Source organism: Rhincodon typus, chromosome 7 (genome assembly GCF_021869965.1).
Source record: "Rhincodon typus isolate 14 chromosome 7, sRhiTyp1.1, whole genome shotgun sequence".
In the NCBI taxonomy this organism is placed as follows: Eukaryota; Metazoa; Chordata; class Chondrichthyes; order Orectolobiformes; family Rhincodontidae; genus Rhincodon; species Rhincodon typus.
The window spans coordinates 1,651,307-1,707,435 of record NC_063338.1 but is presented as its reverse complement, the minus strand read 5'-3'; the positions used below and the strand labels follow the sequence as shown (position 1 = coordinate 1,707,435).

Sequence of the window (56,129 nt, the reverse complement as noted above, 5' to 3'; positions counted from 1 at the left end):
GACGTTTCGGGCCTAGACCCTTCTTCAGAAACGTCAGCCTTCCTGCTCCTCTGATGCTGCTTGGCCTGCTGTGTTCATCCAGCTCTGCACCTTGTTACCTCAGACATTTGCGTATTACAGCTCAGAAGAGTGAGAGACTGATCTTGTTAAAATATACAAGGTTCTGACGGGGCTTGACAAGGTAGATATTAAGGAGATCTATCCATGAATGGGTGAAACTTGAACCAGAGACACATTTACAGAATAAAGGGACACTCAGTGGGATGTGAAGGAATTTCTTTTCTCAGAGAGTAGAGCAAATTTGGAATTCTCTATTGAAGCAGTTGTGGAGGAAAGATCACTAAAAGTATTCAAAGGGAGGGAGAGATTTTATTTTTAAAGAATCTAAGTTGAACAATATAGGGATCTGGGAGAAAGGAGGAGTTGACTCCTAGTGCAGATTAGCTCTGATTTTGCTGAGTGGTGTGTCAGGTTTGAGTGGCCTAATGTCCTCCGCCTACTCCTGTCTCTGATGTCCTGACGTTGTTCCCAGATGGGACAGAATGTGCCCAGAAACAAAAACAGAAGTAAGTAATACTTACTCTGTGACTTGGCCAGTGTTGCCTTTCTCATACGTTGCAGGCAAGGATGGATCCAGGCACGGTGTATTGGTCATTATTAGACCCTTAATTCCAGATATTTATTGAATTCAAACTCCATCATCTGCCATGGCCAGATTCGAACACGGGTTCACAGAAAGTTATCTGGGTCAAGAACAGAAGTTGCTGGAAAAGCTCAGCAGGTCTGGCAGCATCTGTGAAGAAAAAAATCAGAGTTAACATTTCAGGTCCGGTGACTCATCCTCAGAGCATGTTATCCGGGTCTCTAGACTAACAGTACAGCGATAATACCACTTGGCGATCACCTCCTCACATTGATCTCACGTTTGCCAGGTCGCCTGATCAGCTTTTCGAAATAAAAGGCTGCACTTCATGATATCAGACTGCTTGAAATAGGATTGAGCTTCTGGACTGGTGGTGTCTTGTAGCGAGCATGGCGTAACAACACACCTGTCGAAAGCGAAAACAAGAGTTTTAGGAGGTTTGCCCACACAATCCAACTCTGAATGCATCCTCCTAAATGCATTATTGCTCGGTTCTGGGCGTCAAACGTCAGGAAGCGGGGACAAGAAGTAATTGGAGACAGCGCTGAATAGGTTTTCGTGAATGGGGCCGTGTATGAGGAATGTTAGTCATAAGAAATTGGAAAGTTGAGACAGTTCTCCTTGGCTGACTTGATTGAAGCTTTCACAATCGTGAGAGGTCTGGACAGAATGAATAAGGAGAAAATGCTCCTACGCATGAAAGAATCAAGAATGATTAAATAGAGACCTAATGTCACAGAGTCAGGGAGAGTGACTTCATGAACACATGGCATCATTCCAGTGCAGAAAGAAACTGTTCAGCCCATCGAGTCCACGGCGACTCTGTAACGCTTGTATCTCTCTGAGCTTGTTCACAATCGGTGATATCGGTCCTAGTAATAGTGAACTGTGCTTGTGTCGTGATGCTGTCTCCGACATACTAATCCTCTTGTCATTCACATCTGAAACGGCATGAGAATTACCACAAAGTGATGTGTTTCAACTTCACCAGTTCGTTCCCAGCTCATAGAGGAGGCTTTACAATTCAGTTCAGAGCACACTGACAGAGAACAGGAGAAGACCATTCAGACCTTCACATGCGGTCCTCTCACCTATATAAACTTGGCCAGTGCATCAATAACAGTCTTTTTTTTCCCTTTCTGACTCCCTGCTCCAAGGAGGTTGTAGCTTCCTTCCACTGGGACCGGGCTTTCTCCATTGGCAGCTGGAGTAAACCATCTTCCACTGGCAGGCAATGCTGGGGGAGAGCAGCACGCATGCACTTTTCAGCTCCCTGTCAAACATGGGCTTGCGGGTGGGTGAGGAAGATGTTAGGAGTAGGAGTAATGGAAAGTGTGGAAGGATGTGCAAAAGGGAGATTGCACGTGAACTAAAATTCTGTTGGGAACCTTGTCCAAAATACTTCACCTGAGACAGAGTGAAAGAGGCAGAGTTGCCGGGAAAGAGAATTTCTCCCAATAATGGGGAACTGTGTCTGTGTCCTTCTTAATGTTACAGGGATTCATTGCTGTCTGAATCAACGGGGGGTGCTACTGCAGGGAATCCTGTCCCTCAGACACATTGCACCTGATGTGTATAAGCTTAGCTACGTTGTTCCCAGCTCAGAGAATAGATTTTACTATTCAAATCACCCCAGAGTGACAGAGAACGGGAGAAGGCAATGCAGCCCATCGTCTTGCCACCTCCTGGAGAGAAAAGGGATGTGTGAGAGCGGACAGTCTCGACTAGGTCATGTTTTCAGCATTTGCAACCTTGTCTTATCTGACAATAAAATCAATTTAAGAGATTGATTCAGATACAGGTAGCAGGAAATAGTTGAGACAGTTTATCTTGCTTCTGAAAATAGTTGAATAAATTGTGCAGAGCAGCAGATGGTGTTGGTGAAATGATAACAGTCAAGTACGATTTCCAGAGTGTAGTATGACCTCTGGGTCATGGAGCCAGAGCACTGCCACTGTGACAGACTCCATGCATGGCTTGACCCATCCTCCTATAACACGCCTAATCTACACACCTCTAAACACTACAGGCAATTTAGCACGGCCAAGCCACTTAGCCTGCACATCTTTGAATTGTGGGAGGAAACGGGAGTACCCAGAGGAAACCAATGCAGACACAGGGAGAATGTGCAAACTCCACACAGAGAGTCGCCTGGTGGTGGAGTCGAACCCAAGAACCCAAGTTGCAGCAGTGCTGACTACTGAGCCACCTATGTTACTCAGTGACAAGCTCTTTTGAATCCAATTCTGTGAAGAATTAAAGCCGACGGAATGAAAAGTCCCTTGAGAGTGGGTATGTAACGTTATCTGTGAGGAATGGTTTCCCAGGCTCCAGGAGAGCGCACACTGCTGTTCCCAGGAGTCAGTCTTGGGACCATTTCTCTTCTGGACAGATATTAATGACCCACTCTTTTGTATAGATTGGAGAATTTCAAAATCCTAAATAAGATAAATCTCACAAATCATCTAAACAACGCAGAAACTGCAAAAATTGGTAATTGTCAAAGAAGTCTATTTTGCTCAAAAACATTCTCTGCCATTTTCCCAAACCTGAGGCTAGAACAATTATTAGTCTATGTTAATAAGGACTACGCTGGTGAGGCTTGATCTCACAACCTTAGGATTTCACACGTCTCTCTCTGTGTCTTCTTGCAATGTTAATTGGTCCTTTGTTTTATTACTTTAGTATGCATTGGGGATAGGAGTTGGAACATTATGTTACTGTTCTATAAGTCAATGGTGAGGCTGCACTTGGAGTATTGTGTACAATTTTGGTTGCCCTGTTAAACGAAAGATATAGTTAAACTGGAAAGTGTGCAAAGAAGTTTTATGAGGATGTTGCCAGGTCCAGTAGGCCTGAGTTATAAGGAGAGGTTTGCCAGGGTAGGAATTTATTTCTTCGAATGTAGGAGAATGAGGGATGACTTTACTGAGTCAAATTCTGTGATGAATTGAAGCCGATGGAAACAAAAGGCCCATGACAGAGATGATGTAACATTGTCTGTAATCAATGCAGGAAAACACAGAAACTTATTTTTCAATAAAGGTTATCTTGCATAACAGTTTTCTGAGTTATAGGAAGAGGTTGGCCAGCATAGGACTTTATTTCTTGGAATTTCTTGGATTTCTTCCTCGTTGGAGAATGAGGGATGACCTTATTGAATTGAGTGCTTATAAAATCATGAGGGGAATAGATAGGATGAATGCATATCCTCTTTTTTCCCAGGGATGGGGAATTGAAAACTAGAGGGCATAGGTTTAAGGTGAGAGGGGAAAGGTTTAAGAATAACCTGAGGGGCAACTCTTCACGCAGAGAGAGATTCGTATATGGAATGGGCTGCCAGAGAAAGTGGTTGAGACAGGTACAATAGCAACATTTAAGAAAAGATTGGGCTATGTACATGGTTGAGAATAGCTTCGAGGGATATGGATCAAGTGCAGGCAATTGGAACCAACTGAGTGAGCACCATGGTCATCATGGGCCAGTTTAGGCCGAAGGGCCTGTTTCCATGCTGTATTACTCAATGTCTCTGTCTCCGTCCAAGAAATCCAGCGACAAGAGTCGTCCTTATTCTTGTTTTAACCTCAGATCTTCACAGCAACACTTTCAAATACTTTTGTCATATCACTCCTAGATTTGCTGACAACATTCAAACTACCCAATGAGACACATTTTAGGTCACCAAAACGTTAATTCTGTTTTTTTTTTTCCTTCACAGACGCTGCCAGACCTGCTGAGCTTTTCCAGTAACTTCTGTTTTACAACAAATGCTGTTTCACTCAACATTGTTCTGTAACTCTTCCTCAGCCTGATGTTCCAGTAATCACTGGTCAATGTCAATAGAAGTTGCTCCAGGTGAGGTTCAAACTCACAACTTCGGCATTTCACGCATCTTTATGCATTTATATAAGTACCATGCGCTGGCCGATTGCGCCACTGGAGCCATCAGCTGCAGGGTTATAACTGGGCCTTTCAAACCAGTTGATCTATTTAAATACTGTGGTTCTGACATCGAGCCTCACCCAGAGTAGTTTTTACTGACATGGACTAATAATTATTGGAGTATCAGGAAAAATATTGTGCAAAATAAACTTTATTGAAAAATCAGTTTCCGTGGCTTCCTGCATTGATTACAGACTCTGTCACGGGGCTTTTGCTTCCATCGCTTCAATTCGTCACAGAATTCGATTCAACGACACTTCAACTTCCTTTGGAAAGTTCATAGAGACAACATGACCCATACGACATTCATCGTCAACAAACTTTCACCATTACCATTCGAAGAACACGTTGCACGAATTCCATAAATACTGAAGATATAAGAATATTATGGAAGAGTAAATTTAATTTCAATTTAAATTGTAAAGAAGCAAGAATGCAGCGTAAGATTCAGAATGTCGGAAATGCATGCTCATTACCATGGCCAGAACTCAAGCTGAACAAAGGGGAAACTTTCCCCTGACTCCGCAATACCTGCACGGTCCTTGCTCTATGTACCCAGTCGGAAATTTGTGTGAAGGAGTCTAACAGAGCGCCTGTGAGAATCCTCCACTGTCTGATCTAAAGCTGCAACAGAAGCTGTGCTTTCCAGCTGTGAGAACAGTGGGGTAAAAGTGATGAAATTGATATTCAGGAGTGTAGATTCATATTGTCCTCATCATGTTATTGTCTAAAACCCACTGCCATAAACAGCATAGACAGGAAGAGGTCATTCAACCCACCAGTCTGCCCCACGATCTGATATCGTCATTGATGACCTAGCACTTCAATGTCTTTTCCCAGTCCATCCACATGATCCGCATTGGGAAACAGAAACTTATAGTTTTGTATTCGTGTCAAGATCATTTATGTCCACCACTACACAGCAAGAGACTCAATACTAATCTTGCGTTTCTTTGTGCATTCAGGAACTCTGTCAATATGTAATTGTTCGACAGTTTGTTAATTCCTTCCATTATAACAAAGGGTACATTTAAAAAGTACTTAATTAATCATAGTTGCCATGGGTTCTCTTATGTTTGTGACACCTTTAGTAATGGAAGCCTTTTTTAGGCTTTAGGTAAGTTTTGGCAAATGTAGAATGTCCTTTCCTCCCCTCTTTGTCATTGCCCCGTGCACTTTGCAGTCTGATGTCACCAGAATAATACTCAGGAACTTTCAGCCTTTCTGCCGCAGAACTGATCAGGACCCTTCTTCTGTTCTAGTTAAACGCCCTCACTGAAATCAAAAACCGAAATAGTGTGGACGCTGGAAATCTGCAATATAAACAGAAAATGCTGGAAACACTCAGCGGTGAGATGTATTTTGATAAACATGTCTTCATCAAGTTTACTGTAAAACATGCTTCTGGTTCTAGACCAGGTGCTCAGTTAAAAGTTTCTTTTCATTCATTATCGATGGTCCAGCCTTGCTTTAGAGGAAATTCAAGTCTATTGTGATTCCAAGACAAAAACAGAGATTACTGGAAAAACTCAACAGGTCTGCAGCATCTGTAGGAGAAAGGAAATCGAATGCTCGGGACCAGTGAGTCGGTTATGTGGTTCTGCATTGCGAGAGGTAGAAATTCAATTCAAAGTTGACTTTGGAACGAATCTGACTCCACCACAATCTCAGGTGTGAATATGGTATTTTATAACAAAATCAAATAATTTGCAATATCCTCCATCATTTCTTCATTAAATACTATTAACTCCACATTATCATTCTTAGATGACCAATATTCACTTTATGAAATAACCCATTTCAGATACTTGTAGAAAATCTAAATGTCCTTTTTCTTGTTTTTGCCATTTCTAGGGATCGCCCTCTCATTTTTTATTTGACTGACATTTTTTTTAAAACTACACCACTCTTTTGCAAACTAAAGTTCAGGTTTTCCAACGGTTTCCTCTATCTGCCAATTGTTTGCTCTTCACTTAACCTGTTGGTGTCACTTTATGGATGCCTAATGTCATGTTGAAAACTTACTTTCCTACCAAACAATATGACATCAGAAAATGTACCAATACATTCTTTCCCTTCATTCATGACTTTGTGATCAACTGTGAGCAATTGTCTGTGAGGAATTGTTTTTCAGACTCGACGGAAGTGCACAGTGCTGTTCCCACGAATGAGTACCAGGACCACATCTCTTCTGGACAGATATTAGTGACTTGCATTGTGAATGGAGCGGACGACTTCAAAATAAGACTCAGAGATCATGGAATCCTTACAGTATAGGTACAGACCATTCGGCCGATTAAGTCTGCGCCGATCCTCCAAAGAGCTTCCCACTCCCCCTAACCTGTCTTCTCCTCTTTCCATCTTCTATCCACCTCCCCTTCTCTCCCTATTTATTTCAGAACCCCCTTCCCCTCCCCCATTTCTGAAGAAGGGTCTAGGCCCGAAACGTCAGCCTTCCTGCTCCTCTGATGCTGCTTGGCCTGCTGTGTTCATCCAGCTCTACACCTTGTTATCTCTGTATAGGGGTCACTGGACACGTAGCGTTAACTCTACTTTCTTTCAACCCATCTGCAAGACCCGCTGAATTTCTCCAGCAATTCTTGATTTTATTTCCGATCTTCAGGATCCACAGATATTTGTTTTAATAAAAAGATTTTTTTCTGATTCAGTACCAGTTTTATTTTGTTTGTTGTTTGTGTGGAGTGGGCCTGCTAAGACTGTTCGCGCAGAGATATGCTGCTCGCTGAAGTTCTTGCAGTGAATTAGCCAGCGAGAAGTCTAATTTTCAAATCACTGTGGAATCCTAACTTTGCTTTTCCTTCTACTTTTGGCAGTGCCTTGGTTTGTTTTTTTTTTGGACGGAACTGCTCTCAGTAGGATAAGATTTCCTGCGATGGTAAATGTATCACAGAAACATGTGAGAAGGTGAAAACAAATGACAAAGGCGAGGTTTCCCGAAAAATCAGGTTCTGAGTGTATCTTCCAGCTGAAATATTGCATCCAGCACTGAGTACAGCATTTTGGAAAGGGTTTGAAGGCGGTGGATATAGACTTTAAAAAAGTTGAGGATGTATCCAGGAATGAGGAATTTTCAGTTATGAAGACAAATTTAAGAACTTCTGACTGTTCACTTTGAAGAAGAGAGGGCTGAGATGATATCTTCTTGAAGTGATCAAGATAATGAGAGGTTAAAACAGTAAAGTGGAAGAAAAGATTCCCTCATGTGAAAGCGTGGAGACGCAAATGTAAAGTAATTCGTGAAAGAAGCAAAAAACATGAAATCAGGGAGAAAGTTTTTCACAGAGGAAATGGTTTGGGCCCAGATTGCACCGCCTCAGTGAATGCACATTCAAAACGGAATTAGCTGGTTATTTGGAAGGGGACAATGTGCCGCGATTCAGAAAGAGGCAACAGAATGAAGTAACCTCGATTCACGTTGGGAGAGCTGCAGAATTTTCTCCTGGCGCACTAATACGCATGTGACATCTGCGTGGAAACACGGCTTGATGGTCAGGAAGTGGCATCAGTTTCATAGCAGAGGGCACCGTTGCACAACACTCAGCACAGTGACACAACAAACTACGTAATGACAAACTAGACAACACCTAGCCAGAACAGAATGCCCAGTTAAACATCAGGAAGCACAGTGACATATAAGAAGCACACAGAAGGACATCGAGACAAAAAAGATAAAGGTATAGTGCAGGAAGCAAAATAGACATCAGGGACAAGGTGACACAACGGGACAGTGATGAAGCAGATAGAAACGTTACACTGCAACAGTTGCGTTGCACAGTTTCAGGAAGAAAACAACGTGGGAGTGCAGATAATACTTACATAGCAGCTTACACAATGGCACGGATATAAATATATTTCTCAAAAGGACAGAGCTATTTTTACGTAACAGAGAATCCACCTTCACATAAACGATCACTCTCTACATCTCAATCTCTAACCTAGTGGTTCGACTCTTTTGTCTGTTTGTCATTCTGCACGTCTTGCTGCTTCTGTATACATTTTGCACTATCTTGTCTGGGGTTACACAAAAGAACTATACAATCAGCATAAGCTCCCAACATGTGTGTTCCTGTTCAAAACAGTAAGAAGTACATACTGGTATCGCTCACCACAATACTAATACATAGAAAAAAAGAAAAGAAAATTGCATGCAGCAAAATGGCACAATGAGAGGGCACTGGGACCAGGAGTCGAGGGACTCAAAAGTCTCATCCGCTGTTCGCATTAACACTGTACAGCAATGCTTGTTATTATGTTATTTACATTTTTTTACAATGCGTGTGCATCAGTTTCCTGCTTCTAGAGAACGCCTCAATGCTTCAAATCGTTCTTAGTCTCACACAGGCACAAGCTATGGATGCTGCACAAGTGCACTAACAGAGATGAGATCATTCCTTTCACTCAGCCTTGTTTCGCCCCACGGGCTGAAGAGGGTGTGATCGTCTGAATGAGCTTCTCCTATTCTCCCTCATGCTGTGATGCTCTAAAGAGAGACCACTTTCACTGAGATGAAACAACATGCCGCTTACACGTATTAGCTGCAATGTGTCTGATCTACAGGCCCTTTGTACTGATTCCCACGGTAGTGTGGGTAATGACGTCCTTCCTGCAAACTGGAAGATCCAGAAGGACAAGAGACAGAATCACGTCAGAGAGACAGTTGATCAATACTGGGACAAATATCAACATTCCCTCTTACTCAATAATTTAAACAAGGCCTTAAAACACCATTGTCTAAATTTGTTCCGTCACGATCACATGAGATTGCATTAAATATTTATTTCAATGTCTCTGCTTACTTCTTATTTAACTTTTCTCCTGTAACCGAATGTCTGCCTGGAACACGTTGTCGTCAATCAAAGCTAGGTGGTCATTCTTATTGATGAATAATTCTGGTTCGTTTCTCATTCCAATGTGCATAGTAGCCGTGCTCCTGTCCATCTTGCAGGGCAAAATGCCACAAGATATAGGAACAGAATTACATCATTCGGCCAATGGAATCTTTTCCACCATTCGATCATACCTTTAATGTTTGTGAGTTCATTTATTTCATTACTAGTCAAGGACATACTTATCTCCGCCTTAAATACACTCAATGACTTGGCATCTGCAGCCTTTTGCCGCAGAGTTCCACAGAATAAATACCCTTGGGCTGAATAAATTCGCCTTTCTCTCCGTTCTACTGCATTGTTCGCTTACTCTGAGGCCGTAGCCTCGGCTTCTAGTCTATCCTACTGTTAGAAACATGTTCTCTACGCCCACTCTATCCAGCCCTCTCAGTATTTTGCAAGTTTCAGTGAGAACCCCCTCGTCCTTCTACAGCCCATCGCGAACAGACCCAGAATCCTCACCCTCTCCTCATAGGACAAGCCCTTCAATTCCACATCATTGTGGCGAACATTCTCCGGACTTCTTCCAAGGCCAGCACATCTGTCTTGAGATACGAGCCCCAAAACTGCTCATAATATTCCAAATACAGCCTGGCAGATACTTATATAGCTTTAACACCCTGCTCCTATATTTTAGACCTCTCTGAATGAATGCTTACATTGTATTTGATTGCCTAATTGCCAACTGAACCTTAAGAGAATCCTGAACTGGACCTCACAATTCTCTTTGTGCTTCAGATTTCCGAAGCCTTTCCCCGTTTAGATATAATCTGTGCCTCGATTCTTCCTAGCAAAGTGCACAACTTCACAATGTCCTGCATTGTATTCCACCTGGTACTTCTTCGCCTATTCTCCAACCATCTCCAGTTATTTCTGCAGCTTCTCCGCTTTCTCAGCACTACCTGCCCCTCCACACCATCTTTCTGTCATCTGGAAACTTAACAATAATGCCCTCAGTTCCTTCTCCCAGATCATCAATATATAACGATAATAGTTGTGATCACAGTACGGACCCTGCAGAAGTCCACACGTTTCCGGAAGCCATCCCAAATAAAACCCCTTTATCTTTACTCTCTGCCATTTTCCAGTCAGACAATCTTCTACCCATGCCAGCACATTGCCCCTTATACCATGGATTCTTTATTTAACAGCCACCTGTACGGCACCTAGGAAAGGCCTTCTGGAAATTCATGCAGACAAAGATAAAGAACAAAGAAAGAATATATGATAAAAGAGTGAGTGAAGCAAGGTTGGGTTGGGTTGGAAAGTGGCAAGAACCAGAGATGCGTTGAAATGTGTGAGTGGCAGAATAATGAACATCTGCTAACTGAAATTAAAACAACAGAAAGTTGTGAGTCCAACCAAAACTCACAACGATACAGGAAAAGAAATAGGCGCAGGTGATATGGTTAAACATTGTTGAATTAAATGTTCAGTCTGAAAGGCTGCTAAGCAGTTAATTAAAAGATGAGTGGCCACTTGTTCGACCTACAATATGGTTCATTACAAATTCACTTGAACATTGAACTTGGAGCTTCGAGGAAATATAAGAAAAATCATATCACCGCTGTTTATATGCCTTACTCTTTTAAAATAAAAGTGAGATTCCTTCTCTGATTTCAGAGATAGGGAAGTTTAGCTCCACGATTTGGTTGCAACAGTTATAATTCCCCACATTTCAGAAAATTAAAATGACTAGTGGGGAGCGGGAATAGTTTTGGGAGAGATCAGTAAGAGTATGACAAGTTTAGAACAATTAAACAAGGAACAGCAGTTCGCATTAATTAATAACAGGAGGCGGATGAAACAGATTTGAGATTGAAAGCAAAGGTGCAGAAGGAATATGCATAAGAAGACTATTCCGCTGTTGGAAACGACCTAGAACTCGTTAACGACAGACATGGTGGAGGCAGAAACGATCAATAACTTTAAAGGAAGCTGGGTGGGTAACGTCGAAATATTGTAGCAGGGGAATCGCACTGACTGGATTTTTGTACAGAGATTCAGCATGGACTCGATGTATTGAATGAATACGTTGTGTCCTAGGCAGCTATCTATGTAGATAAGTAATGATTCAAAAATGATTTGTTAAGTTCTTTGAAGGTAGCTTTTTTTATTTTGAATTGAAGGCGTCAGATATTCATTTGGCAAAGTGAATTAAGTAGTCAGTTTCTAGGAGAAACTGTAATTTATGTCAATTCACTATCAAACAACACGGGAAATTAATTGATGAAGTGTCTACAAAGTTGAATTCTTATAATGTCACAATGAAAGATAGTAGAGGAAAAATATACATTAAGTTCAGAAGAAATGCTTCATTTTGGAAGTATGGAAAGGACTTTTTTATTGGCAGAATTATCTTGATGTAAAGGAAATATTCAAGCTGCTTGAAATGATATGAAGGATAATATTTCTAGGTTTCATTTATGTAATGCAATAAGCACGTGTTCCTTTCTTGAAAGTTCATTTCCAGTCTTTGTTGGAATATGTTCGGTGACTGAGCAATCAGACAAAACAAAGTGAAAAATTAAAACTTTTGATGTATCAGTTAAAGTTTCAACCTGGGATCTGACCTGTCCGGTATTGCCATCAGCTGAGATTATAATTTTGTTCCTGATTTACAGCATCCGCAGTTCTTTTGGTTTTTATATTAATTTGCACCTTTATCTAAGTTGCTTTCAGCGCCTAGCTATTCACTTGAAATTATACCTATTTTCCAACATGTTCTATTTACGTTTCAAGATAGTTTAGAATCATTTTTAGGTCGTCAGTGTCCTGATGTTTAATATGACAGTAATCATGAGATCTTGTAATGATTATGTTCCACTTTTTCCATGACGAGTTTTCACACTGACTAGAAATATGCTGAATATGGTTTTTAAATGTTTCACGCTTGGTTCTGTGCTGCAAGAACCAGTCTTGATGTGGTGGAAATTCATTTTACTAACAGGTAGTACGTTTCCAACGCTGTAAATCTGGCCGCAGAATCAACACTTATGTTGAAGATGACCACTTTCACCCAGTTTTCATGGATGAAAAGCAGGTAGCTGACGATTCGGCACGCTGCGCATAAGAGACAAGGCAACGGAAGGATTTAGCTAATGGACTGCAAATCCATTGCATCCCATCCTTGTAAATGATTTATTGACTATTCCCTTGCCTTTCTCATAGGCAGTTCCAGAATAGTTGGCATCATTTCAGATTAAAGGAATTTTCATGAATTGTCTTTACATGACTTAAATATCTATTTTCTTTTGCACTTTTATTGAGAATGTGAATGTGAATTGATTTGTCGAAGAGAAAACTATTTCCTTTGGTGTGGTGTCTCAAATTAACGTCGAAGAAGCTCAATCTAAGCTGACGACACTAACAGCCTGACAAACTGGAAATATCTAAAATCTAAATCTCCTCAGGCCGTGAAGCAACAAAGAGAAAAAACGAACCTCCGATTTTTAATTAACGTTTCCGGTCCGGTGACCCTACCTCAGAACCCGGACCCGAAATGGGTCACTGGACCAGAAATGCTAACTCTGATTTTTACTTCACAGATACTGGCAGACCTGCTGAGCTACCAGCAACTTCTGTTTTTGTTCCTGATTTACAGCATTCGCAGTTCTTTTGGTTTTTACTCAGAATTTTAATCGTATCTGGGTTTAATACAGCTTCACTGAAATCACACCCGATAAAAAAAAAGCATAAGATTAGGTTAGTATCAAAGAATGGTTACAACAGAGAAGGAGATCATACAACCATCATATCTTGTGAATTTAAATGATATATATTCCCCTTGAGGTATAACAGGATGATTTTTTTTAAAAAATCAATAGGGTAGATAACGAAAATTTTTCCGACAGAAGAAGAGCACAGCAAGACAAAAAAAAGAGAAAAAAAATATTATGCAGAGTGAATCGAGGAGGTGTTGCTCCAGATAAATGACAGTGGGAGCGTAAAGCATCTCCTGAAAAATCTTTCTGAAGATGGGCTGTCAATTTAGAAACCGAAAAATATAAACTGACAGTTTTTTTGGGCGTAATGATTTGAAGGTTCAGAGATCAATCCATGAAAGTGAAGTGCAGATACCGAAAAATATTGATTTAATGAAATGGCAGGAACGATTTGAGGGGAGTTTAGCAAGGACATAAGAACATTTTTGGGTAGAGTCCATTTTCTGGAGCTCACTGTTGATATCTATTTGCCACGTCGTTCAATGCCATCCTTAAACTTCCTTGAATCATGCAGGGTTGCAATGGTGACGGGTGGGTTTGTGGTGCAAAGCAAGCAACTCTAACTCTAGATTGGAAGATTGCATGTCTAAATCAAGTCAGTCTAATGCAAATTTGATGCTTCTATAGTTCCTAGATTTTAAATCAGGGCATAGTTGGTGGACTGATTTGATTTCAGTTCAACGAGGTGTCTCAATAACAATTTTGTTTGCAGCTATTCCAGATTTGCACATAGGTTTTAATATCACTTTTACGTCACAATAAGGTTTCGTTGTGTAGCATGTTCATTGTTTGTACAATTGGAGTGTTACCCAGTGTAAGAAATTAAAGAAAATCTATTCATTGCGGAGTCCTGAAGAAAAGTCATACCAGTTTCAAATGTTTAACTCTGTTACTCTCTTCACAGCTGAGTTCCTCAAGCATTCACATTATTTGTTGGACAAGTCCCCTGAAGTGTACGTATATTTAGCACGATTGATTTCAAATTAACCAGGTCCAGGACAACACACCTTCAGCCATAATGAGCTGCTGTATTTAATTAAAGTTTATTTGTTAAGAATTTAACATGAAATTGTGGATATTTCAGCAAGTCTGCAATATCTGTAGCCAATGGTGTTGCGGGATTATCTGAGTGCTTGCAGCATTCTCTTTTTGGGTTTTTAGTCTATAACATCAGCATATTTACATTATATACATGGACATCGTTTCTACCAGCATTTATTGCCCAACTCAAGTAGCCCATGAGAAGTGGTGTTGAGCTACTTTCTTGAACCACGACAATCCATTTGTTGTTGGTGGACCCACACTGATATTAGGGAGGGAATTTTAAGATTTTGAATCAGTGATAGTGAAGGAACAGCAATATATTTCCAATATTTCAGAATAATAACAATAATATTTCAGCTTGGTGGGAAACCTGAAGATGGTCATGTTCCCATATACTGCCACCCTGTCCTTCTGGATCGAATTGGTAATGTCAAAGGATCTTTGATTAATTTCGTTAGTCCATCTTGTTGACGGCATAAACAACTGTTATTGAGGATTGGTTGTGGAGTGATTGAGCTTTTGTGGATGCAATGTCAATCAAGCTTGTTGCTTTGTCCTGCATGGCGTCGAGCTTCTTAAATGGTGTTGGAGCTGCATTTATGAAGGCAAGTGGTCAATATTCCTTCTGACTCCTGATTTGTGACTTGTAGATGCCAAACACCATTTGAGGAGTCTGGGGGTGAGATATTTACTATGGCATTCCTAGCTTCTGACCTGCTCTTGAAGCAGTGGTATTTATATTGAGTCTAGCTCCACTTCCAGCCAATCGTAACTCCCACGACTTTGACAGTTGTGGTAATGCCATTGACTTTCAAGGGGAAGTGTTTAGACTGTCTCTTATTGGACTTGTTCGTAGCTTGACATTTGTCTGGCATGAATGTGATTTGCTACTTTTCAGTCAAACCTGGATATTATCCAAGTCTTGTTGGATTTGGACACGGACTACTTTGGTAATTGAGGAAGTAGGCGAATGGTGCTGAACATTTTGTGATCGTCAGCGAGCATCCCCACTTCTGACCTTATGACAAAGGGAATTTCATTGATGAAGCAGTTGAAAAGGATTGAGCATGGACACTGCCCTGACAAACGCCTGGAACTGAGATAACTGAACACCAACAACCGCAACGATATTTATATGCTCTGGGTAAGATTCCAACCAGCAGAGTTTTCCCCCTTGATTTACATTGAATCCAGTTTTGTCTGCTTGATACCACACTCTGCCAACTGCAGCCTCGATGTCAAGGACAATCACTCTTATCTCACTGCTGGAATTCCTCTCTTTTGTACATGTTTGAACGAAGGCTGTAATGAATATTGAAGCTGGGCAGTCCTGGTGGAATATAAACTGGGTGTCAGTCAGCAGGTTTTTGCTAAGCAGGTGCTACATGATAAAACTGTTTTTGACACATTCTATCACTTTTTTGATGATCCAGAGCAGACTGATGGGGAGGTAATTGGATTTGTTGTTCTTTTTGTGAAAAGGACATACCTGAGCAATTTTTCACATTGTCGAGTAAATACCAGTGTTGAAGCTGGAGAACAGCTTGTCTAGGGATGCAGCAAGTTCTGGAAGCACATATCATCAGTACTGTTGCCGAAATGTTGTCAGCGCCCATAACTTTTGCAGTATTCATTGTCTACAATTGTTTTGTGATATCACTTGGAGTCAATCAAACTGGCTGAAAATTGGCATCTGCGATGTTGAGGACGCCTAGATGAGACTAAGATGGATCATCCATCTGACATTTAGGACTAAATGTTATTAAGAATTTTTCAGCCTTGTCTTTTACACTGACTTCTGCGGATATTTGTTAAGCTTCTTCCTCCAGTGATTTGCAAAGGAGTACTTTGTAGGTCCGACAGGGATGCTTTCCTTTGTCGTTTATGATGCCTGGGTCGAGGCCAGATGGCAAATCCGGATTTGGTTTTGCTTCGCCAGCACTAAATGAACTTCTAATAACTGGGCCTGTACACCTCGATTACGCAATGTATGAACCAGATTGTACATTCTATGTCAACAAGGTGCAGGGCTGGATGAACACAGCAGGCCAAGCAGCATCATAGGAGCAGAGAGGCTGACGTTTCGGGCCTAGACCCTTCATCAGAAAAGCTTTTCTGATGAAGGGTCTAGGCCCGAAACGTCAGCCTCTCTGCTCCTATGATGCTGCTTGGCCTGCTGTGTTCATCCAGCCCTGCACCTTGTTGTCTCGGATTCTCCAGCATCTGCAGTTCCTACTATCTCTGTACATTCTATGTGACAGCTAGACCAACTTGGTCCTGATCGATGACTACATGGGTTGAATCATAATCAGGAATAAAAATTTAGCATTTTTTTGAAAATTTACATTTCGCAGCACGTCAGTAAAGAACATTCATTTGGCCTGTGCTCCGAATGATTTTATTTCAGCATGAGCAAAATTAACGCCAGTTATCCTGTAGTCTTTGAGTACTTTACTTTCAAGCTGTCAGATCTCTTTGGAAAAAAATACATTCCATCAAGATATAAACAGTAAGTGAGCAGCAGCTGCAGCAATTTGTTTGTTACAATGATTGCAGTAAAGGTAGATCGAAATATACACTAATTATATCCCTATAGACTGACATCTGGTATAAACATCGCCACTCTTCTGTGATTTGTTCACTCAGACTTCCCGAGAGAAATGCATGCATTGCTAACAGGTCTGGTGTTCACCATTTATTATCTCATCCTTGCAGTTTTCGGGCTTCCAGGTACTGTAGTTCCTTTGAAACTACTTGGTCTACTGATTCACGACAGGAATTTGATCATTTTCCGAACAACACTTCTCTTTCATAACATTTTTTCCACATTGGTGATATTAATTTCAATATGATCTCTTCAATGAATGGGCACATTTTGCGGCATTATGACATAAACTCTGACAATATAGGAAAATAATGTTTCTGCATCGCTCTTTCCACAATCTACTTTCTTTGCATTACTTGTAAAATGCATCACCTTTAAAAATATGCGTGCTAATATCTGTGACGGGTAATATTTCATCACAGTGATTACACAGCATTTTCATTGCACTACGAACAACTTATAATGATAATGGCATTCGAATATGTTGTTGATAATCTACTGCGGGTGAGTTATCATTCTGTTATCTCAGTGTAAATTCATGCATTAAATTTATCAATAATGCTGTTGTTGTTTAATCATCAAGCAGTTATTGCGGTGTCAAACTATTACAGCGACAATTCTCCTGCTGGGGAATTCTCACAGCTCTCATAACAGGAACGATGTTCCATTGTGTGCGCTTTTTAACTAACGAATCTCTAAAAGAATCAACATCTTTTAGGGAAGTTGGGAAAGCAAGTCTTTTGTTCTTTTAAAAAACCAAAAGAAATGCGGATGCTGTAAATCAGAAACAAGTACAGAAGTTGCTGGAAAAGTTCAGTCGGTCTGGCAGCATCTGTGAAGAGAAATCAGCGTTAACATTTCAGGCTCTGTGACGCTTCCTCATCAGACCCGAAACGTTAACTCTGATTTCTCTTCACAGATGCTGCCAGACCTGCTGAGCATTTCTAGCAACTTCCGTCTTTTGTTCTTTTGACTTTGACAGAGACAGCCTAATTTCCACAAATGATTCGTTGAGTGATTCCTGAAATAAGTAAATGAGTGAATTTATTAAAGGGTGGGTTAAAGCACCGAACTGTTTACAGTGTAAAAGAAACATACAATGATTCCTTCAATAGATTAGCAGTTGCCTCTACCTTCCAGAGCACAGATCTGTTCTCAATTTATTACACTCACTGCTTTGTCCTGGCTCTCCACTTTCACATTCACTGTGTTGAGGAAGGGTTCTGAGGAAGGATCACCAGACTCGAAACGTTAACTCTGCTTTTTCCCTTCACAGATGCTGTCAGACCTGCTGAGCTTTTCCAGAAACTTTGTTTTTTTTTTCTTTCACATTCACTGTTGCTGCTTATGAATTGATGACTGCAAAATGTGGGGTTTAATTCTAATACTGACACACCAGAAATGCTTGAGACTGTTCCCTTCTTCATTGTTTATCCTATGTTGATCGAGGCTTCATAAACGTTGTCCTCCTCTCTCATTTGATTGACAGCCTTTCTATTTGATATAAAAGTGCATGAAAGACATGACCGGTTATTCTGACAGGACAGTTCATGGGAGAGGAAGTATCATATTGTGAGAGGGATTTATCTGAATATGACTTCGCCGTTTACCTGTTTCAGTGTTTTAACAGGACACCAAATCTCACAGCTTATTATCAGGTGAAAAGCTCAGAATTGATTAAAGCCAACACGAACGTTACTCCAAAAAGTCAGAGAAACAATTTTGATCCTCTCATTTCATTGCCATCACCGGTTGAATTTCGTCTTGTTCTTTATTAGATCTCATTGGGTTATTTTGCATTCCGAATCATCTGACCGGTCTTAATCTGAAAGGTCAGTGTTTTAAACCTTAGAACATTTGCCCTTGGTGACAGATAATCAGCTAGTCAAATGCATGCGTTTAACATAGAATCTGCTTCAACAGATAATTTTGTTTACAGTCCTTGTTCTATCTCACGTATACATTTTCAGAACTACTGCTATGTCTGTCTCTTTCTATTGCAGCCAACGTGGGAGTAATTGTGATCCTAGCTCGAAGTAGAATCGGTCTTTCTCGATGTATGACTTATTACTTAGTGTCCATGGCGGTGGCAGATTATCTGGTTATGTTCGCAATTGTGTTATTGAACCGTATTGCTGGAATGTATTTCCAAATCAGTTTCCTGTCTATTACACCAATCTGCAGCTTTCGTAATACATTAAGCTATGCAGCCCTTGACAGTTCTGCCTGGTTAACAGTGCTTTCACTTTTGATCTATTTGTGGCCATTTGTTGCCAGAAAGTGAAAATAAAATATTGCACCCATTCAACCGCAGCTTGGGTTATACGAATCGTGTGCACACTGATCTGTGTAAAAAATATCTACATGTATTTTATATATGAACCCAGAAAAATAATTAAAGATATACCCTGGTTTTGTGACATCAAAGCACGTTTTATACGTCACTGGCATGGATCACATATGACTGGATCAGATCCATTTTCTCCCCTTGTCTCCCATTCATTTTGATTTTAGTGCTCAATGCTCTGACTGTTAGATACGTTGTTGCTGCCAGTAGAGTCCGCAGGAGACTGAAGACACAGAGAAATGAGGAGTTTCAGAATGATCCAGAAATTGAGAAGCGGAAAAAAACTATTATTTTACTCTTCACCATCTCGGGCAGTTTCATCCTGTTGAACTTGTTACGTTTTGCAACAATTGCCTATGTTCGAATTGCAAAAGTTACTTATCCTTCTGGTTCTTTACTCAGAGAGTAGTAAGGGCGTGGAATGCCCTGCCTGCAAAAATAGTAGACTCGCCCACTTTAAGGGCATTTAAATGGTCATTGGATAAACATATGGATGATAATGGAATAGTTTAGGTTAGATGGGCTTCAGATTGGTTTCACAGGTCGGCGCAACATCGAGGGCCGAAGCGCCTGTACTGCGCTGTAATGTTCTATGTTCTATGTTCTATGTTCTATGTTCTATGTTCTGATATCAGCAATGTCACATTTGTTCTCCAAGAATCAGGATTTATGCTTCAGTTATTCAGTTCATGTGTCAACCCGTTTATTTACGTTGGAACCCAGAATAAATTCAGAGCCGAGCTAAAGAATCATTTGGAATTTCTGTTGAGCACTTTTATGCAAATATTTAAACATTAAAGTAAGAAATTTCAACATAAGCTACATTTTCATTTTCAGAATGCTTTCTTCTTGTTGTTAAGACCCATAGAGGTAACTCATTGAAAATCAAGCCCTTCTATTCCTGGTGTCATAGCAAAAGTTAAAAATGATATAAGGTGCACAAAGTTCCCAAATTTACCTGTCCTCTAGGCCCAAGCTTGTAGAAAACATGGATCAGGTTTTTGTACTGAACAAGAAGCATTACTTATTAATAGTAATTGTATTCTAGCTACAGATAAATAGTTGTAAACTGTCGGTATATACTAACTAAATAAGCTCTATTCTCACATAAACGCCCATAACCCAAGGACAGACAGACAAACAGACATGATAAATAGTTAATTGACAGAGCAGAAGGACGGGAAAGACAGTTCAGTTGTCTTTATTCTAGGTTCTGTCATTCAAATGATCCTTCTGGCTTTTCTCTTGGTCAGCACATTGCTTCAGTTGTCTTTCTCTAGATGCTTCCATTCATTGAAACAGAATGAGGCTAATTATTTCAATAAAAGTTTCTCACTTTACAGTTTAATATCACAACATTCAACAACTGTTACAGTCGAGGTAAATTGGTTATCTTTAGTTTGACATCGAAGTTTGACTACAGAGACCAGGGAGACAATTCCTGAGTTGTGGAAGAACTGAACACTTTTCTCTCTGTATTTTTTCTCAGCTCCACTCTGTTCAGTTAACTGAAAATCAATCACACAGTTGTTGTCTGGCAATTAGGTTTATGTTGTTGATTACTGGTTATTGGTCCATATAGCAATCAACATTTTATACCAGAAAATGATGCACTAGCTCACCCTTGGCTCCACATTGCCTGCAATTCTGCAATTGCTCCTTGTTTAAACAATAGCTACATGGGGGCTGGCATGGGCTTCAAGTTAAATGATTTTAAACCTTCAGTATTTCTTTCAAACAACTGATTTTATTATACATCTCTTTATGATTTCGGTGACTACTTTTAAAAAACACAAAAAATAAAAATACCCCTTGCATTGTCCCCGTCACAGCCAGTCCACGCTCTCATCCATTATGAAATCGTTTCCATCATTATCTGATGCATGCATATTGTAATATATAAAGAATGTTGCATTTCAACATAAGTCAAGCCTGTCAACTGCTCAGTTAATTCCAAATCCCACCGCATTTTGCTAACTCGTCTTCTGCATTCCAATAGGCCAGAGTAGTGGTGGAATCATCATGACATGAATTGAACAGACAGGACTGATTCGTATTTTGTACTGTTACTAGACATCCTACAGCGAGATATACAGACTGAAAAGTCATGGAACAGGAGGTAAATGTAAAGACTGGTCATGTGAAATTGAGAGAAAGATAGAATTTGGAAACAAAGATGCCTCTTCTTCGTTTCATGGTACATGCAGGAAGTGTAACTAATAGATTCATCACTATGCTCGAAAGCTAGTGGTGGAAAGGTTTACAAGCACATCGAGAGGAACTTATGTTACAAAACCTTGGCAACATTTTCTTTTTAGCAACTGGAGCCCTATGTAGATATTTAAGGTTTTAGCAAAGATTTATAACTCGGGTTGTGGATGAGGTTGTTGACTTGCTCGCCAAGCTGGTTTGTTTTCGTTCAGACGTTTCATCACCATGCTAGGTAATATCATCAGTGAGGCTTCCAATGAAGCGATGTTGTTCTACTCCACTTGGAATTTATACTGTCTGGTCCGTTATGGTGAATAGAATCATTTCCAGTTTTCTTCTGTATGGGTTTGTATATGGGGTCCAATTCTTTACATGTTTGTTGATTGCATTATGGGTTGAGAACCATACCTCTAGGAATTCCCGTGCATGTTTATGTTTGGCTTGGACTGCGAAGTTACGTTGTCCCAGTTAAACTGATGATCTTTATTGTCTGAGTGTACTGATATTAAGGAAAATTCGTCGTGTCAATTACTGCTAGCTAACGTTCGTGGATTCTTTTGGCTAGGTTCCTTCCTGTCTGTCCAATGTAACGCTTGTGGCAGTCGTTGCATGGTATTTTGTAAACTACGTTGGGTCTGCATGTTGTGAGAATGGGATCTTTAATCCTTGTGAGTGTTTGTTGTAGAGTGGCTATGGGTTTGTGTGCTACTATGATTCCTAGTGGTCTTAGCAGTCTCGTTGTCAGTTCTGATATGTTCTTAATGCCGCAAACATTACATCAGACAGACAGGAAGGAAACTAGCATTCAGAATGCACAAACATCAGTAGCAGTAGGTTAACAGTCAGAGTTTGCATCACTCTGGCTTGAATACAATTCCAAGTCAGGAAATGGAGATTCATTTGTCTTCATGTGAATTATCTGAATGGAAACAAATTCCTGGTTGCACACAGAACACACACCATGAATCTGCCAGAATCAGCCCAGTGAGAGTTTGCTTCCATCTAGAAGGACAATGACAGCAGATACACGTGAAAATAACCACTGCAAATACCCCTCCAAGCTTCTCACCATTCTGAGTTGGAAATACGTCGCTGTTGCTTCAGTGTTGCTGTGTCTAAACCCTGAAACTCCCTGCCTAACGTCATCAAAGCTGTACCTACGTGCAAAGGAGTTCAAGAGTTCAAGAAAGTATTAATCATCACCTCCATCTTTGGGGTAATTAGGAGTGACTTCCATATCCCGGAATCCATTTTTAGAAGTTGCAGTTTCTAATTGGACACCTGCAATCTGTCGGGACAAGTTCAGAAGCAGAGCGGGGGAGTGACATAAAAGTGAAAGGCAATGATGACTGGGAGGCATGAGGCAAGTGTGGAGCTGTTCATGCAAGGCTCAGTGCCAGTGCTAATGGGTCAGACTTTACTGCCCACTGTTTACGCTGACTCATCCATCACTCCTAATCAATTCAGCACAATTACACTGTTCGTCTTGTGAGGTTCCCTCTGTGTGTATTAACGCGGTGAATGTGCCCTGAGAGGGTGGACACATCCCCATTATTCTGTTAGTTTAAACAAGTGGAAAATATCAGTTTTAAACCAAGAGGAGATTGTCTGTTTCTGTGCATTTTCAGAGGCGAATGTTCAGCTGCGAACTGTGCGTATTTGCAAATTCGAGGTTGATTGAAATTCTCACTGAGCAACATTCGGAAAGAAAACAGTGAGTTACTGTGATCGCATGGTTAAGGAAATGAACACATGAATGGGAAAGGTGGGCTGCTGCGTGTCCCTGTGCCTTAGTTGGTAAAAAAAAATAAGTGCATGTAAGCTAGCAGATCCTGGATTCAACTCCCAGTGATGCCTCTGCGTCACATTATCAGTTCCATGTTTATTCTTCTCTCAAATACAATGTTGTCGATCCAATCTAGTGAGATCAAGGGAAATAACTGTCCAGGGCTTCCTGTGCTTGGCGTAAGCATGTTCATATTCCGTGCTTCCTCTCTTGTTGCCTGGGTTTGCCCCCATCAGAAAATAACTGTAACAATTAACAGTTGTAAGCTAATCAGAGACAGAGATTTTGATAAATATGCTGATTCGACAAATAAAGCTGATAGCTTCGCCCAGCATTACAAAAAGAAATGCATTACACACGTGGTTCTGACAAACGGTGCCTGGATCTGAAAGGTTAACTTTGTTTTTCTCCACACATGCTGCCAGGCCTGCTGAGTTTCTGTATCAATTCCTGTTTTGTGTTATAATTCAAGCATCTGCACTTCTTTGTTTTATGTTAACATGAATAACGTTCGGGGAAATATATGTTACCTGCCAGCTCCACAGCTTCTTTCCTGCTCCTGAAAATCAGTCAGAAATGTTGTCATCACGATAAATGGGCAGAATAGAACTTTCATTCCCTGACCAGGAATCGCACCTGGGCCGTGGTGGTTAACGGGTCTTGAGAGAATGGACCCATGCTTATTATTCCGTCAGTTTCAACAGGTGATAATATCAATTTTAAACCAATGCAAGTGGAGATTGTCATTTTCTGTGCATTTTCAGAGGGGAATGCTCAACTGTGAACTGTGTTTTTTGTAAAATTCGGGTTTGATTGAAATTCTCACTAAGCAACATTGACACAGAATGAAAACAGTGAGTTTGTGTGATCAAGTGGATAAGGAATTGACCGTATGGATTGGGAAGAGCGGCTTGCTGCGTGGTGTGGCTTGGTTGATTAAAGCACCATACCTAGCAAACTGTGTTGAACTCCCAGTAGTGCATGTGCGTTCCTTACTTAATCTTATCTCAAATGTCATGATGTTGACTCAATCTGATAATGTCATAGGAGACAACTGGGCATGATCCATGTGCTTGACCTAAGGTTGTTACTATTCGATACTCCCACTCTTGTCGCCTGAGCTTGTCACATGAGGAAATGGTGTTTCTTGCTGCTTTGTGAACTATAACCATTAACGGTTGAAAGCTATTCAGAGAGAGAGATTTTGATAAATATGCTGATTTGTCCAATAAAGGTGATAATTTTGCATTATGATATAGAAATGCATAACTAACCTGGTTCCGAGGAATGATCCTTTGAAACTTTAACACTGTTTCTCTCCACAGATGATGCCAGTCCTGCCGAGTTCCTCTATCAATTTCCATTTTTGTCTCATATTTCCAGATTCTGCAATTCCTTGTTTTATGTTAACCTGAATGACGTTTGGTTATTTAGCAACACCACAGCTTCTTTTCTGCTCCTGAAGATCAGTCAGGAGTACGGTCATCACCATAAACTTGCAGAATAGAACTCTCATTCCCTGACTGGGAATCAAATGCGGACCGCAGCGGTGAAAGTGCCGAATCCTAACCACTAGACTATTAAGGGGAGGTGCAGCAAGCTCCCGTAACTTTTCGAAATGACACTGCTTTTGACATTTGAATTCCTATCAGTCTGGCTGCAGTTCTGTTTGTCCTTGTCATCGAGCCTACGCAGCGTGCAAAAAGACCCTTCGGCCCATCATGTCAATTCGAGTCCTCAGAAATCCATCTATTCAATCCCAGTTTCCAGCAGTTGACCACAGCCTTGTGTGCTCTGACGTTTCGAGGGCAAATGTCAATGAGATTATCCCCGTAATCAATGAATGGGATTGAAGGTTGAGAGAATAAAACTGCGTTAAAATCCCCTTGAAGAAAGAAGTCATCCTCATGTTAGCCACAGAGGGAGACACACATTCCCTGAGAGTGACAGAGGCCTCAGGATTATACACGCTCCATGTGACTGACGTCCGCTCTCCATCCCTATACACAAGTTTCTCCGACAAAAGGCAGCTTTAGGTGGAACACAAGCAACTTCTCCAGACAATGAAAATCGTTGCCATGAGTGGAATCATGAAATGGGAGGTGAGCTGAAGCAGTCTACCACGCTGCTCATGTGCAACTTCCAATTTCCAAAACCCAGCCTCTTCAGCTCTGGAGAATCTGACAAGAATAGCTTCCACATTGGAAGTAACTGTCAATTTGCAAGTGTAGGAAAGTTGTCAGTTGCACTCGAGCCAGGAAAGATTTGACCCTACAATCTTCGCATCTGAAGTCAGACACGTTACCCATTGCTACGAGTTATATCTTGTTGAACTGTGATGTTAACAGGAACATAAGCAGAAATGGGATTCACAAGGTGAGTAAACAGTAAAGATAATCGCTGTAACTGCTTCACTTCAATGGTCAACACTTTGCAAAGCGGTAAATTTCACTTGCAAAGAAAACACATTTGTCCTCAAGTGTCTGCTTCACTGCCGCCTGGTTCTCTGCTGGAACTTGCCATCGTTTTATTCACACTCACTGCGCAATTTTATGACCACTCCAGTGAAATGTACTTTCATACTTTGAGTCATGGTCTCTTCGAGTCAAGACAGTGAACAAATTCAATGAGACCTCTGGTCATTTCTAGCCAGGGCTCTGGAATCACGTGAGTTTCTTTTTTCATTTGTGTCGTTCTTCAATGCTGCTCAGCGCCTCAAAATAAGCTCCTGTTATCATCAGTCCGTTTTGTACCTTCCTGCAGTACATCTGTTGAACAACATGGATTATCACAACTCCACTTTCTTCACATTGAAACCCAGCACAATAATATGAACTGTTCCAAAGCTTACAGAGGGAAACATTTCTGATGAAGGCGGTTCAAATGTGTAGGAATGAAAGAAGAGCATGTGCAAATCAGGTCGCAAGGGTTACTGTCGGTGTATCTGGTGTTCTAGTAGTTAGGATGCAGAGCTTGCGTTGCCCAGCCCTGGATACAATTCCCAGCCAGGAATTGAAAATTTCTGAATAAAAATGATTTTCTCGTTACACACAGAACGCACACCCTGAATCTGCCAGAATCAGTCCAATGAGAGTTTGCTTCCATCTCGAAGGATAATGACAGCAGGTACACGGGAAAACTACCACGTGCAAGACCCCTCCAAGTATCTCATCATTCTGAGTTCAAAATATACAATTGTTCGTTCAGTTTCGCTATTTCTAAATCCTATAACTCCCTCCCTAATGGCATCATGGCTGTAACTACGTGCCAAGATGCTCAGGAAAGTGACTCATTACTTCCATCTATGGGGTAATTAGGGATGGGCAATGAAATTTCAGACTGAGATTGTGATTTGACAAGAATAACAATTGTTCTTTGACAGTTTTACTTTTCCAAAACAAAGTCTGGGACATTCATTGTGGAGAAACTGAAACAGTCTGATCCCACCCATTGCAAAGACATCCGTGTCACTGGGAACCAGCTCTCCTGAACCGGGGTCATGTGTCTTCGAGCCTTTCCATTTCTTGTCAAGTATCTGATTGCGATGACGCAGAGATTCCATTTGAATTCCCAATCGTTTCAAAGAATTCTAATTATTTCAAAGATAGTGGGATTAAAATCGATTGAGAGATAGTGGGAACTGTCGATGCTGGAGAATCTGAGATAACAAGGTGTAGAGCTGGATGAACATAGCAGGCCAAGCAGCATCAGAGGAGCAGGAAAGCTGACGTTTCGGGTCTGGACCCTTCTTCAGAAATCGGGGAGGGGAAGGGATTCTGAAATAAATAGAGAGAGAGGGGGAGGTGGATGGAAGATGGATAAAGGAACAAATAGGTGGAGAGGAGACAGACAGCTCAAAGAGGCGGGGATGGAGACAGTAAAGGTGAGTGTAGGTGGGGAGTTAGGGTGGGGGTAGATCAGTCCAGGGAAGAAGGACAGGTCAAGGAGGTGGGATGAGGGTGGTAGGTAGGAAGTGGGGGTGGGGCTTGAGGTGGGAGGAGTGGATAGGTGTGAGAAAGGACGGACAGGTTAGGGAGGCAGGGACGAGCTGGGCTGGTTTTGGGATGTGGTCGGGGGAAGGGAGATATTGAAGCTTGTGAAGTCCACATTGATACCATTGGGCTGCAAGGTTCCCAAGCGAAATATGAGGTGTTGTTCCTGCAACCTTCAGGTGGCATTGTTGTGGCACTGGAGCAGGCCCAGGCTGGGCATGTCATCCAAGGAGTGGGAGGGGGATTTGAAGTGGTTCGCAACTGGAAGGTGCAGTCATTTGTCGCAAACTGAGTGTAGGTGTTCCACAAAGCGGTCTCCAAGCCTCCCCTTGGTTTCCCTGATGTAGAGGAGGCCACATCAGGAACAGCGGATACAGTATGCCACATTAGCAGATGTGCAGGTAAACATCTGTTTGATGTGGAAGGTTTTCTTGGGATCTGAGATGGGGGTGAGGGGGCAAGTGTAGGTCAAAACAGGTAATAACACCGAGAGCATCAGAGTCATCGTCCCAGCATCTTAAAGAAGGGAAAGGTGCCTTGACTGGCTCTGTTCAATCAGACAGTTCACCCTTCACTCTCCCCTGAGTCTGGTTCACAAAGCGTTTTGAAAGATTCACGAAGCTGGAGACTGGGTTTTCTCTTTTGTTTCTTTTCCATGTTTCCACCTACTAACAGACAATGTTGACGCTGTTTATAATGTTGAGGGTGGGTAGCGGTGGTGTTAGGCAGTTTGATTGAGCTAGCAGTGAGAAATTTCTACCCTTCATGGGGTCTAGGCCCGAAACGTCAGCCTTCCTGCTCCTATGATGCTGCTTGGCCTGCTGTGTTCATCCAGCTCTACGCCTTGTTATCGCAGGAGTAGGTAATTCGGTATTTCAAGTCTGCTCTACTATACAATATTATCATGCCTGATCAGCGAACTCAGTGCCTTATTCTCGCTTTTGCTCATACTTTTTGACCCCTCAGCCTTCACAACTGCAGCTAACTCTTCTTGAAAACATTCAATGTAATAGCTTCAACTGTTTACTGTGACAGGAAATTCCACCGGCTCACCAATCTCTGGCTGAATAAAATTCTCCTAATCTCACTCTTAATAGCCTACCGCATGCTATTACACGGCGACCTCTGGTTCTGGACACCCCAATCATCACGAACTCTCTTCTGCGATATCCTGTCGACACCTGTCAGAACGATTGACACTTCTCTGAGTTAGCTCCCTCATTTTTTGAAACTCCGGTAAATATAGTCCAAAGCGAACGCGTTTCTGTTCATAAGTCAGTGCTATCACTGGAATGATTGCCTGTAGAAAAGTTGCTGCAGGTTCCAAAGGTCGCCTTCGTGCACGTAATCATTGAATGCAATGGTACGCGGAGAACCCAGAATCCTCCGCGGGGATGAATACGATCTCTCCCCGCTAAGGGGCGGTACTGCGCAAACGCGATATGGCCTCGCCTCCGGAGGTGGACTGTCACTGTGGAGCATGCGCAGTGCGGCTCCCGGAAGGTGAACGGAGCCTCAGTGATAAGAGTCTCGGAAGCTCACAGAGCCTGAGTGAAAGCTGTCTGCACCGGGGGGCAAGCGGCTCGAGCCCGGGGGTGAGGATCACCACGAGCGGCTGATTATTGAAGACTGAAGGTCAGTGAGCTGGAATCCCAAAACCCAATCTCGAACCACAGGCGAATCAGTTTAAAGAGTTGCTTTACATCAGGTTGGCGATTGAATGCGGAAGTTGGTCCCTGGCCTCCTCTGTGGGTCACTTTTTGGTGTTTTATTTTCATCCGGATTGGAGAGCGAAGAGAAGCTGCTGGGTTTAACCCCCAGCGCTGCTGAGACTGACCGATCCAATAACTTCCGATGGGAGGTTGTCACAGGAAGTATTCCTAGATTTGGGGGCTAAACTGAAGGTGCCTGTTCAAAGTTCAGGAATTTGTTTTAGGAAGAGACATTTCGTAAGAACAGGTTTAATTTAATTTACGTCTAATTTTATAACTGGGACATAAGCAAGGATAAAGAGGCCAGCATTCACCGCTGTGCTGCTGTGACAGTTATCCCATAGTGCTGTTCAGCGAGGGATTACAGGATTGTCAAGCACAAACTATAAAGAAACAGCAACATGTGTCCACAGATCCTCACCCCCGGGCTCGAGCCGCTTGCGTGCCTGGGAGGCGAGTTTATAGGTAATGGTTTCCCACACATGCTATCTTAACCTTCTTGGAGGGAGTATCTATCAAAGTCATTCCTGGGATGTAGATGGATGAAACTGTGTCCTTTTGTGGAGGCCCAGGACCGGCAGTGGGTCCCTTCCCTGATGGACATTGGTGAACTAGTCAAGTATTTATGACAATCCAGTAACTTTTCATGGTCACTATTTCTGAGTGTCTTTCACACAAATCGCCAGATTCAATGAACTCCATTTCACAAACTCATGTAACGTCTTAAATAGTTCATTTCTCATACTCACCTTTTCCTGACGTAAATTTGTTTTACAGAGAATCACAAAGACACATTTTTTAGCAAGAACTTCAAACAAACATCCCATCAAGATGTGAGTGAATCAATTCACTGGGACATGAAAGCCATTGGATTTTTAACATTTATCTATTCTGTCTGCGGGAAAAGATTTCCAACATCAGCAAGACACATCCACCCCAAGTAAGTGTTCTTGTGAACTGACTGTTGGCAGGTCTTGAACCAGTTACACAACCTGAATAATATCACACCATTCAAAGTGTGAAACTGTATCCCTGTCCTGTGCATGTGCGAGGAGTCAGCTGATCATTCAATATGGAGAGACATGAAGACGCCTGCACCACAGAGAAACCATGGAAATGTGCGGACTGTGGGAAGGGATTCAAATACCCATACCTGCTGGAAATGCATCGACGCAGTCACACTGGGGAGAGGCCGTACACCTGCTCTGTTTGTGGGAAGGGATGCAATTGGTTATCTGACCTTCTTAAGCATGAACGCATTCACACTGGAGAGAAGCCGTTCATCTGTCCCAATTGTGGGAAGGGATTCAGTGACTCATCTAATCTGCGAAAACACGAACAAATTCACACTGGGGAGAGGCCATTCATCTGCTCTGAGTGTGGGAAGGGGTACATTACATCACCCCACCTGCTGAAACACCAGCGAGTTCACACTGGGGAGAAGCCATTCATTTGCTCTGAGTGTGGGAAGGGATTCAGTGACTCATCCAACCTGCTGACACACCAGCGAGTTCACACTGGGGAGAGGCCATTCATCTGCCCTGAGTGTGGAAAGGGATTCACTACATCACCCCACCTACTGAAACACCAGCGAATTCACACTGGGGAGAGGCCATTCATCTGCTCCAAATGTGGGAAGAGTTTCACTCAGTCGTCTCATTTACTGACACACCAGCAAGTTCACACTGGGGAGAGGCCATTCCCCTGCTTTGAGTGTGGCAAGGCATTCTCCCGATTATCCCGGCTTCAAGCACACCAACTGGTTCACAGTGATGAGGGATCTTCCAAATGTTCACACTGTGAGAAGAGCTTTAAAAGCAGACATGAAGTGTTGACACACCAATGCATTCAACTGGGAAGAGGCCATTCCCCTGCTCTGTGTGTGGGAAATGATTTGTCCATTGAAAAAACCTTCTGAGACACCAACGAATACACACTGGTGAGAAGTTGTTACCTGCTCCCTCTGTGAGAATGGATTTACTCAGTCTTCCCAACTGTTGAGACACCAGTAACTTAACAAGTGACTGCACGGCAGGTATCTGTTGCTGTTGTTCTCAAAATCTTTCCTCACATTACCTCTGCATCTCTTTCCCACAACTTTAATTCTAGCTCCCCTAATCCTTGCACCATTACAGAATGGAAACAATATTTTACTTCTCAACTTCAACTAAACTAAACCTGTCAAAAACTCATGCACTTGAAACATGGTGACTGGGACTAGACTCTAGTTTTGTCCTAAAGAGAGCTTTTTAAAAGGTCAGCAACTTTTTTCTGATTTTCTCCTCGCTATCTCAATTTATAAATTGCGAGGTTCCATTTGTTTTTCTCCCTTCTCTCTCAATGTGTCCTGCCATTTGTATAGTGTCCCTACCTCTCAGCCAGAAGATCCGGTTTCAAGTCCCACCTGCTGTGAAGCTGTGTAATGCGTTTTGATTCTTATTTCTTAATTGGTGATTGTACCAAGTTCATTGGGGTCTGTTTCTGCTGAGGGTAATGAAGGTAATGATTGTTCCATTCCCCTGAAGGACTGGGTGATCGATGTGATGGGGAATTGGTCTATCCCCCTGGAGGACTGGGTGACTGATGTGATAGGAAAGTGATTCAACCCCCTGGAGAACTGGGTGATTGATGCATGGGGAAATTGATCCATCCACCTGAAGGATCAGGGAGCAGATGCAGTGGAACAGGGAAATACACGATGCTTGTGATGTGGCATGTGGAGATCAGCAGATGGTGGCATTGTGTCATGTTAAACACCAGAGGGACAGAGAGGGAGACAGACAGACAGACATTGTGACTCATTGATCACAGTTTGAATGAATGAAATAAAGTGCATCCCATTGCAGACAAAGCTGAGAACAGAGAGGCACAAAACCAGATTCAGAGATGCTCAGACAGACACACACTTGGACAGGCAAACAGCCTATTGCAGACAGAGCTGGTCACGCAGTGTGTCTGACTGCAGACAGAGCTGGTTGCACTGGCACAGATGAACAGAGTCAGAAACATACATATACAAAGAGAGAGACACACACAGAAACACACATGGTCACAGACACAGACTTTCACAAACACATCCATACAGAGATACACATGGGCACATAACGTCCCTCAGTATATCATCAGGGTTGATCTGTTTAATAAACTCTGGTTCATTTGTACAATAAACTCATGCCAATTTGTACAATAAATCTGTGTAATCACTGTTCCTTTGTAAAATGGATTGATTCATTTGAGGAATTCTCAGAAACTCATTAAAAATAAACGTGCTGACTTGTTCATTTCAGTCCCACTTACACCTTGTGTTGATGTGTGTGAAAATCCTGTATTCCCTTGTGGAATAAATTTGTGTCCATTGGTTGCACAAGCCTGTGTTCCATTGTCTAACTGAAGCTGTGTTGTGGCTGGTGCTGTTTTGAAACTGCATCCTTGTTTCCATGTGAATTTTAAATCTGGGGCCAGTGTGTGAGGTGAAGAGGTGGGGGAGGAAAAGGACAGACAGAGCCAGTCTGCACTAAACTGTTGAGCTGATGCTTTCTCTCACATCTCCTCCCTCCCCTGTCTAATCTCACAAAGATGCTTCTTGGAATGCTCCATACTTGGGGGTGGATATGCTCCAGGAAGATGACTGGATTGCTGGGTTTGGGCAGAGAGAAGTCTTCGAATGACAGACCTGAAGGTATCTAAAGTAGACCCTGGCAGCCATAGTTCCTTTTGCCATGTCGACAGAACAGGAGGTGAGTATCAGAGGGTTTTTGTCTGTCTCTGTGTCAGAGATTGTGGGTACTTGGAATCTTGGATTCTTTAACCTCCCCCAACCCTCCCTTGAACCAGTCAGGCTGAAATAAACCCCAAGAGCAGGGTCTGTCCCTCATGGGAGAGAGGGAGTGTGAGAAACTATTGAGAGAGCTGGGACCCACTGGAACAGTGAGTATCCCCTCTTCAGTCTCTCTATGTCTTTCCTTAACTCCTGTCTGTCTGTCTCTCTGACATTTTTGACTTTTCTTGCTCTCTCTCTGTGTGTCTGTCTTTCTCCCTCTCTCTGCCTCTTTTTCAGTCTGTGTGTCTCAGTCTCTCTGTCTTTCTCTCTCTCTTTGGGTCCCTGTGCCCTCTCTTGATCTGTCTCTCTCCTTCTCCCTTCAACTCTGTCTCTTTACTCCTCTCTCTATTTATCTCTATCTGTCTCAATTCTTTTGCACTTTTATTTTTTTCTTTTTTTTTCCCATTTCATGTTTCCCTATCTCTTTCTCCCCGTCTCTTCCAACTGCCAGCCTGTTTTTCTTTGTTTCTTTCTCTTTTGTGTCTGACTTTTACCTCATCTTTCTGCCTTGGTCTCTGTTCATTCCTACTTTTATTCTTCTTTGCCTTCTCTTCCCCCCACGCCCCATTTCTTTTCTTCCCACCTCCCTTTCCCTCGAGCTCTTTATCTCCCCACTGCTATTTTCCCCATCTCTATTTTCTCCCTATTCTTTTCCATTTTTATCACATCTGTTTTTTTAATGCTGTTTCTTTTTCTGCCCTGTTCTTTTATCCTGTTTATAAGCCCCTCCCTTCATTTTGTTCACTGTGTCTTTGTTTTCCACTGTATCTTTTTATTCCCCTGTGTCTTCCCCCCAGCCCATCTCTCTGCAGACCCTTGACGGGTTTTGCAGTCCCTCCATAAATTATCCCCCTGAAAATTCTGCAGTCCTCCAAGTTTTGTGTTCTCATCAAAATTTGCAGACACCCCCCAGTATTGCACCCTCTCTCAAATTTGGTACCTCTCCCAAGTTTGTGTGGCTCTGTCCAATTTTGCGTAGCTCTGTCCAATTTTGCAAACTCCCAAATCTTGCTATTATATACCCACCGAGTTCTGCAGTCCCTGCAATGTTGTGCCCCCTCTCCATTTCTGCAGTCACCCCAAATATTTTGCCTTCCCTCAAAATTTGAATGGCCCTCAAATTTTGAATCCCCTCCATTGTGCACCCCACAAATTTTGCCCTTCCCCAAATATTGTGCAGAACTCACCACATTCTCAAACATCCCCAATTATACAACCACACACCCCTGATTTTAAACACCATTTTTCTGTGGCTTGCCCCAAATTTTGTACACTCGCAAGTTTTGTGGCCCTGCCAAAATTTGCACCTCCAAATATTCCTCCCCCAAGATATTGCACTGACCCATCTGCAGCAAACCCACCAAATTATGCATCCCTCTGCAATGTTCCCCTCTCTGATTTTGGGCCTCACATTTGTGACACTTGTGGCCCATCCTCGAATTAAGGTCCTCCCCACAAATGTAGCATCTGCCCCAATTAGGCAGCTCTGACAATTTTGTGCCCCCCTACAATTTGCAGTCCCCTACAAATATTCTGCAAGCCCTCATGTTCACCCTATTTTCATGCCCCAAATTTTGCACCTCCCCAATTATTGTATCCCCTCAGATTTCACAGCCTCAATAATATTTGCCCCCACACCCCAATTGTTGACCACTCTCAAGTATTGTCCCTTCCTCATTTTTGTACACTCACTTCATGTTTTGAGCCACATTCCATCATTTGCACACGCACCCCATTTTTTGCCCTCTCCAATTACATGCCCCCAAATTTTGGAATTCTGTACCCCAGAGGGATGTGGAAGCTTAGTCATTGAGCATGTGTAAAGTAAAGGTTGAAGTGATGTCAGTGATTGTATTGAATGGTACAGCCAGCTTGATGGGTCAAGTGGCTATACCTTGCTCTAAATACAATGTTTAAGATTTGTTAAGATTATCAGATGATGCTTTGTTTTACAAACCTCCCAGCTTCAAGAAGGGAATCTCCTAAATGTCCATTGATTTCTGTCTGACCCAGCTAGTTCTTAGCTATGAGCTGGTTTATCTCTTCCTGATTACACACTAGAAAACTTCTGAATGCTGTGAGAAAGATCCCTCCTTATTATTCTAAACACAGTGGATACAATCCTAACCGATTCAATCTCCCCTCATACGGCAATTCTGCCATCCCAGGATACAATTTAGTAAACCTTCACTGCACTCCCTTCATAGCATGACCATACCTCCCCCAAATAAGAATACCAAAACTGCACAAAATAGTCCATTTTTATAAATGACCTGGATGAGGGCGTAGAAGGATGGGTTAGTAAATTTGCGGATGACACCAAAGTCGGTGGAGTTGTGGATAGTGCAGAAGGATGTTGCAGGTTACAGAGGGACATAGATAAGCTGCAGAGCTGGGCTGAGAGGTGGCAAATGAAGTTTAATGTGGAAAAGTGTAAGGTGATTCACTTTGGAAGGAGTAACAGGAATACAGAGTACTGGGCTAATGGTAAGATTCTTGGTAGTGTGGATGAGCAGAAAGATCTCGGTGTCCATGTGCATAGATCACTGAAAGTTGCCACCCAGGTTGATAGCGTTATTAAGAAGGCATACAGTATGTTAGGTTTTATTGGTAGAGGAATTGAGTTTCAGAGCCATGAGGTCATGTTGCAGCTGTACAAAACTCTGGTGCGGCCGCACTTGGAGTATTGCGTACAGTTCTGGTCACCGCATTATAGGAAGGATGTGGAAGCATTGGAAAGGGTGCAGAGGAGATTTACCAGGATGTTGCCTGGTATGGAGGGAAGGTCTTATGAGGAAAGGCTGAGGGACTTGAGGCTGTTTTCGTTAGAGAGAAGAAGGTTAAGAGGTGACTTAATAGAGACATACAAGATGATCAGAGGATTAGATAGGGTGGACAGTGGGAGCCTTTTTCCTCGGATGGTGATGGCTAGCACGAGGGGACATAGCTTTAAATTGACGGGTGATAGATATAGGACAGATGTCAGAAGTAGGTTCTTTACTCAGAGAGTAGTAAGGGCATGGAATGCCCTGCCTGCAAAAGTAGTAGGCTCGCCAACTTTAAGGGCATTTAAATGGTCATTGGATAAACGTATGGATGATAATGGAATAGTTTAGGTTAGATGGACTTCAGATTGGTTTCACAGGTCAGCGCAACATCAAGGGCCAAAGGGCCTGTACTGCGCTGTAATGTTCTATGTTCTATGTAGATGTGCCCTCACCAATGCTTTGCATAATTGCAGCAAGACATCCTTGTTCCTGTACTTGAATCCTCTCACTATGAAGGCCAACATACAGTTTGCCTTCTTTACTACATGCTGCATCTGCACACTTACTTTCAGTGGCTGGTGCACAAGGACACCCAAGTCTTGGTGAACATTCCCCTCTCTCAATTTATAGCCATTCAAATAACCTGCCTTTCTAGTTTTGCTACCAAAGTGGATAACCTCATCCACACTACCTGCATCTTCTGTGCATTTGCCCACTCACTTAGACTGTCCAAATAATATTACATGCTCCTCACGGCGCAACCGTCCAGCCAGCTTTGTGTCATCTGCAAATTTTCAATTATTATATTTAGGTCTCTCATCTAAATCATTGACATATATTGTACATAGCTGGGGTCCTCGTACCAATTCCTATAGTTCCCCAGTCATTAATCATTACAAAACATTGATCATTAGTTTTTTTTTTTCCCTGACTGACCATACAGAATAGTAGATATTAGCCTGATGTTCATAACTGACTGTGCAAACATTCAATTAGCAGTTGTGAACCACCAAATTACATAAGCACAGAGGCAGGCCATTCAGCCTATTGTGTCCGTGTGATTCTCTAAATGAGCTTTCTGGCCTTGTGCCATTGTCCAGACTTTTCCTTGTAATCTTGTACATTATTCAATGATAAACAATCATCTGATGCCCTTGATTGAATCTGCCTAAACCACCGTTCCATGCAATATATTCCAGATCAAATTACTAGCTGTGTGAAGTTTCTTTCTCACATCATATTTCCTTCTTTTGCAATTTATGTGAAATGTGCACTCTTATTCTCAATGCTTTTACCAATGTGAACAGTTTCTCACTATCTACTCTGCATCGACCACTCATGACATTTAAAAGAAGTTTTCAATTTTCTCTCAGCCTTCTCCAATCTAACACTATGGCTGAAATTCCTCACTGCTAGAACCATTCATGTGAAGGTGGTTTCTCCAAACCTCTCAGTATTCCCTTTATTCCTTCTCTCCAGCTCAAACTAAATTAAACCCAGAATAGTCTCATGATCCATTGTGGTTGCTGAGTCTCTTCATACTGATGAATTAACTCCATTGAACATTGGGAAGAATTACTGTTTCGAGCCCCTGCTCCAATCTTCATTTAAAAGATGAGCTACTGCCTCCATCCCTCTCTCTTGTAACTCACCAAGATTCACACAGGCTGTTCACAACACAGTGTTGCATTTGATTCGGAGAGGAGCTTCTGATGTCATATCTGTGTCAGTACTTAAGACCGTCTGTCTCCACACCGTCAGCTCATTTGAGTGTGTTCATATCTGTGTAAATGCTGCTGAAACCCTCATTCATTCCTTCCTTACCTCCAGCCTCAGCTACTTCAATGCCGCACTCAACAATTTTCCACATTCTCCCCTCTGTAAACTTGACGTTATCCAAAACTTTGCTGTTGGTAAATTGCAACAATTCTCATTTGTCTGTCATTGCTGTGCTCACTGACCCACACTGGCACCCATTCAAGCGACGCCCAGATTTTAAATTTCTCATCCTTGTCATCAAATTCCTCCTAGCTCTATCTCTGTAATCTCCCTATCCGAGATATGTGGGCTGCTCCAATTTCGGCCTGTTACACATTCTCAGTTTTAGTTGCTCAATTACTGGTGGCCGCACATTAAGTTGCCTCAGCCCCACTGTCAGGAATTCCCTCCCTGCATCTCACTTTCTTTGTTGAAACCTACTTCTTTGCCAAAAGTGTTGGGTCATCTGCCCTGATATTACCTCATGTGGGCTCCATGCAAAAACGTGTTTTACCTCTTTCCTATGAAGTGCACTAGAATTTGTTTTTCATGTTACAGGCAGTATATAATTAGAAGTTGTTGCTGACTGCACTCGTATCCTCTTGCTTGATTTCCCCATACTCTGTCCCTTGATTATTGTTCCCTTGGGTTTGACAGCTGAGGATGAGCGTTGCGCATACGCCCTACACGGCTGTGCCCTCACCAACATGGTAGGCCCGAGCCCCGGGTGGCTTTTAACTCAGAGCCTGTTTTCTGAAGAAACGCTGCAGCTGTTCCTGCTCGGGTTAACTCCGAACCGAAAGCTCCTTATGTAGAGTCCGAGGTCCATATTGAGTGTTTCTGAACCTTCCCATCAAAACAATCCTCCTGCTCAGGGTCACTCACCTGGTATAACAAGATGTAGAGTTGGATGAACACAGCAGGCCAAGCAGCATCAGAGGAGCAGGAAGACTGACGTTTTGGGCCGAGGCCCTTCTTCAGAAATGGGGGAGGGGAAGGGGGTCCTGAAATAAATAGGGAGAGAGGGGGAGGCAGATAGAAGATGGATAGAGGAGAAGATAGGTGGAGAGGAGACAGACAGATCAAAGAGGCGGGGATGGAGCCAGTAAAGGTGAGTGTAGGTGGGGAGTTAGGGAGGAAATAGGTCAGTCCAGGGAGGACGGACAGGTCAAGGGGGCGGGATGAGGTTAGTAGGTAGGAGATGGAGGTGGGGCTTGAGGTGGGAGGAGGGGTTAGGTGGGAGGAAGGACAGGTTAGGGAGACGGGATGAGCTGGGCTGGTTTTGGGATGCGGTAGGGAGAGGGGAGATTTTGAATCTTGTGAAGTCCACATTGATACCATTGGGCTGCAGGGTTCCCAAGCATAATATGAGTTGCTGTTCCTGCAACCTTCGGGTGGCATCGTTGTGGCACTGCAGGAGGCCCAGGATGGACATGTCTGCATCCGCTGTTCCTGTTGTGGCCTCCTCTACATCGGGGAAACCAAGCGGAGGCTTGGGGACCGCTTTGCAGAACACCTACGCTCAGTTCGCACTAAACAACTGCACCTCCCAGTCGCGAACCATTTCAACTCCCCCTCCCATTCCTCAGACGATATGTCCATCCTGGGCCTCCTGCGTGCCACAACGATGCCACCCGAAGGTTGCAGGAACAGCAACTCATACTCCACTTGGGAACCCTGCAGCCCAATGGTATCAATGCAGACTTCACAAGCTTCAAAATCTCCCCTCTCCTTCCTGCATCCCAAAACCAGCCCAGCTTGTCCCCGCCTCCCTAACCTGTCCTTCCTCCCACCTCTCCCCACCTTCCATCTCAAGCCCCATCCCCAGCCCATACCTACTAGCCTCATCCCGCCCCCTTGTCCGTCCTCCCTGGACTGACCTATGCCCTCCCTAACTCCACTCACCTTTACTGGCTCCATCCCCGCCTCTTTGACCTGTCTGTTTCCTCTCCACCTATCTTCTCCTCTATCCATCTTCTATCCGCCTTCCCCTCTCTCCCTATTTATTTCAGAACCCCCTTCCCCTCCCCCATTTCTGAAGAAGGGTCTCGGCCAGAAACGTCAGCCTTCCTGCTCCTCTGATGCTGCTTGGCCTGCTGCGTTCATCCAGCTCTACACCTTGTTATCTCTGATTCTCCAGCATCTGCAGTTCCTACTGTCTCTCACTCACCCGGTAGTTCATCTCGCCGCCAACGCGCACTACGCATAATCAGTCCTCCCAGTGATTGACAGCAGCTTTTAACCAATAGGAAAAGGGCCAATGCTGGCGGACCGGGCAGTGAAGCCTCGTCTTCCAACCAATCGGAGTGAATGAGGCTGTGACTTGCTAACAATGCGGACCGATCAGGGACAGGGTTTTCGCTGTCTTCATTCAGAACAAGACAGACAAGGAGCAACTCGTCACCCATTTCTGAAAAAGGGTCTCGGCCCGAAACGTCAGCCTTCCTGCTCCTCTGACGCTGCTTGGCCTGCTGTGTTCATCCAGCTCTACACCTTGTTAGCTCATCACGCCGATTGTCTTTGTCATGTGTGAGATCGGCGCGGAGGGAGTGGGGTAGAGCGGGAGTCCAGCAGATCAGCGCAAAAGATTTCCAAGAATCTGTGCGAGAGTATGATCCAGCAGTAGAATCCATGGGTCGAGATGCCTTTTTCTGTGCGGTAGATCTCTTTGACTCTATAATCAGCTTCCTCCTGAGACCGCTCCCCACCCCCCGCACCCCTCAGCCCTCTTCTGGCATAGTAACAGGAGCAGGCCATTTAGTTCTTCGAATAAGAACCGAAAGAACTGCGGCTGCTGTAAATCAGGAACCAAAACAGAAGTTGCTGGAAAACCTCAGCAGCTCTGGCAGCATCTGTGAAGAAAAAATCAAAGTTAACATTTCGGTTCTGGTGACCCTGAGGAATAACCCAAAACATTAACTCTCATTTTTATCTTCACAGATGCTGCCAGGCCTTGCTGAGCATTTCCAGCAACTTCTGCATTTAGCTCTTCGAGCTTGCTGTGCCATTCAATATGAGGAATGATTGTCCCACTCAGGGCCCTGTTCCCGCCAAGCTGTTCCAGAGCAGCTAAAAAAATATATTGACACAGCAAATTAAAAAAGACAAGTTGCCCGGCTGTGTCCACAATAACCATGACAAGCTGATCCCAACAATTATCATCCTATCAATTCACTCTGCGTCATCAGTATTGTGATGGAAGCAGCAACAACAGTGCTATTACGCACGACTCACTACTCACTCAGCAAATAACCAGCTCACTGATGCTGTGTGTTCCACCAGGGCCACTCAACTCTTAATCTCATTTCAGCATTAGTCTAACATGGACAAACCACTGAAAGTCAGAGGTACAGTGACAACACAGTGTGTTAACATGTGAAAGGTGCCCGTTTTGAAACCAGGCGGAAACAGTAGCCTGCAAGGCATGCCACACCTGCTTGCTGATGGGAAAGAACAGAGCGTACCATTTTACTGCATATATCATCCAAACAATCTTGCATCGCCAATATTTGCTGCTGTGGCAAAAAACAAATCAGTTAGTTTTCTGAAGAAGGGTCCCGACCCTTAATGTCAACTTTCCTTCTCCTCTGATGCTGCCTGGCCTGCTGTGTACCTCCATCTCCACACTGTGTTATCTCTGACTCCAGCATCTGCAGTTCTTACTATCTCAGAGGTACGGTGAGACTGCTCTTAACATCAAGGAGATCTTGCAAAAAATGCAGTCAGTGGGAATCAAGAGAAAACATGCCGCTGGATTTTGAACTATCCAGTGATCAGGAGCTCAGCTTGGTAAAACATGAGACACAGACTGTGAACAGTGTGTTTCATTCTCAGTTCTCCTGTGAACGGATGGACGTGGTAGTTAGGGAAGAAAATTAAACAGTGAATTTCAGAATTTTTAACTAGAATAAACTTCTGCATATCCAGCAATGTGGAAGACAAAGTCTGATAAATTAGCAACAGTGGAGGAATGGAGAGGTGGGGATGGGGGTCGAGTTGGGTGATGTCAGTGGATGTGCAAAAACTAACATAGTGACTTTTGGTGATGTCACCAAGGTAAGAATAGGAGGAGTCAGGAATACCTCCTTGTGGGGAGCAACAAGTTCCAGATCTTTGGAGAGGAAAGGGAATTTGGAGGTGAGGTCAAGGCTGGTTTTCAAAAGAAAGATTTAGAAGTGACAGGGATTGTAACAGACAAAAGCAAGAACTGGTAACATTATCAGCAAACAGGCATCTCCCCTGCGGCCTCCTTCTGTTCCACCACACCCAGCTGCATACTCTGCCCTCCCAAGCAATCCGGAGCGCTGCCTGACTGCTGCTGCCCAGGGAGCTGGCCAAACACACCGTCTTTGGGGGCACCCAAAGTGGTCACCAAGTACACCAGCTCCAAGTAGGACTGTCTCTTCTAAGAGAAACTCACAAAAAAAAGTGAAGATCGGATGCCCAACGATTTGAGTGGAAAGAGCATTGAGGGGCTAGGTGGTGGGTCTCATGGACGCGATGAGCTCTGGAGGTAGGAGAGGAACTGGACAAAGATATGAGTTCAGGGCTTAAACAAGGTAGAACTTCGGAGACAGTTTCAGGGAAAGGAGGCACATGGAAGAGGCAGATGATTGGACTGTCTCAATCTGAATGACAAAGAAGCTCCATGAGCTTCTCACACGAAGAAGGAGATAGAAAGGGCAAACACTTCAAAAGAAAGTGCTAAATACTTTAGGAAGCTTCAGCAGGCTGTGTGTTTCCCACAAACATGACATAATTGTCTTTTTATCCTTTCATTAACACCTATAACTAGGCTGGAATTTATAAAGATCAGCTCAAAAATACCTGAATGAACCAGTTGTGACATGGATGTGATTAACAGCAAAACCCGACTTCTGCGGTCAAAAATAGATCACGTCAAACAGCACTAACATCGTTAGAGATTTTAAAAAGTGGATTTTTTTCATTGTCAACCAGACCTTCTGGCGGAGAGGGAGGGACACTGTGAAGCAAGGATACATTCACAGTAAAAACCAGTCACTGTCAAAGCCCATGAACTCGCTGGTGTTTCAGCTGGCTGGTTTTCAGAGTGAAGCCCTTCCCACAGCCAGTGCAGATGTGTGGCCTCTCCCCTGTGTGAGATCACTGATGTACAGCGAGTTGGGTTGACCACTTGAACCCAGCCCCACAGTGAGCACCTGAATGGTCTCTCGTCACTATGAATACGTTGATGCAACATCAGGTTCCCATATCTTTTAAAGCACTTCTCGCAGTCTGGGCATTGAAAAGATCTCTCCTGTGTGAAGTAGCTGGCGACACAGCAGGTTGGATTTCTGAGCAAATCCTTTCCCACACTCTGTGCAGGTGTACAGCCTCTCCCCAGTGTGTGTTCGCTGGTGTACAGTGAGTGGGAATGACTGCCCCACAGTGGGAGCACCTGAATGGTCTCTCGTCAGTGTGAACATGTTGATAGGACATCAGGTCCCCAGATCTTTTATAGCTCATCCCACAGTCTGGGCATTTAAAAGGTCTGTCCTCTGTGTGAACTTGCTGGTATTTCAACAGGGTTGATTTCCAAGTGAATGTCTTTGCACATTCTGAGCAGGTCATTCTCCCCAGTGTCAATCCGCTGATGTTGTATGAGGTCAGAATATTGCTTGAACCCAGTCCCACAGTGACAGCAACTGAAGGGTATCTCACCAGCGTGAACACATTGATGCAGTTTCTGGGTGCCAGAGCTTTTATAGTATTTCCCACAGTCTGAGCATTTAAGCAGTCTGTCTTCTATTTGAAATTTCTGGGGCTTCAGCATGGTAGATGATTGCATGAATCTGTACCCGCACTCAGAACAGAGGAATGGCCTCTCCCCAGTGTGGCAGTATTTGTGCTGTGACAAGGCAGATGATCTGCTGAAGCCTTGTCCACACATACAAGACGAGTATGGTTTCTCCCCCCTGTGAATGGTGCTTTTTCCTTCCATGTTCAATATCCGATGATATTTGGGTTACAATAAACTGGGTGACTCCATCAGATCCTGAAGTGATATTTGATGTCAAGTCTCCCCACTACAAATCTTCCTCTTCTGATACCCTGTGAAACTGGTTGAAAATAGAAAAAGTGGAGTGAAAGAGAAACCAGAATAACAAAAAAGATAAGATCAGAAGATACAGGAGCGGAAGTAGGCAATTCAACCCATCAAGTCTGTTCTTGCCATTCAATGAAATCAGGATTGATCTGATGATCTTCAGCTCCACTTTACTGTCTTATCCCCAACCTTTGTTTCCTTTACTGATTGAAAATCTCTATCTCAGCCTTGAATACACTGAGCAGCCCAGCCTCTGCAGTAAGGAATTCCACAAATTCAGTATCTTGTACCCCTCCCCACAAGAGAAGAAATTCCTCATCTCAGTCTTATATAGGTGACTCCTTACTGTGAGATTATGTCTTCTCCTCCTACATTCTCAAACAAGGAGAAACAACTTCTCTGAATTTTTCCTGTCAAGGCCCTAAGAATCTTATATCTTTCAATAAAGTTTTCTTTCATCCATTGAGAAAGTCCTCCCATGTCTGGGATCAATCCCCCGAACATTCTGTGGACTGCCTTGCAGGATGACTAAAACTGTTGATAGTATTCCAGGTGGGATTTGATAGTGTCTTGTGCAGCTTTAGCATATTTTCTATTTTTATACCCTCTTCCCTTTAAAGTAAAGGGCCAACAGACTATTTACCTCCTGATTACCTGCTGAATTTGGATGCTAGCTTTTCATCTTTCATGCATGAGGACCCAGAATTCTCTCTGTGCTGCAGCTTTCTGCAGTGTTTTTCCCCAGTTAATATTCACCTCTTCTAGTCTTCCTGCAAAAATACATAAACCTCAATTTTTCCCATATTATATTCCATCAGCTGAGTTTTTGTCTACTTGTGTAACCTGTCTCTGCCCCTCTGTAATCTCATTATGTCATCCTCACTATTTGCCTCCATCTATTGTGTGTCATCTGCAAACTTGGCGGCAGTACATTCATTTTTGTCATCCAGGTGATTAGAATATATTTAAATAATGGCTCCAGTATTGATGCTTGTAAGAATCTACAAGTTACAATTCCCATCATGAAAATGCCCTCTTTATCTCTACCCCCGCCTTCAATTCTTTACCCAATCCTCGATCAATGTTAATATATAATCCCAACAGTGGGTTCTTGGGTTGGAAAAGGTGGTGGATGAGAGGCATTTTATTGACCAACAGCTCAACCAAAACTTTAGTAAAACCTCCCAGCCCAGCCACATCCACCACCATGAAGCATCAGGGGAGCAGGTGTATGTGACCATCACCACCTCTAAGCTCCCTCCAATTCACATAGACATTTCCTCCAATTCAATCTAGAAGTAGGGGGTATAGTCTGAGAATTAGGGCGAGACTATTCAGGAGAGATATTAGGAATCACTTCTACACACAAAAGGTGGTACTGGTTTGAAACTTGCTTCCAAAATTGGCAGTTGATGCTCAGTCACTCAGTTGTTAATTTTAAATCTGACATAGATAAAACTTATGTTCAACAAGGATGTCTAAAGATATGGTCCACAGACAGGTTTATGGAGTTAGGCCACAGATTTCATTCAATGGCAGAAGGCTCAAGGAGCTGAATGGCCCACTCTTGATCCTTTGTTCACTGACAGCTATGGGCTTCAGTCCCTGTTACAAACTTCCTAACTCCAACTGTATTGCTCGCTCTGATAACTGTCTGAATCAGGTTCTTTGCAATGTTGGTGAAATATCGGACTTGGAGATAAGCTTTCAACCACAGAGCCATATCGTCACCATGACTTTCTACTTCCATTTCAGTGACATGGTCTGACTCCAGCACAGTCTCAGCTTCATGTGGTAAAAATCTCATCCAGTCCTTTGTAACCAAAATTGAATGACCCCAACACACTCCTGAACCACCTCTCACTTTCAATCTCCCTGTCATCTCGAGCTCATCCAACACTCTGTTGCCCATGTATTCACACGCACTGAGTCTTGTTCACATCACCCTGAGCTCACTGACCTAAAACGTCTGCCAGTTGATAAAAAAGCATTTTGAATTTCCTAGATAACAAGGTGTAGAGCTGGATGAACACAGCAGGCCAAGCAGCATCACAGGAGCAGGAAGGCTGATGTTTCGGGCCTAGACCCTTCATCAGAAATGGGGGAGGGGAAGGGTGTTCTGAAATAAATAGGAAGAGAGGGGGAGGCGGATAGAAGATGGATAGAGGAGAAGATAGGTGGAGAGGAAACAGACAGGGGATGGAGCCAGTAAAGGTGAGTGTAGGTGGTAGGTGGGGAGGTAGGGAGGAAATAGGTCAGTCCAGGGAGGACGGATAGGTCAAGGGGGCGGGATGAGGTTAGTAGGTAGGAAATGGGGGTGGGGCTTGAGATGGGAGGAGGGGATAGGTGGGAGGAAGAACAGGTTAGGGAGGTGGGGACGAGCTGGGCTGGTTTTGGGATGCGGTAGGGGGAGGGGAGGGTTTTCAAATCCCTCTATCATAGAGGTTATTCCCATCTCTGTAATCTCTGCCAGTGACACAATCTTTTAAGATATCTGCATTCACCCAATTCCAGCCTCTTGAATGTTGTCAACTCATTTCCCCAGCCAATGGCAAATGTTCTTTTAGTGCAAAATTGTTGAAAATCAAGCGAAGAAGTAATTAACTTGATGCCAGGCCAGGCAATGTGCTGTTACTGCATTATGTGGGAGCTGGTAGACCTCATTATGGTTCATAGTGACGGCATCTGTCACAAGCATTGGTTGCTTGAGGAACTCCGGCTCAGACTTGATAAGCTGGAGTCTGAGCTCCAACTACTGTCACACATCAAGGTGTGGGGGGAGATGATTTATCTGGACCTATCTTTCAGGAGGCTATCACACCCCTAAGATTAACTACCTCAAATTCAGTCAATGGTCAGAGACAGGAGGGTATGACTATGAGTGAAACAGAGGGATGGAGGAGATGTTGCTGAAGGAGCCTTAGCCCTTGAGTTTGTGTTTCTGTGTGGATAAAAGTGTGGGCTGTAGGGACGATGAGCAAACTGGCCATAGTACCATGGTACAGGGAGCCATTCAAGATGGTTGTGGGGATGGGTAGTGAGTGCAGAAAAAAAGGGTAATATATTTGTAACCAGGGGTAGTGTAGTCAGGGGAATAGACATTGTTTTCTGTGGCCAGGATCAAGACTCCTAAAGGCAGTCCTCCTTCCTGGTTCCTGTGTCCACGATATCTCACTGGCTGCAGAGGAACTTGGAGTGGGAGGGGAGAAAAAAATTGGAGCGGTCCACGTAGGTACAAACAAGGTAGGTAGAAACAGGAAATAGTACGAGCAGCCTGAGAGTAAATTTAAAAAGCAGAATGAGAAAGACAATACTCTCTGGATTATTACCTGAGCATCAGCAAATTAATATCAGCAAGATTGAAGAGGTAAATGCGTGGCTCAAACATTGGCATGGGAGAAACAGTTTAAAATTCATTCGACATTGGTGGCAGTATTGGGGAAGGACAGAGCTGTTCCAATGGGATAAATACACCTGAATCATGCTGGGACCAGAGTCCTAGCAAATCACATAATTAGGGTCTATGAATAGGGCTTTAAACCGGTTGTAGGAGGAAGGGGCGGGGGCCTTCAGTTGCATGCAAAATTATGGAAAAAGATGAAGGGGGAGGTGGACATAACTCAGGTTAAAGTTTCCAGAACAAATCATAGGTCAGGAAGAATGGAAAGGATCAGGAATCAATCCTCAGGCACAACAGGTAAGGGGACAACTATGAGAAGAGGGGCAGTCATAGCAGGACTGAGGGTGTTGTACTTAAATGCACACAGTATACGAAACAAGGTAAACGAACTTGTAGCACAGATTGAAATTGGCTATACAATGTTGTGGATATCACAGAGATATGGCTGCATGGGGATCAGTGCTGAGAACTGAATATCCAAGAATGCAAGTCCAATGGAAAGACAGGCAGATGGGCAGAGGGGGCAGGGTTGCCTTGTTGGCAAGAAATGAAATTGTATTGACAGCAAAAAGTGAGATAGAATCGGAAGGTGTAGAATCTGTTGGGGGGAGAGTCAAAGAACCACAAAGGAAGAGATGCTGAATGGAACTTATGAACAAGCTTCCTAGCAGTTGTCAGGATGCAGGGAAGAAAATGAATTCGGAGATAGAAAAGGCATGTACGAAAGGCACTATTGCAATAATCATGGGGGACTTCAATATGCAGGTGGACTGGGAAAATCAGGTTTGCAGCGGATTTCAAGAAAAGGAATTTGTAGAATGTCTATGAGATTTTTTTTTGGAGCTGCTTGAGGTAACGCTCACTAAACAATAGGGAATTCATCCCAAGGAAAAAGAAACATACAAAGGGGAGGATGAAGCAACCGTGGCTGACAAGGAATGTTAGGGAGAGCTAAAAGCAAAAGAAAAAGCACACAACATGATAAAGACTAGTAGAAGCCAAAGAATTGGGAAGCCTTTAAAATTCAGCAGAGGATAACTAAAAACAAAAAGCACTAGTGGGAGAGAAGATGAAATATGAGAGTAAGCCAGCTACTAATATAAAAGAAGATTGCAAGAGTTTTTTTTTAGATACCTGAAATGTTACAAAGAGTCAAGAGTGGACAGTCGATGCTGGAAAATGAGGCTGAAGAAGTAGTAATGGGGAACGAAGAAATGGTGGAGGAACTGATTAGGTGCTTTGCATCAGTTTTCACTGTGGAAGGCACCAGCAGCATATAAGAACTTCAACAGAGACAGAAGCGAGTGCACTGGCCATCACTATGGAGAAGGGGCTGTGGAAGATGAAAGATCTTGAGGGTGGATAAATCACCCGTACCAGATGGACTACACCCCAGAGTTCTGAAGGAGATAGCTGAGGAGATTGTAGAGGCATTGGTGGTGATCTTTCATAAATCACTGGAGTCAGGGAGGGTCCCAGATGACTGGAAAATGGCTAATGCAACATCCCGGTTTAAGAAAGGAGGGCAGCAGAGGCAGCAAACTATAGGCTGGGTAGCCTGACCTCAGTTGTTGCTAACATTCTAGAGTCCATTATTAAGAATGAGACTGCAGAGTACTTGCAAATGCATGGTAAAATAGGGCTGAGTCAGCATGGCTTCATCGAAAGGAGGTCATGCCTGACAAATCTATTTGATTACTTTGAGGAAGTAACAAGCAAGTAGAACCAAGGAGAGCCAGTGGGCATGATCTATTTGATTTCCAGAAGGCCTTTGACAAGGTATCGCACAGCAGGCTGCTAAATAAGATAAGAGTATGGTGTTAGTGGCAAGGTAGAGGATTGGCTGACTGGCAGAAGGCAGAGAGTCAGAATAAAGGGGTCTTTTACAGGATGGCAGCTGGTAACTTGATGAGTTCCACAGGCATCAGTGAGACCACAACCACTTGCGTTATGCATTAATGATCTTGACAAAGGAATTGAGGGCATTGTTGCCACATTTGCAGATAACACAAAGGTAGGGAGAGGGATAGGTATCCTGAGGAAGCAGGAAGGCTGCAGAAGGATTTGGACAGGCTAGGAGAGCAGACAAAGAAGTGGCAGATGGAATACAATGTGAGATAGTGAGACGTTATGCACTTTGGTAGGAAGAATGAAGGCATAGACCATTGTTTAAATGGGGAAAGGCTTCAGAAATCTGAAGCACAAAGGGACTTTGGGAGTCCTTGTTCAGAAATTCTCTGAAGGTTAAAATGTAGGTTCAGTTGGCAGTTGGAAGGCAAATGCCATTTTAACATTTATTACAAGTTGCCTAGAATACAAGAGGAGAGACAGTAACATTTGGAATATTGCGAGCAGTTTTGGGCCCTGTATCTAAGGGAGGATGTGCTAGCATTGGAAGGTGTCCAGAGCAGGTTTACAAGAATGATCCCAAAATGAAGGGCTTGTCATAAATATAGCAGTTGAGGACTCTGAGTCTGTATTCGATAGAGTCTAGAAGTACGAGGGGGATATAGGAAGGATAGAAGGGGAGGCAAAAGAGGAGGAGCAGTGATGTTTTTGATTAAAGAAAACATCACTGCTATAATTAGAGAAATTATTTCTAAAAACTCATCCAGTGAAAATATATGGGTTGAAATTAGAAATAAGAAAGGAATTATCACCTTGATGGGATTGTACTATAGGCCCTCCAATAGTCAGAGAGAAACTGAGGAACAATTGTGCAGAGAGATCTCAGCTATACGTAAGAATAAGAAGGTTGTAATAGTCAGTGATTTTAGTTTTCCAAACATTGACTGGGACTACCATCATGCTAAAGGTTTGGATGGTGAAGAATTTGCTACTTATGTTCAAGAAAATTTCTTAATCAACATGTAAGTGTTCCTACTGGAGAAGGAGAAAATCCTGATGTTCCCTTGGGCAATAAGGCAGGGCAAGTGACTGAAGTGATTGTAGGGGAACTTTGGGTCTAATGATCATGATTCTGTGAGTTTTAAAACAGTTAAGGAAAACAATAAACCTTCTGTAAAAGTTAAAGTTTTTAATTGGAGAAAGGCAAATTTTAATGTATGAGACAAGAACTTTCAAAAGCTGATTGGAGTAGACTGTTCACAGATAAACAGGCGTCTGATAAGTGAGAGGCTTTCAAAAGTGTGATAATAAGAGTTCAGAGCCATTATATTACACTATGTTCCTATTAGAGTGAAAGGTAACAAAAACAGAAGTTGCTGGAAAAGCTCAGCAGGTCTGGCAGCATCCGTGAAGAAAAAATCAGAGTTAACGTTTCGGGTCTGGTGACCCTTCCTCAGGTGAGGCTGGCATGATCAGAGAACAATGGATGTTTTTTCCTTTATTCATTCACGGGATGAGGGTGTCGCTGGCTACGCAGCATTTATTCCCCAACCCTAATTGCTCAGAGGGAAGTTAAGAGTCAACCACATTGCTCTGGGTCTGGAGTCACATTTCAGTCAGACCAGGTAAGGAAAGCAATTTCCTTCACTAAAGGAAGTTAGTGAACAAGATTGTTTTTTCCAACAATCGACAATGGATTCACTGTCATCATTAGACTCCTAATTCCAGATATTTATTGAATTCAAATTCACCATCTGCCAATGGCAGGATTCGAACCCAAGCCCCAGAACATTATCTGGGTCTCTGGATCAACAGTCGAGCAATAATACCACGAAGCATCACCTCCCCTAAATGGATGAAAAAAGATATTGAGACTCTAGTCAAGAATTAAAACCAATTATATTAGATACAACCAACAGGGTTCAAATGAATTTCTTGAACAGTATAAAGCAGAAAGCAGAGATAGGGGATAAAAGAGTCCTTCTCAGGGTGGCAGTCAGTGACCAGTGGTGCTCCGCAAGCGTCAATGTTGGAACCACAACTTCTCACTTTACACATTAATGATCTAGATGAAGGAACTGAGGGCATTCTGATTAAGTTTGCAGATAATAAAAAGATAGATGGAGGGATATGTAGTTCTGAGGAGCCGGGAAGGCTGCAGAAGGATTTAGACAGATTAGGAGAGTGGGCACAGAATTGGCAGATGGAATACAACGTGCGAAAGTGTCAGGTCATGCACTTCGCTAGGAAGAATGAAGGCATAGACTATTTTCTAAATGTGGAGAAAATTCAGAAATCTGAAATGCAAAGAGATTTGGGAGTCCTATTCCAGAATTCTCTTCAGGTTAACATGCAGGTGGACTAGGTACTTAGGAAGGCAAATACAATGTTGGCATTTATTTCAAGGGGACTAGATATAAAAGCAGGGATGTACTTCTGACGCTTAATAAGGATCTGGTCAGACCACATTTAGAATACTGTGAGAAATCTTGGGCCCCATATCTCAGGAAGGATGTTCTGCCCCTGCGCGGGTCCAGAGGAGGTTCACGAGAATGATCCCAGGAATGAAAGGCTGAACATATGAAGAACATTTGAGATCTTTGGATCCATACTTGATGGAGTTTAGAAGGATGGGAAGGGATCTAATTTATTCTTAGAATACTGAAAGGCCTGGACAGTGTGGACGTTGGGAAGATGTTTCCATTAGCAGCAGAGACTTGCACCCCAGGCCACAGCCTTATAGTAAAGAGAAGACACTTTAGAAGGGAGATGAGGAGGAATTTGTTCAGCAAGAGCATGGTGAATCTATGGAATTAATTGCCACAGAAAGCTGTGGCAGCCAGGTCATTGAGTATATTTAAGACAGAGATAGATAAGTTCTTGATTGTTAATGGGATCAAAGGTTATGGGGACAAGGTGGGAGAATGGGGTAGGGAAACGTATCAGCCATGATTGAATGGTAGAGCAGACTCGATGGGCCAAATGGCCTAACTTCTGCTCCTATGTATTGTGGTTTCTTGGTAAAAAGAGTGTCGGGGTTTTCTTAAGAGGGAGATCTGGAAGGCAAAGACAGGATATGAGATAACCTGATCTGCAAGTCTAAGGATAATCTAAAGAGATTCTATAAGTACATACAGAGCAAGAGAGCAACTAGAGAGACAGTCAGGCATCTTAAAGATCAAGGAGATTGTCTTTGTGTTGAAACACAGCAGATGGGAGAGATATTAAATGAATATTGCATGTCAGTTTATACTGTGGAGAATGCTATCCCAAATGTTCACTCTCCATGTATGAAGCTGGACAGTTCCTGCTGCCAAACTATTTGACCAAAGGCCAAAGAAATGGAGACTAGGTGATGTTTCTTATGGCTGGATTGACTTTATACTCTGTGTGACTTCATGCAACACTTACAGTCTATACGTTATCTGGACTGGAGGGTTTGAGTTATGATGAGTGACTGGATAAGCTGGAGTGTATGAGGTTGAGGGTTGACTTTATACAGGTTTTTAAAATCATGTGGGCTATAGACAAGGTGAATAGCAAAGGTCTTTTCCCTTGGATGGGGGAGACCAAAACTAGAGGGTATATCTTTAAGGTGAGAGGAGCAAGATTTAAAAGGGAACCAAGGGGCAACCTTTCCAAACAGAAGATGCTAAGTATGTGGAATGAGCTGCCAGAGGAATTAGTAGATACAAGTACATTTAGAACATTTAAAAGACATTTCGACGGGTACATGAATAGGAAAGCTTTAGCGGGATATGGGACAAGTGCAAGCAAGTGGGACTAGTTTGGGAAACCTGGTTGGCATAGACAAGTTGGGCTGAAGGAGGCTAGAGAACACGGGGAAATAAATATTGATGTTTCGAAAACAGTTCACATTACAGGAAAGGAAGTGCTGGGTGTCTTAGAAAATATAAAGGTAGATAAATCTCCGGTACCCAGGAGCGTATCCCAGGACATTGCAGAGGGAGGGTTAAAAATTCTTTCTCACTCACCCACTCTATCATAGAGACAGTGAACAAAGTCAGAAGTCACATGACACCAGTGAAATCACATGCTTTTTGAGCGCTGCTCCTCCATCAGGTGAAGTCACACTTTTCACCAGCATTTGCAGATCACAGAGACAGGGAGAGTGACATCATAAACCCTTGGCGTCATTCCCGTGCAGAAAGAAGTCATTCGGCCCATCAAGTCCACGGCAACTTTCTGTCGCTTGTATCTCTTGGACATTATTCACAATCAGTGATATCTGTCCTAATAATGGTGAACAGTGTCTGTGTCGGGATGCTGTCTCTGACATGATGATACTCTCGTCATTCACGATATTTTATTTTACCAGGAGGACGCTGCTGTCTGAAACAGCATGGGGAATTATTGAACGGCGTCCTGTGCCTGGAACACACATGCAACTGATGTGTTTCAATTTCACCAGTTTGTGCCTGCCATCTCAGAGGGCAGCTTTTACAAATCAGATCATAACAGCTCGACAGAGAACAGGGGAAGACCATTCAGGCCTTCACAAGTGTGTCACCTGACCTGTATAAACTTGGCCCATGTATCAATACGAGAGATTTTTTTCAGGCGCATGGAATTACGGAATCAGATCAAAATGCATTTTGCAGAACAGAGAAACACTTGCAGGGTCGGAACATGCATGCAGGAACATAGAGCTCCCAAATAGCAAAGGATGATTTTGATCTATCGACCTCTATTTTACAGCCCCAGCACGCTCCCTCAGTGCAATTCTGTTAGCATGGGGTGCCAAGTTTTCAGACAAAAGTATTCAGCTTGTCATCTGGGGTGTGGCACGTACATTTGAGGATGATGTCAAAGGACCTTCACTGTTGTTCTGTAATGTTTTCCCAGTTGTGTGAATATAACATTTGTCTAACTTCCCACATTCTGTTGGTTGAATTTCGATTTGATCCACTAGCACTGACACTGAGCCTTGCATCACCAGCTCCACACTTACTTGCTGTCTCATGCCTCCAAGCCATCATTGCCTGTCACTTTTATTTCACTTTCCCGCTCTGCTTCTGGATTTGTTCCCAACTGACTGCAGGCATCCAATTAGAAAATGCAACTTTTGATCACGGGTTCCTCGGATGTGGACATCACTCACTGGGATAGGATTTACTGGCTGTCCCTAATTACCGCAGAGATGGAAGTGACGAGTTACTTTCTTGAGCACTTGAAATCATTAGCACGTATATACAGCCATGATGCTGTTACGGAGGGAGTTCCAGGATTTAGACCCAGCGACGCTGAAGGAACAGCGGCATATTTCTAACTCAGAATGATGAGAAGCTTGGAGGGGGATTTGCAGTGGTAGTTGACAGTTGCTTCCAAAGAGGAATGTGTGCCTAGCACTGTCAGATTCCCGGCAGCTGAAGTGATTGGATCGGTGGGTTTTGGAAATTGAAATTGGCACATGAGCAGCATGTGGGACTATTTCAGCTCACTGTCCATTTCATATCCCAGCTCATAGCAACAGTTCCCATTGTCTGGAAAACTTGCTTGTGTTTCACATAAAATGGCCTTTTGTCGGGGAACCTTGTGTGCGGGGACAGAGAGTGGACATGAATGAAATGGAGCACATACATCCTCAGACCTCTTTCATGCTTGGGGGATACGTCTGTGTGTCTCCCTCTGTGGATTAACATGAGGATGAGTTCTTTAAGGGGGTTTTAACCCAGTTTTATCATCTCAAACTTCAGTCCCATTCATTGATTACAGGGATAATCTCATTGACATTTGCCCTCGAAACTTAAGAACACAAAAGGCAATGGGCCAAATGCTGTAAACTGCGACTAGAATAGATGGATGCCTGATGACACACGCTGAAAATATGGGCTAAATTTCTATATTATAATGCCGGGGAAATTATCACTTCTTTCTGTCGAAGCAGCACATTTATCAAAATATCTCGTTAGTTTCCAATCGTCAAATTTACAACTTTAAAAAGACTTTATCAGCTCTAATGCTGCTTCCGTTGCCCTGAGGTGGGGAGAGGTTCTGGTTAAATGGTTGCTTTTACCTTTCCTTTTCTGTCAGTTAGCAGCCATGTTGAATCGAGACCTGGTTCCTTTCAGTATCTACCTCAATATGTGTCTCTATTTGTCTCACTTGTCTCTGTGTATCCACCTCAGCTCCTTTCACGTTCTCCCACTCTCTGTATTTCCATCTCCCTCATTTCCCATTTCTGCTCTTTGAAAAGTCTGAAATTTGGAGATTGTTTGAAAGTGGCTTCCCCATCCGTCCCCGCAGGCTATAGCGTCTAAAACTGGGCTAATATTATACAGATAATGTGTCTGTCCCTTAGGCCTGATGTAAGCAGATATTTCTACCTTCAAAATATGATGAGCTGTTAGACCTTGAAATAGAATTCCTAATCCAGCAGCAAAGAAAAAGCAAAGCCACCACAATCATATGATTACAACAATGTCTCTCCTGTTGGTGCAAAGTGAATGAATGGTGGCAGCAGAGAAAGAGGGTGATAAGCTCATGGTGACTGCACCATTACCACAACGTTCCACAATAAGACTGCAGTTTATCCTGCCTCACACTGTTATTCCTACTAAATACCAGGATGAATTCATTGTTAGCACGAAAAGCATTCCCTGATGTGGGCAAACGAGATGACAGGAGTGGGAGCGCCATATGATAACAGGCTGAGCTCAAACGCAGGAAGCATGCTCAGTTCTCTCCATCGACATTGCTGGTTGGATTAAAAACATGGCTTTTGGGGGCAGTTTAAACAAAGAGTCTTCAACAGAATGCAGAGATACCACCAGGATTCAGTCCCAGGATTTCCTGCTTTTAAGGTAGTTGATTTAACCAACTAAGCCATAGCACAACACAGGGCTTGGCTTTTCCCATCCATATGTGCATTTAACTAATCACACCATCAGTAACTCTTTCTTTCTTGTATCAATGTTGCTTAGTGATAATCTCAAACAACCCCTGCTTTTGCAAAGACGGTAAGATCACAGCTGAACATTCTCCTCTGAAAATGCAGAGAAACAGACAATCTCCTCTTGCATGGGTCTAAATGTGATATTTTCACCCGTTTAAACTGTGGAGTTAATGAGGATGTTTTCATCCTCTTGGGGCCCATAAACTGCGTTAATACACACAGAGGGATCCTCACACCAAGAAGGCTAGAATCATTGTGATGAACTAATCAGGAGTGGTGTGTGAGTCAGGGTAAACAGTGGGCAGTAAAGGCTGACCCATTAGCACTGACACTGAGCGTTGTGCCACCAACTCCACACTCACTTCTTGCCTCATGCATCCCAGTCATTACTGCCTTTCACTTTTGTTTCTCTCCCCTGTTTCACTTCTCAACTTGTTCCTAACCAATTTCAGAGATAGTAGGAACTGCAGATGCTGGAGAATCTGAGATAACAAGGTGTAGAGCTGGATGAACACAGCAGGCCAAGCAGCATCAGAGGAGCAGGAAAGCTGACGTTTTGGGCCTAGACCCTTCTTCAGAAAAATTTTTAAAAAGCTGTGGGAGTCAGTGGGCTTGAAATGGATATCGGTTTCCAGGTG

At 43.0% G+C, this 56,129-nt stretch overlaps 2 protein-coding genes across 2 annotated transcripts in view; one reads left to right on the top strand and one right to left on the bottom strand.

Moving 5' to 3' along the window:
* The first annotated feature begins 28,700 nt into the window (after nucleotides 1-28,700).
* On the top strand, nucleotides 28,701-31,845 carry LOC109914563 (gastrula zinc finger protein XlCGF7.1-like). The gene is made up of 2 exons (XM_048599073.1): nucleotides 28,701-28,837; nucleotides 29,692-31,845. The coding sequence occupies exon 2, from the start codon at nucleotides 29,987-29,989 to the stop codon at nucleotides 30,830-30,832; it is 846 nt and encodes a 281-aa protein (XP_048455030.1). The 5' UTR covers nucleotides 28,701-28,837; nucleotides 29,692-29,986; the 3' UTR covers nucleotides 30,833-31,845.
* An 11,134-nt stretch (nucleotides 31,846-42,979) lies between these two features.
* Nucleotides 42,980-56,129, bottom strand: part of LOC109914564 (gastrula zinc finger protein XlCGF8.2DB-like) — a 48,972-nt gene continuing 35,822 nt past the window's right edge. The window contains exon 4 of the transcript XR_007262482.1: nucleotides 42,980-43,340. The gene's annotated coding sequence lies outside the window, so the exon portion shown is untranslated. The remainder of the gene's footprint in view (nucleotides 43,341-56,129) is intronic.

Coding starts and splice junctions, on each gene's coding strand:
- LOC109914563 (XM_048599073.1), top strand. CDS start 29,987: ATGGAGAGACATGAAGACGCCTGCACCACAGAGAAACCATGGAAATGT.